Genomic DNA, 72,089 nt, shown 5'->3' with positions numbered 1-72,089 from the left:
AGTCACTGCCCACTCAGCCGAAGACCTCCAACGGCTCATGACCCGCTTTAACGAGGCCTGCCAGGCTTTCAAACTCACCATCAGCCTGAAGAAAACACAAGTAATGGGACAAGGAGTGGACTACCCACCTGATATCGGCATCTCCGATTCCAAACTGGAAGTCGTTCACTACTTCGTGTCCCTTGGCTCCACAATCTCTGACTCCCTCTCACTTGATACGGAGCTAAACAAACGCATCGGTAAGGCATCTACTACCATGACCAGACAGACAAAGAGAGTGTGGGACAACAACAAGCTGACTGAGTATACAAAGATTCAGGTTTACAGAGCCTGTGTCCTTGAGCACTTTCCTTTATGGCAGAGAGTCTTGGACACTCTGCGCCCGTCAGGAAAGACAGCTGAATGCCTACCACATGCACTGTCTTCAACACATCTTGGACATCACCTGGCAGGACAAGGTGACAAACAACAATGTCTTGGGGAGAGCAAGAATCACCAGCATGTACACAATGCTGAAACAGAGATGAATGCTCTGGCTCGGGCACGTTGTGCGAATAGGCGACGGCAAGATCCCCAAGGATCTCCTGTATGGAGAGCTGATGCAGGGAAAGCGTCCAACAGGCAAGCCCCAGCTACTGTACAAAGACGTATGTAAGAGGGACCTGAAAGCCATGGACGTCGATCTTGCTATATGGTTGACACTGGCTGCAGACCGTTCAGCCTGGGGGCTGTCTGTTCAAAGAGGTCTCTCCAAGTTCGAGGAGTCACTTGCCAAGGAATTGGAGGCAAAGAGACAGAAGGAAAGCCAGGAAGACAGACAAGAATCGGACTTCGTTTGTGCTCGGTGTGGGATGGACTGCCACTTTCGGATTGGCCTCATCAGTCACACCAGACGCTGCACCAGGATTGACAACTAGGGCGCAACTCCATAGTCTTCCGAGACTGAAGGATGCCTACTACTACTACTACTACTATATGGGTGTGGGTATCTGGCTGATGATTGGTCAAAGTGGGTTTCCGGGTTTGTGGGTCTTGACATTCCCATATGCATAACCAAGTTTGTATTCCCCAGTAACCTTTGACAGGTGGAGTCCAGATTTCTTGGCGTTCACAGTTTTAATCTGTTTACCTTCGTTTTCAATTTGGTAATAGTGTCCCTCGTGACCCTTTGGAATTTAGTTTGGTCGGAGAGGATGAGGTTCATTTTTGCCAGATATTCGTCTTTTTTAAGTATAACGTATATTGGTGACTTTTCACTTTTGATGACTATCTCCTTATTCTCACAAAGGCCCTTAGCTGCCGCTTTGAGCTCGGGGGACAGTATAGTGCTTCTGTAGTTACCTCGAATATATCCTCCTCTGCATTAAGTTCTGCTTGCAAGGTGTCTTTAGTGGTAATCTTCTTTTGCACCTCGAGGTTGAATATGTCATCCAATAGGATCTCCAACTCCACTTTCTGGGCCATCTCACTTGGTCTGGACATAAATCTGGGAATAAACTGTCACGTTAAGAGAGTGATTTGGTCCTCAGTGAGGTTGATTCCAACAAGGTTTAAGAAGCTATCTCTAGGTCTACGAATCGCCATCAACTGAATAATGTTGTCAGTTTCTTGAGAGTTTCGGTGCTGTTACGATGTCGATCTGTAAGATCGTCGAGGTTTTGGTCGATTCGGGTACAGAGGTCTTCGTCGATATTAGTGTGTCTCCATTCGTCTGTAGTACGCTTTGCTATCGTTGGTCTCCTTTTGTTCTTTGTGTATCTGATTTTGAATCAGATCTTGGCGATATTTTATCGTGAAATCTTGGTTTCTTGCTGCTGGGTCGTGCGATCTAATAATACTATATTTCGGTAGCAGTGTTTTTGTAAACATATGTTGTTGATTATTAACGAAAGGGTAAGATTAATGATTCTAACACGAATCATTTCAATATTTCTTATTTTTTCTTCGCAGTCGAGGGAAGTTTAAAAATTCTCTTTCCAAAGTTCATTTTCACAATTAATATGGTCTAATGTTTAGGCACCCTTTCATTTTCAAAGAAAAACTTACAATGCTTTAGCAAAAGTTTATATTCTCTTGGAGGTGAGGTGGTACAGGAAATGATTGACATGAACAAGTGGATGAAACTTAATGGATATTAATAGATTATTATTAATAGTCTGTCTTTTTGCTCTACTGTCTCTGTGTTGGTTCGGGATCTTGAAGTGGGTAGAATGCAATTATGTGTTAACTGGTTGTTGATTGCTGGTCTTGACTTTTTCATTTGTAGTTCCTCACTGATGTCCAGTCTTCTATTGTCGTTATACCTGTCGATTATTTCAGTGTTGCTGGTTAAGATGTCTCTAGTGATGGTCTGGTTGTGTGAGGAGATTATATGCTACTTGATGGACCCTGTTGCTTGTGTCTTACCTATTGTTACAGTTCCCTCTCCTGTATCTTCCCATATCCAGCAAGATGAGTGTTATCTCTACGTCTTGCATGTTTCCTGAGATGCAGGGATTCGTTTGACATAGGTGACGATTAGCAAGAGTACTTATTCGGGGAGAAAATACCACGACAAAAAAGTCCTTACAAGGGACCTTACGCCCTTTAGGTGCACAAGATGACAATTGATAGACCAGACTCCCTCCAAGACGTGAGAGCACCAGTCGCTTGCCGATGGCTAGTCCAGGTCAGGTGCCGATACTGACCAATGGGGAGCCCAACCCCGGGCTGTGACATCACCGGGCCGCAGAATCCGAGGGTTGGCAAGCGCCAGGAGCTCAAAGTTAGACAGCCCTTACAAAGAGCAGTCGTGCACCCAGTAAGCTCTATTGGAGGTCTAGGAGCCTCGCCCAGTGGATTTACGAAGTCTGGCGTATGCTATAGTTATTACAAAAGAATAGTGGGCTTTCGAGGAACACGATGAAGCCGACTTTCGACGGTGTGAGGAAGCTACGAATTCGTGGCTGGTAGTCTTAAATGGAGGAGGGGCGACGACGCGGAGTGAGCAGAGTGAGGAACTCCACTTGCAGGCCCCAACGCGATGCAGAGCTGCTGTGACCTGGTTACGTCCACTGGTGATTGGAAGGAAGACATTGCAACCGGATCTTCGAGTATTTGTCTCAATGAAGGTGCGAGTGTGGGAAGACGAAGAATGCAGGAACTACTGTTAGGACCAGCAGGAGGAACAACAATTCTGGGAGTGAGCAAGGCGAAGACGCATTTCTACACGACACCCGAGGACCTGTGATTCCAGTCCTGCATGCCAAGGAATGCCCAGCGGATTGAAGACCACATTCAATCACCAGAGCCTAAGCGTCTTGTGGCAGGCAATGTTAAGGTAGATAATTATTTCCTTCCCATTGTCTTTTGAGAACTAGGTGAGTTAGGCCGTGGGAAAGGAGAAAGCGGATAAACAGCGGGGAGATCAACACCCACTGCTAGATTACAACATGTCAGTCAATCCGACCGGCGCAGGTCACAGTCCTAGCGCCGTATACTGCAGGGTGATTATATTATATATATATATATATATATATATATATATATATATATATATATATATATATATATATATATATATATATATATATATATATATATAGTCATTATCATAGAGGTACGTTAGGCAGTAAGCCAGTATATATACCTGTATTACCTGTGTGGAAACAGTTACCAGTGTGGAAGCGAGTGGCAGAGCTGCACCTGTGGGAAGAGCCAGTCCCTTTAAATTCGGCCCAGTTGATCAAGTGACCGGAGGCGGCAAGAGGAGAGCTGCCGACACCTGCCAGTTTACTTTATGTTTACCTTTCATGCTTTATGTAGATTTTCCTTCAGTAAACTTCGCTACATTTTACCATTCACTTTGCATATGTCCTCCATTTCATTGAGTATTATTGGAAAGTGACACTATATTTGCACCACACTATACTTTTCGAAAGGTACTCTTGGCTTGCAATACTATACAAGATTAATATGAAGTGTTGCTGGGACGCAGATATGGATTACCCAGCTGGCAACCGGAAACGAGGGAGGATCTCAGGTGAGTACCAGAGTGCCCGGTATTATTGTGCATGTTATGGCGGGCAAGCCCGGTGGTGGAGCTGCAGGTTCGAGGACCTGCAAGGTGATCTGGGCTTTCTCCACTACCCATGGGTACAAGGCCGGGCAGCGGGTAGGGACTGAACTCGTGGCAAGACTTAGAGGGCTCCCAGTGTGGACAGTGGCACCCAAGCAGAAGGGAGCAAAGACCCGCGGTGAGGAGTTATAGTGATCCATAACATTGCACTTCTGTTGTATGACTATAACTCTCCTCACTCATGGCCAACAGTGTGACATGGAAGTGGCAACCTTGCCATGATCGTCGAACGAGTTAGACTTGCCAGCATTGTCGAACGAGTAACAGTGTTACCAGGATCGTCAAACAAGTAACAGTATTGTCAAGGATTATCGAGCACAGATTATCGTAAGGCCCAGGGATTACAAGTGCAGTAACAGTGTAATAGAACTGGAATTAAGTGGTTATTTATTTCTGTGCTAGTGAAGTTAGTGTGGTGCCATTATTTGCTCAGTGACAGAGAAGGAGGATGGTAAGGTGTCTAAGTTTGTGGAGGCAAGGAATGAGAGTGTGTTTGAGGAGTGCACCAAGGCCCAGCTCCAACTCGTTACGAACCACTTTGGCATCCATTTGAGGACGTTCTAGGTAGCAGAGCGCCGGATAGAGATTATGGCGCAACTCAAGGCGCAAGAGGAGGCCACTGGGGAAGACCCGTCCCAAGCACCTGCCAGTTGTGAGGACCCGGAGTGAAGGGAGAAGCAGCGGGAGGCTCTCAGCAGTTAGAGGTGCATGAAGCTGGAAATGATGAGGATACAGTTGGAAGCCCAGCTGCAGAGGGAAGAATGTGAATGGGAAGCCCAGCTGCAGAGAGAAGAACATGAACGGGAAGACCAGCTGTGACGAGAAGAACGGGAAGCCCAGCTACGTTGGGAAGAACGAGGAGCACAGCAGCATTGAGGAGAACGAGAGGCGCAGCTGCAGCAAGAAGAACGAGAGGCACAGCTACAGCAAGAAGAACTGAACGAGAGGCGCAGCTGCAGCAAGAAGAACGAGAGGCACAGCTACAGCAAGAAGAACTGAACGAGAGGCACAGCTGCAGCAAGAAGAACGAGAGGCACAGCCACAGCAAGAAGAACTGAACGAGAGGCACAGCTGCGACGTGAAGAATGAAAAGCATAGCTGCGACGTGAAGAGCGAGAGGCACAACTGAAGGAGGAGGAACGAGACACCCAGCTCCAGACGCGATGGGAGGAGATAGCGGCAAACAAGGAGGTCGATTTGAGGCATGTCAAGCGCGGGCTAACCTCACTACCTATGCAGTGGGACGAACTCTGACTAAAGGAAAATGACTTGCCGGCCTTTGTACCTCATGAGGCCTAAGGGTTCATTGAACACTTTGAGAGTCGCAACGCTGAAAAGATTGCCAGAAGAGGATTTGGCTGCGCTGGTCCAGAGCAGGCTAACCGGTGAGGCCCGGGAAGTATACAACATGCTGAACCTCGAATAATGAGCAAAGTATGAGGCGATAAAGTACTCTATTCTTTCTGGCTGACTCTGGAGGTGAACCGGCAGCATTTCAATGGACTAGAGCACCGGGAAGGACGTACGCCAGAATGGCCAGAGATATGGAACGGAAATTCTTAAAATGGTTAAAAGCTTAGGGAGCGGAAACGGCTGAAGACGTCAAACAGCTGATGGTAATGGAGAAATTCATGTATGTACTCCACCCAGAGCTGATGATCAGAGTGAAAGAAGCGGGTATTAAAGACCTAAAGACCGCGGCGGACATGCTAGAGGAAGCACTACATCCTTGCAGGGAAGGACCACCCAGGCCACCAGCGTACCCAAGGTTTGGTAGAAATTTCATGAGTTCAGGAGGAGTGAAGACGGGAGGGGATTCTCCCAAGACTTACCTCCTCCAGCGGAGTGAACCTTCACACATCTACTTGATTCATTCGCTGCTAAAAGCATTGAATGCGGCCTTGTTATCTCTATAATTAAATCCAGAGTTCTCCATCCCAAAGAGAAAACTCATGTCCCTATAGCTTTCAAGGTCAACAACCAGAACATTGAAACGTGTGGGCAGCACAATTGATTGACGGTTGAGAGGCGGGACCAAAGAGCCAGAGCTCAACCCCCGCAAGCACAATTAGGTGAGTACAAATACCTTGGAGTTGGTATTAACAGTGACATTGTAAATGATCTACACCGTAGGTTAAAAGAAAGACTAAAACCATTGAGAACACTTACTGGTAAGAATATTGGTATCAATATTAAATATGCTAGACTATTCTATATGATGTTTGTTAGATCTCTCGTTGATTATAATGCTCTGCACTTAATTAATTTCCCCTCCTCTGTGTTGGACCAACTTGAAGTAGTACAGAATGAGGCCATGAGGATAATTCTTGGTGCCCCAAGATGCACAAGAATCATCAACATGAGGGAAGAACTGAAGCTTCCAACCATACTAGAGAGAATAATGCAAGTTAACACTACCTTTTGCCTTAAAGTCATGAGAGATCCTACATCTCCTGCATTGCTCAGAGACAAATTATTTAGTGCTGTTAACACCCTTTTGACTGGTGCCGACATACCAACTCACTCCTTTTATGAGAATTGGCTGAGCAACAATGCTTACAATCTCATTAAACTTAACATTCATTTTAAGTGCAATCTACCTGTCTCTGATATTCCTCTTTATCTGTACCCCACCACTCAAGTATCATACACACCTGTCACCAAGAAAGATAATGAGAATCTTGCTCTTCTCAAAGCTGTCACTCTTGAAACAATTGCCTCCTCCATCGAGAGTTTAAGATCTCGCGAGCACTGTGTCTACACCGACGGCTCAGTCCAGTCTTCTACTGGACGGACTGCAGCGGCATGTAGGTTTTATAGAAATAATATTTGCACAAAGACTGTCAGTGTCAGGTTAAACAACTGGCTGACCTCCACACAAGCAGAACTAGCAGCATTACACTTAGCAACCAGTACATTAAAAAACATTGGAGGAGGAATAATATTCTGTGATTCAAAGTCTGCTCTTCAAGCAATCGAAAACTTCTCTTGGAAGATCGACAGCAAGAACCTCATACTCCCAATTATAAATGACCTAATTGATGCACAGAGTAAAGGGTCTCTAATCTCCTTTGTATGGATACCTTCACACATAAATATAACCCATCATAATGAGACAGACATTGCAGCCAAATTAGCGTGTAACAAGTTGAATTAGATCTAGGTATCCTCATCTCTGCTGTCAAAACTGTATTGGTCCAAACATTCAGATCTGATAGGAAAGAACTTACTGACTCCCAACGACCTGAAAGTACTAGTATAAAAAGCTATGATTTGTTCAGATGTGAAACCTACATCTATGGACAGCACAAAACGTCCACTAGACTGTGCGACACAGTGGTTGCAAGGATCAGGTTGGGTTACCTTTACCTGTGGCAGGTGGCTGCAGGTGACGGGTCTCCCAATCCTGAGCACTCCAGTTGCAAACTCTGTGAGCAGGAACTACGGCATGATCTCCCGCACTACATCACTGAATGCCCAGTTATTAGACCTTTCAGACCAGTTGGCATGAGGTACCTGGAGCTTTGCAATTACTTTATTCACTCTCGTATTCTTGAAGATATCCTCACAGTATACTCAAAATTTGCCAGTGCAGGCTATTAAACACATGGCTCTGTATGACTAACCATCCTGCGAGATGGGGACTTGTATTACTCTGCTACCTTATTCAATCTTGTGTTGATGATATCCTCAAAATGCATCCGGAGTCTGCCAGTGCAGACCGCTTATCACATGCCTCTGTATGACTAACCATCCTGTGTGATGGGGATTTCTTAGCATCACCTAGTTAGCTTTTTTGACACACTTCATATAGTTTTGACTCCACTTCATATAGTCTAGGGTAGCTGCACTAATGCAGATGTACCTCATATATTAATAATAAAAAAAACACGAGTTCAAGAGCTCATGAGAAACGGCGAGGAGACCCCAAGGATGGAATGTCGGATCTAACTCTGGAACAGGAAGTGCTACCAGGGAAACGGCGACGGAAGGTCCAAGGAGGACCTAGAGAACGGCGTCTCTCGGGAGTGTAGCCAGGGTGACTGGTGGGGGTGGGGTCGCTTAGGAGAGGCGGCAGATGTTTTAATTGTGGAGGGCGAGGACAATTTGCGCGAGATTGCGGCCGCCCCAAACTAGGCGGCGACGTGGCCTTGATCAGGGTGGTACGCCAAGAAGGCGACGACAATTTGAGGAAGACTCCAATAGAGTGGGAGAAGAGGATCCTCCCTATTTGTATGTGAGGGTACTGTGGGAATAGGTGAAGCAGACCCAGTCCCAGTGAGGATATTGAAAGATACTGGGGAAGATTTGAGCTTAGTGAGACCACATTCACTGTGCGCTATGAGAGCACCCGTGTGGAAGTAGCCATGGAGGGCACAGTGAGAATGCCCCTCCACGAAGTGACACTGAACTCGGACTACAGTTGCCAGACCCTTGTTAGTGGTGGGGGTCTTGTGCCTCGCTTCCTAGGATGTAGGCCCAAGTAATTTTAGGAAATGATTCCTATGGGGGATAGGGGTGTTCTCCCAAACCTCTTCAAAGGCGAGGAGAGTGTGAGGAGCCCAAGAGGAGAGGAGAAAGCGCAACGGATATCATGGATGACACAGCGGGAATTGCGAGGGTGGCGCTCCCGGTATGCGCAGTGAGGTCAGGACGGAGCGTCGAGGTCGATGTGAGCAGGTCTGGTCATGCTGGAGAGGATATGCCAGGTGACCTGGGACTCGATCGTCTGTTCAAGGAGGAAACCACACACTCCACACAGTGCACTCTCTCCACAGGGTGCACACTCTCCACAGGGTGCACACTCTCCACAGGGTGCACACTCTCCACAGGGTGCACACTCTCCACAGGGTGCACACTCTCCACAGGATGCACTCTCTCCACAGGGTGCACTCTCTCCACAGGGTGCCCTCTCTCCACACGGTGCACACTCTCCACACGGTGCACACTCTCCACACGGTGCACACTCTCCACAGGGTGCACACTCTCCACAGGGTGCACACTCTCCACAGGGTGCACACTCTCCACAGGGTGCACACTCTCCACAGGGTGCACACTCTCCACAGGATGCACTCTCTCCACAGGGTGCACTCTCTCCACAGGGTGCACACTCTCCAGAGGGTGCACACTCTCCACAGGGTGCACACTCTCCACACGGTGCATACTCTCCACAGGGTGCACACTCTCTACAGGTGCACACTCTCCACAGGGTGCACACTCTCTACAGGGTGCACACACTCCACAGGATGCACTCTCTCCACAGGGTGCACTCTCTCCACAGGGTGCACTCTCTCCACAGGGTGCACTCTCTCCACAGGGTGCACTCTCTCCACAGGGTGCACACTCTCCACAGGGTGCGCACACTCCACAGGGTGCGCACACTCCACAGGGTGCGCACACTCCACAGGGTGCGCACACTCCACAGGGTGCGCACACTCCACAGGGTGCACACTCTCCACAAGGTGCACACTATCCACACCGTGCAAACACTCCACAGGATGCACTCTCCCCAAACGGTACACTCTCCACAGGGTGCACTCTCCCGACACGGTGCACACACTCCGCACCGTGCGCGCACACTCCACACCATGCACACACTATCGCCAGGGTGCGCGCACTCTCCACAGGGTGCGCGCGCACACTCCACAGGGTGCGCGCGCACATTCCGCAGGGTGCGCGCACATTCCGCAGGGTGGTCGCACATTCCACACCGTGCGCGCTCATTCCACACACCGTGCGTGCACATTCCACACACCGTGCGCGCACATTCCACACACCGTGCGCGCACACTCCACACAGGGTGCACGCACACTCTACACAGGGTGCACGCACACTCTACACAGGGTGCACGCACACTCTACACAGGGTGCACGCACACTCTACACAGGGTGCACGCACACTCTACACAGGGTGCACGCACACTCTACACAGGGTGCACGCACACTCTACACAGGGTGCACGCACACTCTACACAGGGTGCACGCACACTCTACACAGGGTGCACGCACACTCTACACAGGGTGCACGCACACTCTACACAGGGTGCACGCACACTCTACACAGGGTGCACGCACACTCTACACAGGGTGCACGCACACTCTACACAGGGTGCACGCACAATCTACACAGGGTGCACGCACAATCTCCACAGGGTGCACGCACAATCTCCACAGGGTGCACGCACAATCTACACAGGGTGCACGCACAATCTACACAGGGTGCACGCACACTCTACACAGGGTGCACGCACACTCTACACAGGGTGCGCGCGCACACTCCACAGGGTGCGTGCGCACACTCCACAGGGTGCGTGCGCACACTCCACAGGGTGCGCGCGCACACTCCGCAGGGTGCGCGCGCACACTCCGCAGGGTGCGCGAGCACATTCCGCAGGGTGCGCGCACATTCCACAGGGTGGTCGCACATTCCACACCGTGCGCGCTCATTCCACACACCGTGCGTGCACATTCCACACACCTTGCGCGCACATTCCACACACCGTGCGCGCACACTCCACACAGGGTGCACGCACACTCTACACAGGGTGCACGCACACTCTACACAGGGTGCACGCACACTCTACACAGGGTGCACGCACACTCTACACAGGGTGCACGCACACTCTACACAGGGTGCACGCACACTCTACACAGGGTGCACGCACACTCTACACAGGGTGCACGCACACTCTACACAGGGTGCACGCACACTCTACACAGGGTGCACGCACACTCTACACAGGGTGCACGCACACTCTACACAGGGTGCACGCACACTCTACACAGGGTGCACGCACACTCTACACAGGGTGCACGCACACTCTACACAGGGTGCACGCACACTCTACACAGGGTGCACGCACACTCTACACAGGGTGCACGCACACTCTACACAGGGTGCACGCACACTCTACACAGGGTGCACGCACAATCTACACAGGGTGCACGCACAATCTCCACAGGGTGCACGCACACTCTACACAGGGTGCACGCACACTCTACACAGGGTGCACGCACACTCTACACAGGGTGCACGCACACTCTACACAGGGTGCACGCACACTCTACACAGGGTGCACGCACACTCTACACAGGGTGCACGCACACTCTACACAGGGTGCACGCACACTCTACACAGGGTGCACGCACACTCTACACAGGGTGCACGCACACTCTACACAGGGTGCACGCACACTCTACACAGGGTGCACGCACACTCTACACAGGGTGCACGCACACTCTACACAGGGTGCACGCACACTCTACACAGGGTGCACGCACACTCTACACAGGGTGCACGCACAATCTCCACAGGGTGCACGCACAATCTCCACAGGGTGCACGCACAATCTCCACAGGGTGCACGCACACTCTCCACAGGGTGCACGCACACTCTCCACAGGGTGCACACTCTCCACAGGGTGCACACTCTCCACAGGGTGCACACTCTCCACAGGGTGCACAATCTCCACAGGGTGCACACTCTCCACAGGGTGCACACTCTCCACAGGGTGCACACACTCCACAGGGTGCACACACTGTACAGGGTGCACACACTCTACAGGGTGCACACTCTCTACAGGGTGCACACTCTCTACAGGGTGCACACTCTCTACAGGGTGCACACTCTCCACAGGGTGCACAATCTCCACAGGGTGCACAATCTCATCAGGATGCACATTCTACACAGGGTGCACATTCAACACAAGGTGCACATTCTACACAAGGTGCACATTCTACAAAAGGTGCACATTCTACAAAAGGTGCACATTCTCCACAGGATGCACACTCTCCACAGGGTGCACACTCTCCACACCGTGCACACACTTCACACCGTGCACACACTCCTCACAGGGTGCACACTCTCCACCCAGGGTGGATACTCTCCACACAGGGTGCACACTCTCCACACAGGGTGCACACTCCACACAGGGTGCACACTCTCCACACAGGGTGCACACTCCACACAGGGTGCACACTCTCCACACAGGGTGCACACTCCACACAGGGTGCCCACTCTCCACACAGGGTGCACACTCTTCATAGGGTGCACACTCTCCACACCGTGCACACTCTACACGGGGTGCACGCACACTCTACACGGGGTGCACGCACACTCTACACGGGGTGCACGCACACTCTACACGGGGTGCACGCACACTCTACACGGGGTGCACGCACACTCTACACGGGGTGCACGCACACTCTACACGGGGTGCACGCACACTCTACACGGGGTGCACGCACACTCTACACGGGGTGCACGCACACTCTACACGGGGTGCACGCACACTCTACACGGGGTGCACGCACACTCTACACGGGGTGCACGCACACTCTACACAGGGTGCACGCACACTCTACACAGGGTGCACGCACACTCTACACAGGGTGCACGCACACTCTACACAGGGTGCACGCACACTCTACACAGGGTGCACGCACACTCTACACAGGGTGCACGCACACTCTACACAGGGTGCACGCACACTCTACACAGGGTGCACGCACACTCTACATAGGGTGCACGCACACTCTACACAGGGTGCACGCACACTCTACACAGGGTGCACGCACACTCTACACAGGGTGCACGCACAATCTCCACAGGGTGCACGCACAATCTCTACAGGGTGCACGCACAATCTCCACAGGGTGCACGCACAATCTACACAGGGTGCACGCACAATCTACACAGGGTGCACGCACACTCTACACAGGGTGCACGCACACTCTACACAGGGTGCACGCACACTCTACACAGGGTGCACGCACAATCTCCACAGGGTGCACGCACAATCTCCACAGGGTGCACGCACAATCTCCACAGGGTGCACGCACACTCTCCACAGGGTGCACGCACTCTCCACAGGGTGCACGCACACTCTCCACAGGGTGCACACTCTCCACAGGGTGCACACTCTCCACAGGGTGCACACTCTCCACAGGGTGCACACACTCCACAGGGTGCACACACTCCACAGGGTGCACACACTCCACAGGGTGCACACTCTCTACAGGGTGCACACTCTCTACAGGGTGCACACTCTCTACAGGGTGCACACTCTCTACAGGGTGAACACTCTCTACAGGGTGCACACTCTCTACAGGGTACACACTCTCCACAGGGTGCACAATCTCCACAGGGTGCACAATCTCATCAGGATGCACATTCTACACAGGGTGCACATTCAACACAAGGTGCACATTCTACACAAGGTGCACATTCTACACGAGGTGCACATTCTACAAAAGGTGCACATTCTACAAAAGGTGCACATTCTCCACAGGATGCACTCTCCACAGGGTGCACACTCTCCACAGGGTGCACACTCTCCACAGGGTGCACACTCTCCACAGGATGCACACTCTCCACACCGTGCACACTCTCCACACCGTACACACACTTCACACCGTGCACACACTCCACACAGGGTGCACACTCTCCACACAGGGTGGATACTCTCCATACAGGGTGCACACTCTTCACACAGGGTGCACACTCTCCACACAGGGTGCACACTCCACACAGGGTGCACACTCTCCACACAGGGTGCACACTCCACACAGGGTGCACACTCCACACAGGGTGCACACTCTCCACACAGGGTGCACACTCCACACAGGGTGCCCACTCTCCACACAGGGTGCACACTCTTCATAGGGTGCACACTCTCCACACCGTGCACACTCTACACGGGGTGCACGCACACTCTGCACGGGGTGCACGCACACTCTGCACGGGGTGCACGCACACTCTGCACGGGGTGCACGCACACTCTGCACGGGGTGCACGCACACTCTGCACGGGGTGCACGCACACTCTGCACGGGGTGCACGCACACTCTGCACGGAGTGCACGCACACTCTGCACGGGGTGCACGCACACTCTGCACGGGGTGCACGCACACTCTGCACGGGGTGCACGCACACTCTGCACGGGGTGCACGCACACTCTGCACGGGGTGCACGCACACTCTGCACGGGGTGCACGCACACTCTGCACGGGGTGCACGCACACTCTGCACGGGGTGCACGCACACTCTGCACGGGGTGCACGCACACTCTGCACGGGGTGCACGCACACTCTGCACGGGGTGCACGCACACTCTGCACGGGGTGCACGCACACTCTGCACGGAGTGCACGCACACTCTGCACGGGGTGCACGCACACTCTGCACGGGGTGCACGCACACTCTGCACGGGGTGCACGCACACTCTGCACGGGGTGCACGCACACTCTGCACGGGGTGCACGCACACTCTGCACGGGGTGCACGCACACTCTGCACGGGGTGCACGCACACTCTGCACGGGGTGCACGCACACTCTGCACGGGGTGCACGCACACTCTGCACGGGGTGCACGCACACTCTGCACGGGGTGCACGCACACTCTGCACGGGGTGCACGCACACTCTGCACGGGATGCACGCACACTCTGCACGGGGTGCACGCACACTCTGCACGGGGTGCACGCGCACTCTGCACGGGGTGCACGCGCACTCTACACGGGGTGCACGCACACTCTGCACGGGGTGCACGCACACTCTGCACGGGGTGCACGCACACTCTGCACGGGGTGCACGCACACTCTGCACGGGGTGCACGCACACTCTGCCACGGGGTGCACGCACACTCTGCACGGGGTGCACGCACACTCTGCACGGGGTGCACGCACACTCTGCACGGGGTGCACGCACACTCTGCACGGGGTGCACGCACACTCTGCACGGGGTGCACGCACACTCTGCACGGGGTGCACGCACACTCTGCACGGGGTGCACGCACACTCTGCACGGGGTGCACGCACACTCTGCACGGGATGCACGCACACTCTGCACGGGGTGCACGCACACTCTGCACGGGGTGCACGCGCACTCTGCACGGGGTGCACGCGCACTCTACACGGGGTGCACGCACACTCTGCACGGGGTGCACGCACACTCTGCACGGGGTGCACGCACACTCTGCACGGGGTGCACGCACACTCTGCACGGGGTGCACGCACACTCTGCACGGGGTGCACGCACACTCTGCACGGGGTGCACGCACACTCTGCACGGGGTGCACGCACACTCTGCACGGGGTGCACGCACACTCTGCACGGGGTGCACGCACACTCTGCACGGGGTGCACGCACACTCTGCACGGGGTGCACGCACACTCTGCACGGGGTGCACGCACACTCTGCACGGGGTGCACGCACACTCTGCACGGGGTGCACGCACACTCTGCATGGGGTGCACGCACACTCTGCACGGGGTGCACGCACACTCTGCACGGGATGCACGCACACTCTGCACGGGGTGCACGCACACTCTGCACGGGGTGCACGCGCACTCTGCACGGGGTGCACGCGCACTCTACACGGGGTGCACGCACACTCTGCACGGGGTGCACGCACACTCTGCACGGGGTGCACGCACACTCTGCACGGGGTGCACGCACACTCTGCACGGGGTGCACGCACACTCTGCACGGGGTGCACGCACACTCTGCACGGGGTGCACGCACACTCTGCACGGGGTGCACGCACACTCTGCACGGGGTGCACGCACACTCTGCACGGGGTGCACGCACACTCTGCACGGGGTGCACGCACACTCTGCACGGGGTGCACGCACACTCTGCACGGGGTGCACGCACACTCTGCACGGGGTGCACGCACACTCTGCACGGGGTGCACGCACACTCTGCACGGGGTGCACGCACACTCTGCACGGGGTGCACGCACACTCTGCACGGGGTGCACGCACACTCTGCACGGGGTGCACGCACACTCTACACGGGGTGCACGCACACTCTACACGGGGTGCACGCACACTCTACACGGGGTGCACGCACACTCTACACGGGGTGCACGCACACTCTACACGGGGTGCACGCACACTCTACACGGGGTGCACGCACACTCTACACGGGGTGCACGCACACTCTACACGGGGTGCACGCACACTCTACACGGGGTGCACGCACACTCTACACGGGGTGCACGCACACTCTGCACGGGGTGCACGCACACTCTACACGGGGTGCACGCACACTCTACACGGGGTGCACGCACACTCTACACGGGGTGCACGCACACTCTACACGGGGTGCACGCACACTCTACACGGGGTGCACTCACACTCTACACCGGGTGCACGCACACTCTACACCGGGTGCACGCACACTCTACACCGGGTGCACGCACACTCTACACCGGGTGCACGCACACTCTACACCGGGTGCACTCACACTCTACACCGGGTGCACGCACACTCTACACCGGGTGCACGAACACTCTACACCGGGTGCACGCACACTCTACACCGGGTGCACGCACACTCAACACCGGGTGCACGCACACTCCACACCGGGTGCACGCACACTCCACACCGTGCACACTCTCCACACCGTGCACACTCTCCACACGGTGCACACTCTCCACAGGGTGCACACTCTCTACAGGGTGCACACTCTCCACAGGGTGCACACTCTCTACAGGGTGCACACTCTCCACAGGATGCACTCTCTCCACAGGGTGCACTCTCTCCACAGGGTGCACTCTCTCCACAGGGTGCACACTCTCCACAGGGTGCGCACTCTCCACAGGGTGCGCACACTCCACAGGGTGCGCACACTCCACAGGGTGCGCACACTCCACAGGGTGCGCACACTCCACAGGGTGCGCACACTCCACAGGGTGCACACTCTCCACAAGGTGCACACTATCCACACCGTGCAAACACTCCACAGGATGCACTCTCCCCAAACGGTACACTCTCCACAGGGTGCACTCTCCCCACACGGTGCACACACTCCGCACCGTGCGCGCACACTCCACACCATGCACACACTACCACCAGGGTGCGCGCACTCTCCACAGGGTGCGCGCGCACACTCCACAGGGTGCGCGCGCACACTCCACAGGGTGCGCGCGCACATTCCACAGGGTGCGCGCGCACATTCCACAGGGTGCGCGCACATTCCACAGGGTGCGCGCACATTCCACAGGGTGCGCGCACATTCCACACCGTGCGCGCACATTCCACACACCGTGCGTGCACATTCCACACACCGTGCGCGCACATTCCACACACCGTGCGCGCACATTCCACACACCGTGCGCGCACACTCTACACAGGGTGCACGCACACTCTACACAGGGTGCACGCACACTCTACACAGGGTGCACGCACACTCTACACAGGGTGCACGCACACTCTACACAGGGTGCACGCACACTCTACACAGGGTGCACGCACACTCTACACAGGGTGCACGCACACTCTACACAGGGTGCACGCACACTCTACACAGGGTGCACGCACACTCTACACAGGGTGCACGCACAATCTCCTCAGGGTGCACGCACAATCTCCACAGGGTGCACGCACAATCTACACAGGGTGTACGTACAATCTGCACAGGGTGCACGCACACTCTACACAGGGTGCACGCACACTCTACATAGGGTGCACGCACACTCTACACAGGGTGCACGCACACTCTACACAGGGTGCACGCACAATCTCCACAGGGTGCACGCACAATCTCCACAGGGTGCACGCACAATCTACACAGGGTGCACGCACAATCTACACAGGGTGCACGCACAATCTGCACAGGGTGCACGCACACTCTACACAGGGTGCACACACACTCTACACAGGGTGCACGCACACTCCACACCGGGTGCATGCACATTCCACACCGGGTGCACGCACATTCCACACCGGGTGCACGCACATTCCACACCGGGTGCACGCACATTCCACACCGGGTGCACGCACATTCCACACAGGGTGCACGCACATTCCACACCGGGAGCACGCACATTCCACACCGGGAGCACGCACATTCCACACCGGGGGCACGCACACTCCACACCGGGTGCACGCACACTCCACACCGGGTGCACGCACACTCCACACCGGGTGCACGCAAAGTCCACACCGGGTGCACGCACACTCCACACCGGGTGCACGCACACTCCACACCGGGTGCACGCACACTCCACACCGGGTGCACACTCCACACCGTGCACACTCTCCACACCGTGCAAACTCTCCACACCGTGCACACTCTCCACACCGTGCACACTCTCCACAGGATGCACACTCTCCACAGGGTGCACACACTCCATAGGGTGCACACACTCCACAGGGTGCACACACTCCACAGGGTGCACACACTCCATAGGGTGCACATTCTCCACAGTGTGCACATTCTCCACAGGGTGCACACACTCCACAGGGTGCACACACTCCACAGGGTGCACACACTCCACAGGGTGCACACACTCCACAGGGTGCACATTCTCCACAGGGTGCACACTATCCACAGGGTGCACTCTCTCCACAGGGTGCACAATCTCCACAGGGAGCACATTCTACACAAGGTACACATTCTACACAAGGTGCACGTTCTCCACAGGGTGCACATTCTCCACAGGGTGTACACTCTCCACACCGCCACAAGGTGCACTCACTCCACATGGTGCACACTCTCCACACGGTGCACACACTCCACAGGGTGCACACTCGCCACAGGGTGCACATGCTTCACAGGGTGCACACTCTCCACAAGGTGCACATGCTCCACACCGTGCACACTCTCCACAGGATGCACACTCTCCACACCGTGTACACTCTCCACACCGTGTACACTCTACACAGGGTGTATACTCTCCACAGGGTGCACACACTCCACACCATGCACACTCTACACAGGGTGCACACTCTCTACAGGGGGCACACTCTCTACAGGGTGCACACTCTCCTCAGGGTGCACACTCTGCACACCGTGCTCACTCTCCACACCGTGCTCACTCTCCACACCGTGCTCACTCTCCACACCGTGCTCACTCTCCACACAGGTTGCACACTCTCCGCACAGCGTGCACACTCTCCACGCAGGGTGCGCACTCTCCACACAGGGTGCACACTCTCCACGCAGGGTGCACACTCTCCACGCAGGGTGCACACTCTCCACACAGGGTGCACACTCTCCACACAGGGTGCACACTCTCCACACAGGGTGCACACTCTCCACACAGGGTGCACACTCTCCACACAGGGTGCACACTCTCCACACAGGGTGCACACTCTCCACACAGGGTGCACACTCTCCACACAGGGTGCGCACTCTCCACACAGGGTGCGCACTCTCCACACAGGGTGCGCACTCTCCACACCGGGTGCGCACTCTCCACACAGGGTGCGCACTCTCCACACAGGGTGCGCACTCTCCACACAGGGTGCGCACTCTCCACACAGTGTGCGCACTCTCCACACCTTGCATACTCTCCACACCGTGCACTCTCTCCACACCGTGCACACTCTCCACACCGTGCACACTCTCAACACCGTGCACACTCTCAACACCGTGCACACTCTCAACACCGTGCACACTCTCAACACCGTGCACACTCTCAACACCGTGCACACTCTCAACACCGTGCACACTCTCAACACCGTGCACACTCTCAACACCGTGCACACTCTCAACACCGTGCACACTCTCAACACCGTGCACACTCTCCACACCGTGCACACTCTCCACACCGTGCACACTCTCCACACCGTGCACACTCTCCACACCGTGCACACTCTCCACACCGTGCACACTCTCCACACCGTGCACACTCTCAACACCGTGCACACTCTCAACACCGTGCACACTCTCCACACCGTGCACACTCTCAACACCGTGCACACTCTCAACACCGTGCACACTCTCCACACCGTGCACACTCTCCACACCGTGCACACTCTCCACACCGTGCACACTCTCAACACCGTGCACGCTCTCAACACCGTGCACGCTCTCCAAACCGTGCACACTCTCCACAATGTGCACACTCTCCACACCGTACACACTCTCCACACCGTGCACACTCTCCACACCGTGCACACTCTCCACACCGTGCACACTCTCCACACCGTGCTCACTCTCCACACCGTGCACACTCTCCACACCGTGCACACTCTCCACACCGTACACACTCTCCACACCGTGCACACTCTCCACACCGTGCACACTCTCCACACCGTGCACACTCTCCACACCGTGCACACTCTCCACACCGTGCACACTCTCCACACCGTGCACACTCTCCACACCGTGCACACTCTCCACACCGTACACACTCTCCACACCGTGCACACTCTCAACACCGTGCACACACTCAACACCGTGCACACTCTCCACACCGTGCACACTCTCAACACCGTGCACACTCTCAACACCGTGCACACTCTCAACACCGTGCACACTCTCAACACCGTGCACACTCTCAACACCGTGCACACTCTCAACACCGTGCACACTCTCCACACCGTGCACATTCTCCACACCGTGCACACTCTCAACACCGTGCACGCTCTCAACACCGTGCACGCTCTCCACTTCGTGCACGCTCTCCAAACCGTGCACACACTCCACAGGGTGCACACTCTCTACAGGGTGCACACTCTCTACAGGGTGCACACTCTCTACAGGGTGCACACTCTCTACAGGGTACACACTCTCCACAGGGTGCACAATCTCCACAGGGTGCACAATCTCATCAGGATGCACATTCTACACAGGGTGCACATTCAACACAAGGTGCACATTCTACACAAGGTGCACATTCTACACAAGGTGCACATTCTACAAAAGGTGCACATTCTACAAAAGGTGCACATTCTCCACAGGATGCACTCTCCACAGGGTGCACACTCTCCACAGGGTGCACACTCTCCACAGGGTGCACACTCTCCACAGGATGCACACTCTCCACACCGTGCACACTCTCCACACCGTACACACACTTCACACCGTGCACACACTCCACACAGGGTGCACACTCTCCACACAGGGTGGATACTCTCCATACAGGGTGCACACTCTTCACACAGGGTGCACACTCTCCACACAGGGTGCACACTCCACACAGGGTGCACACTCTCCACACAGGGTGCACACTCCACACAGGGTGCACACTCCACACAGGGTGCACACTCTCCACACAGGGTGCACACTCCACACAGGGTGCCAACTCTCCACACAGGGTGCACACTCTTCATAGGGTGCACACTCTCCACACCGTGCACACTCTACACGGGGTGCACGCACACTCTGCACGGGGTGCACGCACACTCTGCACGGGGTGCACGCACACTCTGCACGGGGTGCACGCACACTCTGCACGGGGTGCACGCACACTCTGCACGGGGTGCACGCACACTCTGCACGGGGTGCACGCACACTCTGCACGGGGTGCACGCACACTCTGCACGGGGTGCACGCACACTCTGCACGGGGTGCACGCACACTCTGCACGGGGTGCACGCACACTCTACACGGGGTGCACGCACACTCTGCACGGGGTGCACGCACACTCTGCACGGGGTGCACGCACACTCTGCACGGGGTGCACGCACACTCTGCACGGGGTGCACGCACACTCTGCACGGGGTGCACGCACACTCTGCACGGGGTGCACGCACACTCTGCAAGGGGTGCACGCACACTCTGCAAGGGGTGCACGCACACTCTGCACGGGGTGCACGCACACTCTGCACGGGGTGCACGCACACTCTGCACGGGGTGCACGCACACTCTGCACGGGGTGCACGCACACTCTGCACGGGGTGCACGCACACTCTGCACGGGGTGCACGCACACTCTGCACGGGATGCACGCACACTCTGCACGGGGTGCACGCACACTCTGCACGGGGTGCACGCACACTCTGCACGGGGTGCACGCACACTCTACACGGGGTGCACGCGCACTCTACACGGGGTGTACGCACACTCTGCACGGGGTGCACGCACACTCTGCACGGGGTGCACGCACACTCTGCACGGGGTGCACGCACACTCTGCACGGGGTGCACGCACACTCTGCACGGGGTGCACGCACACTCTGCACGGGGTGCACGCACACTCTGCACGGGGTGCACGCACACTCTGCACGGGGTGCACGCACACTCTGCACGGGGTGCACGCACACTCTGCACGGGGTGCACACTCTCTACACAGGGTGCACACTCCACACAGGGTGCCCACTCTCCACACAGGGTGCACACTCTTCATAGGGTGCACACTCTCCACACCGTGCACACTCTACACAGGGTGCACGCACACTCTGCACGGGGTGCACGCACACTCTGCACGGGGTGCACGCACACTCTGCACGGGGTGCACGCACACTCTGCACGGGGTGCACGCACACTCTGCACGGGGTGCACGCACACTCTGCACGGGGTGCACGCACACTCTGCACGGGGTGCACGCACACTCTGCACGGGGTGCACGCACACTCTGCACGGGGTGCACGCACACTCTGCACGGGGTGCACGCACACTCTACACGGGGTGCACGCACACTCTGCACGGGGTGCACGCACACTCTGCACGGGGTGCACGCACACTCTGCACGGGGTGCACGCACACTCTGCACGGGGTGCACGCACACTCTGCACGGGGTGCACGCACACTCTGCACGGGGTGCACGCACACTCTGAACGGGGTGCACGCACACTCTGCACGGGGTGCACGCACACTCTGCACGGGGTGCACGCACACTCTGCACGGGGTGCACGCACACTCTGCACGGGGTGCACGCACACTCTGCACGGGGTGCACGCACACTCTGCACGGGGTGCACGCACACTCTGCACGGGGTGCACGCACACTCTGCACGGGGTGCACGCACACTCTGCACGGGGTGCACGCACACTCTGCACGGGGTGCACGCACACTCTGCACGGGGTGCACGCACACTCTGCACGGGGTGCACGCGCACTCTGCACGGGGTGCACGCACACTCTGCACGGGGTGCACGCACACTCTGCACGGGGTGCACGCACACTCTGCACGGGGTGCACGCACACTCTGCACGGGGTGCACGCACACTCTGCACGGGGTGCACGCACACTCTGCACGGGGTGCACGCACACTCTGCACGGGGTGCACGCACACTCTGCACGGGGTGCACGCACACTCTGCACGGGGTGCACGCACACTCTGCACGGGGTGCACGCACACTCTGCACGGGGTGCACGCACACTCTGCACGGGGTGCACGCACACTCTGCACGGGGTGCACGCACACTCTGCACGGGGTGCACGCACACTCTACACGGGGTGCACGCACACTCTACACGGGGTGCACGCACACTCTACACGGAGTGCACGCACACTCTACACGGGGTGCACGCACACTCTACACGGGGTGCACGCACACTCTACACGGGGTGCACGCACACTCTACACGGGGTGCACGCACACTCTACACGGGGTGCACGCACACTCTACACGGGGTGCACGCACACTCTACACGGGGTGCACGCACACTCTACACGGGGTGCACGCACACTCTACACGGGGTGCACGCACACTCTACACGGGGTGCACGCACACTCTACACGGGGTGCACTCACACTCTACACCGGGTGCACGCACACTCTACACCGGGTGCACGCACACTCTACACCGGGTGCACGCACACTCTACACCGGGTGCACGCATACTCTAAATCGGGTGCACGCACACTCTACACCGGGTGCACGCACACTCTACACCGGGTGCACGAACACTCTACACCGGGTGCACGCACACTCTACACCGGGTGCACGCACACTCAACACCGGGTGCACGCACACTCCACACCGGGTGCACGCACACTCCACACCGTGCACACTCTCCACACCGTGCACACTCTCCACACGGTGCACACTCTCCACAGGGTGCACACACTCTACAGGGTGCACACTCTCCACAGGGTGCACACTCTCCACAGGGTGCACACTCTCCACAGGATGCACTCTCTCCACAGGGTGCACTCTCTCCACAGGGTGCAGTCTCTCCACAGGGTGCACACTCTCCACAGGGTGCACACTCACCACAGGGTGCGCACACTCCACAGGGTGCGCACACTCCACAGGGTGCGCACACTCCACAGGGTGCGCACACTCCACAGGGTGCGCACACTCCACAGGGTGTGCACACTCCACAGGGTGCGCACACTCCACAGGGTGCGCACACTCCACAGGGTGCACACTCTCCACAAGGTGCACACTATCCACACCGTGCAAACACTCCACAGGATGCACTCTCCCCAAACGGTACACTCTCCACAGGGTGCACTCTCCCCACACGGTGCACACACTCCGCACCGTGCGCGCACACTCCACACCATGCACACACTACCACCAGGGTGCGCGCACTCTCCACAGGGTGCGCGCGCACACTCCACAGGGTGCGCGCGCACACTCCACAGGGTGCGCGCGCACATTCCACAGGGTGCGCGCGCACATTCCACAGGGTGCGCGCACATTCCACAGGGTGCGCGCACATTCCACAGGGTGCGCGCACATTCCACACCGTGCGCGCACATTCCACACCGTGCGCGCACATTCCTCACATCGTGCGCGCACATTCCACACACCGTGCGCGCACATTCCACACACCGTGCGCGCACATTCCACACACCGTGCGCGCACACTCTACACAGGGTGCACGCACACTCTACACAGGGTGCACGCACACTCTACACAGGGTGCACGCACACTCTACACAGGGTGCACGCACACTCTACACAGGGTGCACGCACACTCTACACAGGGTGCACGCACACTCTACACAGGGTGCACGCACACTCTACACAGGGTGCACGCACACTCTACACAGGGTGCACGCACAATCTCCTCAGGGTGCACGCACAATCTCCACAGGGTGCACGCACAATCTACACAGGGTGTACGCACAATCTGCACAGGGTGCACGCACACTCTGCACAGGGTGCACGCACACTCTACACAGGGTGCACGCACACTCTACACAGGGTGCACGCACACTCTACACAGGGTGCACGCACAATCTCCACAGGGTGCACGCACAATCTCCACAGGGTGCACGCACAATCTCCACAGGGTGCACGCACAATCTACACAGGGTGCACGCACAATCTGCACAGGGTGCAAGCACACTCTACACAGGGTGCACGCACACTCCACACAGGGTGCACGCACACTCCACACCGGGTGCACGCACATTCCACACCGGGTGCACGCACATTCCACACCGGGTGCACGCACATTCCACACCGGGTGCACGCACATTCCACACCGGGTGCACGCACATTCCACACCGGGTGCACGCACATTCCACACCGGGAGCACGCACATTCCACACCGGGAGCACGCACATTCCACACCGGGGGCACGCACACTCCACACCGGGTGCACGCACACTCCACACCGGGTGCACGCACACTCCACACCGGGTGCACGCAAAGTCCACACCGGGTGCACGCACACTCCACACCGGGTGCACGCACACTCCACACCGGGTGCACGCACACTCCACACCGGGTGCACACTCTCCACACCGTGCACACTCTCCACACCGTGCACACTCTCCACACCGTGCACACTCTCCACAGGGTGCACACTCTCCACAGGATGCACACTCTCCACAGGGTGCACACACTCCATAGGGTGCACACACTCCACAGGGTGCACACACTCCACAGGGTGCACACACTCCACAGGGTGCACACACTCCATAGGGTGCACATTCTCCACAGGGTGCACATTCTCCACAGGGTGCACACACTCCACAGGGTGCACCCACTCCACAGGGTGCACACACTCCACAGGGTGCACACACTCCACAGGGTGCACATTCTCCACAGGGTGCACACTATCCACAGGGTGCACTCTCTCCACAGGGTGCACAATCTCCACAGGGTGCACATTCTACACAAGGTACACATTCTACACAAGGTGCACGTTCTCCACAGGGTGCACATTCTCCACAGGGTGTACACTCTCCACACCGCCACAAGGTGCACTCACTCCACATGGTGCACACTCTCCACACGGTGCACACACTCCACAGGGTGCACACTCGCCACAGGGTGCACATGCTTCACAGGGTGCACACTCTCCACAAGGTGCACATGCTCCACACCGTGCACACTCTCCACAGGGTGCACACTCTCCACACCGTGTACACTCTCCACACCGTGTACACTCTACACAGGGTGTATACTCTCCACAGGGTGCACACACTCCACACCATGCACACTCTACACAGGGTGCACACTCTCTACAGGGGGCACACTCTCTACAGGGTGCACACACTCCTCAGGGTGCACACTCTGCACACCGTGCTCACTCTCCACACCGAGCTCACTCTCCACACCGTGCTCACTCTCCACACCGTGCTCACTCTCCACACAGGTTGCACACTCTCCGCACAGCGTGCACACTCTCCACACAGGGTGCACACTCTCCACACAGGGTGCACACTCTCCACGCAGGGTGCACACTCTCCACGCAGGGTGCACACTCTCCACGCAGGGTGCACACTCTCCACGCAGGGTGCACACTCTCCACACAGGGTGCACACTCTCCACACAGGGTGCACACTCTCCACACAGGGTGCACACTCTCCACACAGGGTGCACACTCTCCACACAGGGTGCACACTTTCCACACAGGGTGCGCACTCTCCACACAGGGTGCGCACTCTCCACACAGGGTGCGCACTCTCCACACCGGGTGCGCACTCTCCACACAGGGTGCGCACTCTCCACACAGGGTGCGCACTCTCCACACAGGGTGCGCACTCTCCACACAGTGTGCGCACTCTCCACACCTTGCATACTCTCCACACCGTGCACACTCTCCACACCGTGCACACTCTCCACACCGTGCACACTCTCAACACCGTGCACACTCTCAACACCGTGCACACTCTCAACACCGTGCACACTCTCAACACCGTGCACACTCTCAACACCGTGCACACTCTCAACACCGTGCACACTCTCAACACCGTGCACACTCTCAACACCGTGCACACTCTCAACACCGTGCACACTCTCAACACCGTGCACACTCTCAACACCGTGCACACTCTCAACACCGTGCACACTCTCAACACCGTGCACACTCTCAACACCGTGCACACTCTCCACACCGTGCACACTCTCAATACCGTGCACACTCTCAATACCGTGCACACTCTCCACACCGTGCACACTCTCCACACCGTGCACACTCTCAACACCGTGCACACTCTCAACACCGTGCACACTCTCAACACCGTGCACACTCTCAACACCGTGCACACTCTCCACACCGTGCACACTCTCAACACCGTGCACACTCTCAACACCGTGCACACTCTCAACACCGTGCACACTCTCCACACCGTGCACACTATCCACACCGTGCACACTCTCCACACCGTGCACACTCTCAACACCGTGCACGCTCTCAACACCGTGCACGCTCTCCAAACCGTGCACACTCTCCACAATGTGCACACTCTCCACACCGTACACACTCTCCACACCGTGCACACTCTCCACACCGTGCACACTCTCCACACCGTGCACACTCTCAACACCGTGCTCACTCTCCACACCGTGCACACTCTCCACACCGTACACACTCTCCACACCGTACACACTCTCCACACCGTGCACACTCTCCACACCGTGCACACTCTCCACACCGTGCACACTCTCCACACCGTGCACACTCTCCACACCGTGCACACTCTCAACACCGTGCACACTCTCAACACCGTGCACACTCTCCACACCGTGCACACTCTCAACACCGTGCACACTCTCAACACCGTGCACACTCTCAACACCGTGCACACTCTCAACACCGTGCACACTTCAACACCGTGCACACTCTCAACACCGTGCACACTCTCAACACCGTGCACACTCTCCACACCGTGCACATTCTCCACACCGTGCACACTCTCAACACCGTGCACGCTCTCAACACCGTGCACGCTCTCCACTTCGTGCACGCTCTCCAAACCGTGCACACTCTCCACAATGTGCACACTCTCTACACCGTACACACTCTCCACACCGTGCACACTCTCCACACCGTGCACACTCTCCACACCGTGCACACTCTCCACACCGTGCACACTCTCCACACCGTGCACACTCTCCACATCGTGCACACTCTCCACACCGTGCACACTCTCCACACCGTGCACACTAGTAGTAGGGATGGCAACGCACAGACGAATTTTTGTTTTTGGGGAAATTCGTCTGTGTGCCCCAAGGGTTTCAGGTAAATTTAGAAATTCGTCTGTGCGTTGCCATGGTTTTCAGGTGAATTTGGGGAGTCACAGATTTGGAATTAGGGAATTCTTATAATGAAAAATAATGGCATACGAGTTTGTTAAAGTTCTTATGAGAAAAATAATTTCCGAGACTTAGAAGTTTGTTAAGGCCTTATGGGACAAATTCAAGTAACGTATGTAGCGCTTTAGGGCTTCCAGGAGAACTCTACGGACATGTTTTACATGTTTTCAACTTACAAAATCCGTCTGTGTAAGCCATAGTTTTCATGTAAATTTAGAAAATCACCTGTGTAAGTCATGGTTTTCAGGGTTTCGTACATCACACCCCCCTCCCTCCCCCCTTACCTCGCAATCTCTCGCGTCACCTTTATTTACTTTACGCCCGGCCAGCCAGTCGGCTCTTAATCTTATCTTATCTTCATAATAATATCTGGACCGTCCCTCTCTCTCCTCCTCCTATTTCCTTACAACTATTTTCAGAGTTTCAAATAATCATAGAAGTTTATTTATATATTTATGACCGAATTTGTAAAAGGATCATTTTCAGAGAATATTGTCTTAGATGTTTTGTTAAGGAAAACAGACAACTTATCCATAACACTTAGTTTTATATCCATTTACGGCTATTTCATCTGTAAAGACCAAATTGAACAGAGCCCGGTTTTAAGCTCATATTTCATCAGAGTCCAGTTTATACCTAAAAATGAACAGAGTCCACTTTGAGAGCAAAATTCGTCAGAGTCTACTTTGTGAGCAAAATTAGTCAGAGACAGTATTTAGCTCATATTTCATCAGAGTCCAATTATCAACAGAAATTCGTCAGAGACTACTTTGTGAGCAAAATTAGTCAGAGACAGTATTCAGCTCATATTTCATCAGAGTCCAATTATCAACAGAAATTCGCCAGAGTCTACTTTGAGAGCAAATTTCATCAGTGTCCTGTAATCTGTGAAAATTTGACAGAGTCCATTTTATACCCAATTTTCGTCAGAGACCATTTTATACCTAAAAATGAACAGAGTCTACTTTAATAGCAAAATTCATCAGAGTCCAGTTTTCTAGCAAATTTCATCAGTGTCCTGTAATCTGTGAAAATTTGACAGAGTCCAGTTCTTGATCGAAATTCATCAGAGTCCAGTTTTCTAGCAAATTCGTCAGAGTCTACTTTGTGAGCAAAATTAGTCAGAGACAGTTTTAAGCTCAAATTTCATCAGAGTCCAGTTTATACCGAAAATTCGCCAGAGTCTACTTTGTGCCAAAATATTCAGAGTCCAGTTCATGATCGAAATTAATCAGAGTCCAATTAAAGACCCAAATTTGACAGAGACCACATTTTCGCTACTAACAGTCCAATCCCCCCGAAATTTTAAACAGTCATATTTCAGACGTAGTAAATAAGATCAAGTCAGTTACAGAGCTCCAGCTCTTGTCCCCCTGTATTTGCATATTTTCTCTATATTCGGCTGTGTTCTTCACATTTTTTCCATGTTTTCTATGTTCATTCCATGTTCTATAAATGTTCACAGCAAGCTCAGTTCAAATTTTTTCTGCCATTTTCCCCGTATGTTCACTATGTTCTTTGTCATATTTTCATGTGCATCATATGTTCTCTGTATAACTTTTTATACTCAATATTCATGTTCTCAATGTTCTTAGCTTGTTCTTCACACGTTCAGTGTTCATTGTTTGTATTCCCTATGTTCCTTATCATGTCTTCATATTCTCTATAAGTTCTTATTCCCTGCATGTTCACTCTATTCATCAACTTTTTCTTACGTGTTTTCTGTGTTCACCGTATGTTCACTGTGTTCATTCCCTTACTTAACCTCAATTTTTTTATGTTCTTTGTTTCTTCCATTCACTAACTAGTTCTTTGTCAAATATTAGCATCAGCAATACAGTTTCCTCAACAATTTTAGTCACCAAGTTTTTATTTGCAAAAACTATGTCAAAGTAATTCTCGTAGTCAACTTAATAGTTCTACCAGCCATGTTCTTAAACAAATCTACACTTTATTCAGTTCCAAATTTACAAAGACAAACCTTTCTTGTAACTTCTTAACTAAAAATCTTTCGCCAATCAACTGAAACATAGTCACTTTCCTCATTTCTCAACTAACTTATTATCCAATCAACCAAAAAATTGTCAAAGGAATCTTTCCAACACTGTTCATAACTAAACTTATTCCCTAGTCATCAGAAAATAACCGTGTTCTTCATGTTTCATTGTCATTTCATAACTAAAAAATCTTTCGCCAATCAACTAAAAAACATAGTCACTTTCGTCATTTCTCAACTAAACTTATTATCCAGTCAACTAAAAATAGTCAGAAATAGCCTCGTTCAACACTGTTCTTAACTAAAACAACCTTTCTCTTAGCTAAAAATTGTCAAAGGAAACTTTTTCAGCACTTTCTTAACAGGCGCTATGTTTCATCAAGAAAAATTGTCAAAGGAAACTTTCCAAAACTGTTCATAACTAGCTTTTATCCATCGTCAATCAACTAAAAATAATAACTTTCATCATTTCTTAACTAAACATATTCCCCATTCATCAGAAAATAACCGTGTTCTTCATGTTTCATTGTCATTTCTTAACTAAAATTATCCGCCAATCATCAGAAAAAGTCATGTTGATCATGTTTTGTCTTTTGCTCAACTAAAAGTATTCATCGGTCAACTAAAAATAGTTACTTCATCATGTTTCCTTGTCATTTCTTAACTGAAATATCACTTCTCTCATCTGAAAATAGTCAGGATTAACCTCATTCAACACCGTTCTTAACTAAAACAGCCTTTCGCTTAGCTAAAAATTGTCAAAGGATTCTTTTCAGCACTGTTCATAACTAACTTTATCCATCGTCAAATAAGAAAATATAGTCAAAGATATCTATCATCGTCGTTCTTAACTGACATTTATACTTTGTGGAGCACTAAAATAGTCAAATGTAACTTTTTCAACACTTTCGTAACTAAAATTATATATCGCTAAGTAAGAAAAATAGTCAAAGGTGCTCTCCGTTACACCAAAGTTACTCTTCGAGAAATCAAAGACACTCTTCAATACATCAAGGACTTACTCAAAGACACCAAAGTTACACTCTAAGACATCCTTCGAGACGTCAAAGACTTCCTTAAGACTTCAATGGGACTCTTCCATTCATCAAAGACTTTCTCTAAGCCCTCAAAGTTATTCTCAGCACAATCAAAAGTTATTCCAAGACAACAAAAGTTATTCTCAGAACAATCAAAAGTTATTCCAAGACAACAAAAGTCATTCTCAGAGCTATCAAAATTATTCTCGGAGTCATCAAAAGGTATTCTCTAACTCACTTTTGGTCATTAAAGTTAATTTCTATGTTATAAAAGTTTGTCTCAGAGACATCTAAAGTTAATCTTAGAGTTATCAAATGTAATCTCTAACTCTCTTTTGTTCATCAAAGTTGATCTCAGAGTTAACAAAGGTAATCTCTAACTCACTCTCGTTCATCAAAGTTGTTTCAAAGACATCAAAGTTATTCAAAGAGCTAACAAAAGTTATTCTCAGAGTCACCTTCGTTCTTCAGAGAAACTTTCCAAAACATCTTTATTCATCAAAGTTATTCTCAGAGGCATAAAAGTCATTCTCAGAGCTATCAAACTTGTTCTCAAAGTCATCAAACTTATTCACAGCGTCATCAAAGTTAATCTAAGACATCATTTTTCATCAAAGATATTCTCTCTAAACCATCAATGTTCTTCTCTAAGACATAAAAGTTATTCTCAGAGTCACCTTCGTTCGTCAGAGAAACTTTCAAAACATCTTTGTTCATCAAACTTGTTTTCAAAGTCATCAAAAGTTAATCTAAGACATCTTCTTTCATCAAAGTTATTTTCAGAGACATCTAAAGTTATTCTCAGAGCTATCAAACTTGTTCTCAGAGTCATCAAATGTTATTCTCGAAGTCATCAAAGTTATTTTCAGAGACATCTAAAGTTAATTTCTATGTTATAAAGTTATTCTCAGAGACATCTAAAGTTAATCTTGGTCATCAAAGTTGTTCTCTAAACATCAATGTTGTTCTCCAAGGCATCAAAGATGTTCTCAAAATCATAAAAGTTATTCCCAGAGCTATCAAAGTTAATCTCAGAGTTATCCAAAGATATTCTCATGTCCACAAAAGTTATTCCAAGAGACGTCAAAGTTGTTTCAAAGACATCAAAGTTAATCTCAGAGTTATCCAAAGTTATTCTCAGAGACATCTAAAGTTAATCACTAAGACATCAAAGTTGTTCTAAGAGTTATCAAAAGTTATTCTCAGTCATGATATGTTATTCTCTAACTCACTTCCATTCATCAAAGACATTCTCTAAGTCCTGAAAGTTATTCTCTAAGACAACAAAGTCTTTCTCAGAGCTACCAAAGTTGTTCTCTAAGACATAAAAGTTATTCTCAGAGTCATCAAAGTGATCTCTAACTCACCTTTGTTCATTAGAGAAACTTTCCAATCCATATTCGTTGACCAGAGTTATTCTCAGAGTCATCAAAGCGATCTCTAATTCACCTTTGTTCTCCCAAAGTTGTTCTCTAAGACACCTTCGTTCATCAAAGAAACTCTCCTTCTTCCATCATGTTATTCTTTAAGACATCTTCAGTCATAAAATTTCTCTCCAAAATGTAACTAGTTCAGCTTTTCATACCAAACCTGCATTTCTGTTAAAACATATTTTCTTAGTTGCTTTACCCTAAAACTGTTCTCTGAACTACACTGTTCAAACCTACGTAACCTATCCTCTCCACCCAATGTTACTTAGTTAACGTAACGTTCCTAAACCTAGCTTTACCTATCCTAACATAACTTACCTTACCTTACCTATCTTACCTAACTTGACCTATCTTACCTAACTTAACCTGCATAACCTAACTTTACCTTTACCTTACCTTACCTATCTTACCTAACCTAACCTAACTTTACCTATGTTACCTAACTTAACCTTCATAACCTAACTTTACCTATCCTAACATAACTTACCTTACCTTCCCTATCTTACCTAACTTTACCTATCCTAACATAACTTACCTTACCTTACCTTACCTATTTTACCTAACTTAACCTAACTTTACCTATGTTACCTTACTTTACCTATCTTACCTAACTTAACCTGCATAACCTAACTTTACCTTTGTTACCTTACCGTACCTTACCTAACCTAACTTTACCTATGTTACCTTACCTTACCTTACCTATCTTACCTAACTTAACCTGCATAACTTGCTTTACCTAACTTAATCTTACATTCCCAAACTGATGTATCCTAACTTATCTAGTCAAACCAGGCATGATCTAACTTACATAAGTATTCCTTCTTGTCTTTTGTGTTTCGTCAATCATTGTCTCATATTCATTTACTCATTTCTTTAGTTATTTTCTCAAATGGTCACTTTGCATTTCAAGTGCTATTTGTTAGAGATTGGGTGTTTAACCATTTCAAAGGTTTTTGTTATATATGGGAACTTACTCGTTTCAAGGGCCAATTTCTCAAATGGTCATTTTTGCAGATCAAGGGTTATTTGTTAAAGTTCATCAAGTTGCTCATAAGTTGTATTTATTATGATTGTTATCATTTATTCTTATTCCCCAACCCCTTAACCTAGCCTCTTGTAATCTTATTATATTTAGTAGGTTCTAGCTTATGTTCTTATTCCCAACCCTTTAACCTAACCTTTCAGATGTAGTTTGTTGAATATATTATCCTTTTCCTAACCTTTCAGATGTAGTTTTGTTTCTCCTTTTTGTATATTTTTACCCAAACCATCTTTCCTTCTTTACTTTGATTCTCCTACTCCTTCTAACCCTCCTTTTCTATCTCTCTCCCTTATTCTCTCTCTTCCTCCCCCTCTCTCTCCCTCATTTGCTCAAATGCTCTCTTGTTTCTCAAATTCAAGTCTTAATGCTCCCATTCTCACACCCTCACTCTCATTCACTTAGTTTTCTTTTTTCTCAAATTCAAGTCTTAGTTCCCCCATGCCCACACTCTCTCTCTCATTCTCTCTTCTTTGGTCCCATTTTCTTCCGCCCCCTCTCTCTTACTCCTTGCTCTTCTTTTATGCTCTCACTCCCTTGAGCTCTTGTTTTTCTCAAATTCAAGTCTTAGTGCTCCCATGCTCTTCCTCCCCCCTCTCTCTTACTCTTTTCTCCTCTTTTCATGCTCTCACTCACTTGCTCTCTTGTTTTTCTCAATTTCAAGTCTTAGTAGATCTGATTCTTTACTATTGTAATTCTATTATTACTAAGATAAAGAATGAACTTATATGTGAAATCAAAGTAAAGAAGGAAAGATGGTTTGGGTAAAAATATACAAAAAGGAGAAACAAAACTACATCTGAAAGGTTAGAAAAAGGATAATATATTCAACAAACTACATCTGAAAGGTTAGGAAAAGGATAATATATTCAACAAACTACATCTGAAAGGTTAGGTTAAAGGGTTGGGAATAAGAACATAAGCTAGAACCTACTAAATACAATAAGATTACAAGAGGTTAGGTTAAGGGTTGGGGAATAAGAACATAAGATAGAACCTACTAAATATAATAAGATTACAAGAGGCTAGGTTAAGGGGTTGGGGAATAAGAATAAATGATAACAATCATAATAAATACAACTTATGAGCAACTTGATGAACTTTAACAAATAACCCTTGATCTGCAAAAATGACCATTTGAGAAATTGGCCCTTGAAACGAGTAAGTTCCCATATATAACAAAAACCTTTGAAATGGTTAAACACCCAATCTCTAACAAATAGCACTTGAAATGCAAAGTGACCATTTGAGAAAATAACTAAAGAAATGAGTAAATGAATATGAGACAATGATTGACGAAACACAAAAGACAAGAAGGAATACTTATGTAAGTTAGATCATGCCTGGTTTGACTAGATAAGTTAGGATACATCAGTTTGGGAATGTAAGATTAAGTTAGGTAAAGCAAGTTATGCAGGTTAAGTTAGGTAAGATAGGTAAGGTAAGGTAAGGTAACATAGGTAAAGTTAGGTTAGGTAAGGTACGGTAAGGTAACAAAGGTAAAGTTAGGTTATGCAGGTTAAGTTAGGTAAGATAGGTAAAGTAAGGTAACATAGGTAAAGTTAGGTTAAGTTAGGTAAAATAGGTAAGGTAAGGTAAGGTAAGTTATGTTAGGATAGGTAAAGTTAGGTAAGATAGGGAAGGTAAGGTAAGTTATGTTAGGATAGGTAAAGTTAGGTTATGAAGGTTAAGTTAGGTAACATAGGTAAAGTTAGGTTAGGTTAGGTAAGATAGGTAAGGTAAGGTAAAGGTAAAGTTAGGTTATGCAGGTTAAGTTAGGTAAGATAGGTAAAGTTAGGTAAGATAGGTAAGGTAAGGTAAGTTATGTTAGGATAGGTAAAGCTAGGTTTAGGAACGTTACGTTAACTAAGTAACATTGGGTGGAGAGGATAGGTTACGTAGGTTTGAACAGTGTAGTTCAGAGAACAGTTTTAGGGTAAAGCAACTAAGAAAATATGTTTTAACAGAAATGCAGGTTTGGTATGAAAAGCTGAACTAGTTACATTTTGGAGAGAAATTTTATGACTGAAGATGTCTTAAAGAATAACATGATGGAAGAAGGAGAGTTTCTTTGATGAACGAAGGTGTCTTAGAGAACAACTTTGGGAGAACAAAGGTGAATTAGAGATCGCTTTGATGACTCTGAGAATAACTCTGGTCAACGAATATGGATTGGAAAGTTTCTCTAATGAACAAAGGTGAGTTAGAGATCACTTTGATGACTCTGAGAATAACTTTTATGTCTTAGAGAACAACTTTGGTAGCTCTGAGAAAGACTTTGTTGTCTTAGAGAATAACTTTCAGGACTTAGAGAATGTCTTTGATGAATGGAAGTGAGTTAGAGAATAACATATCATGACTGAGAATAACTTTTGATAACTCTTAGAACAACTTTGATGTCTTAGTGATTAACTTTAGATGTCTCTGAGAATAACTTTGGATAACTCTGAGATTAACTTTGATGTCTTTGAAACAACTTTGACGTCTCTTGGAATAACTTTTGTGGACATGAGAATATCTTTGGATAACTCTGAGATTAACTTTGATAGCTCTGGGAATAACTTTTATGATTTTGAGAACATCTTTGATGCCTTGGAGAACAACATTGATGTTTAGAGAACAACTTTGATGACCAAGATTAACTTTAGATGTCTCTGAGAATAACTTTATAACAGAAATTAACTTTAGATGTCTCTGAAAATAACTTTGATGACTTCGAGAATAACATTTGATGACTCTGAGAACAAGTTTGATAGCTCTGAGAATAACTTTAGATGTCTCTGAAAATAACTTTGATGAAAGAAGATGTCTTAGATTAACTTTTGATGACTTTGAAAACAAGTTTGATGAACAAAGATGTTTTGAAAGTTTCTCTGACGAACGAAGGTGACTCTGAGAATAACTTTTATGTCTTAGAGAAGAACATTGATGGTTTAGAGAGAATATCTTTGATGAAAAATGATGTCTTAGATTAACTTTGATGACGCTGTGAATAAGTTTGATGACTTTGAGAACAAGTTTGATAGCTCTGAGAATGACTTTTATGCCTCTGAGAATAACTTTGATGAATAAAGATGTTTTGGAAAGTTTCTCTGAAGAACGAAGGTGACTCTGAGAATAACTTTTGTTAGCTCTTTGAATAACTTTGATGTCTTTGAAACAACTTTGATGAACGAGAGTGAGTTAGAGATTACCTTTGTTAACTCTGAGATCAACTTTGATGAACAAAAGAGAGTTAGAGATTACATTTGATAACTCTAAGATTAACTTTAGATGTCTCTGAGACAAACTTTTATAACATAGAAATTAACTTTAATGACCAAAAGTGAGTTAGAGAATACCTTTTGATGACTCCGAGAATAATTTTGATAGCTCTGAGAATGACTTTTGTTGTCTTGGAATAACTTTTGATTGTTCTGAGAATAACTTTTGTTGTCTTGGAATAACTTTTGATTGTGCTGAGAATAACTTTGAGGGCTTAGAGAAAGTCTTTGATGAATGGAAGAGTCCCATTGAAGTCTTAAGGAAGTCTTTGACGTCTCGAAGGATGTCTTAGAGTGTAACTTTGGTGTCTTTGAGTAAGTCCTTGATGTATTGAAGAGTGTCTTTGATTTCTCGAAGAGTAACTTTGGTGTAACGGAGAGCACCTTTGACTATTTTTCTTACTTAGCGATATATAATTTTAGTTACGAAAGTGTTGAAAAAGTTACATTTGACTATTTTAGTGCTCCACAAAGTATAAATGTCAGTTAAGAACGACGATGATAGATATCTTTGACTATATTTTCTTATTTGACGATGGATAAAGTTAGTTATGAACAGTGCTGAAAAGAATCCTTTGACAATTTTTAGCTAAGCGAAAGGCTGTTTTAGTTAAGAACGGTGTTGAATGAGGTTAATCCTGACTATTTTCAGATGAGAGAAGTGATATTTCAGTTAAGAAATGACAAGGAAACATGATGAAGTAACTATTTTTAGTTGACCGATGAATACTTTTAGTTGAGCAAAAGACAAAACATGATCAACATGACTTTTTCTGATGATTGGCGGATAATTTTAGTTAAGAAATGACAATGAAACATGAAGAACACGGTTATTTTCTGATGAATGGGGAATATGTTTAGTTAAGAAATGATGAAAGTTATTATTTTTAGTTGATTGACGATGGATAAAAGCTAGTTATGAACAGTTTTGGAAAGTTTCCTTTGACAATTTTTCTTGATGAAACATAGCGCCTGTTAAGAAAGTGCTGAAAAAGTTTCCTTTGACAATTTTTAGCTAAGAGAAAGGTTGTTTTAGTTAAGAACAGTGTTGAACGAGGCTATTTCTGACTATTTTTAGTTGACTGGATAATAAGTTTAGTTGAGAAATGACGAAAGTGACTATGTTTTTTAGTTGATTGGCGAAAGATTTTTTAGTTATGAAATGACAATGAAACATGAAGAACACGGTTATTTTCTGATGACTAGGGAATAAGTTTAGTTATGAACAGTGTTGGAAAGATTCCTTTGACAATTTTTTGGTTGATTGGATAATAAGTTAGTTGAGAAATGAGGAAAGTGACTATGTTTCAGTTGATTGGCGAAAGATTTTTAGTTAAGAAGTTACAAGAAAGGTTTGTCTTTGTAAATTTGGAACTGAATAAAGTGTAGATTTGTTTAAGAACATGGCTGGTAGAACTATTAAGTTGACTACGAGAATTACTTTGACATAGTTTTTGCAAATAAAAACTTGGTGACTAAAATTGTTGAGGAAACTGTATTGCTGATGCTAATATTTGACAAAGAACTAGTTAGTGAATGGAAGAAACAAAGAACATAAAAAAATTGAGGTTAAGTAAGGGAATGAACACAGTGAACATACGGTGAACACAGAAAACACGTAAGAAAAAGTTGATGAATAGAGTGAACATGCAGGGAATAAGAACTTATAGAGAATATGAAGACATGATAAGGAACATAGGGAATACAAACAATGAACACTGAACGTGTGAAGAACAAGCTAAGAACATTGAGAACATGAATATTGAGTATAAAAAGTTATACAGAGAACATATGATGCACATGAAAATATGACAAAGAACATAGTGAACATACGGGGAAAATGGCAGAAAAAATTTGAACTGAGCTTGCTGTGAACATTTATAGAACATGGAATGAACACAGAAAACATGGAAAAAATGTGAAGAACACAGCCGAATATAGAGAAAATATGCAAATACAGGGGGACAAGAGCTGGAGCTCTGTAACTGACTTGATCTTATTTACTACGTCTGAAATATGACTGTTTAAAATTTCGGGGGGATTGGACTGTTAGTAGCGAAAATGTGGTCTCTGTCAAATTTGGGTCTTTAATTGGACTCTGATTAATTTCGATCATGAACTGGACTCTGAATATTTTGGCACAAAGTAGACTCTGGCGAATTTTCGGTATAAACTGGACTCTGATGAAATTTGAGCTTAAAACTGTCTCTGACTAATTTTGCTCACAAAGTAGACTCTGACGAATTTGCTAGAAAACTGGACTCTGATGAATTTCGATCAAGAACTGGACTCTGTCAAATTTTCACAGATTACAGGACACTGATGAAATTTGCTAGAAAACTGGACTCTGATGAATTTTGCTATTAAAGTAGACTCTGTTCATTTTTAGGTATAAAATGGTCTCTGACGAAAATTGGGTATAAAATGGACTCTGTCAAATTTTCACAGATTACAGGACACTGATGAAATTTGCTCTCAAAGTAGACTCTGGCGAATTTCTGTTGATAATTGGACTCTGATGAAATATGAGCTGAATACTGTCTCTGACTAATTTTGCTCACAAAGTAGTCTCTGACGAATTTCTGTTGATAATTGGACTCTGATGAAATATGAGCTAAATACTGTCTCTGACTAATTTTGCTCACAAAGTAGACTCTGACGAATTTTGCTCTCAAAGTGGACTCTGTTCATTTTTAGGTATAAACTGGACTCTGATGAAATATGAGCTTAAAACCGGGCTCTGTTCAATTTGGTCTTTACAGATGAAATAGCCGTAAATGGATATAAAACTAAGTGTTATGGATAAGTTGTCTGTTTTCCTTAACAAAACATCTAAGACAATATTCTCTGAAAATGATCCTTTTACAAATTCGGTCATAAATATATAAATAAACTTCTATGATTATTTGAAACTCTGAAAATAGTTGTAAGGAAATAGGAGGAGGAGAGAGAGGGACGGTCCAGATATTATTATGAAGATAAGATAAGATTAAGAGCCGACTGGCTGGCCGGGCGTAAAGTAAATAAAGGTGACGCGAGAGATTGCGAGGTAAGGGGGGAGGGAGGGGGGTGTGATGTACGAAACCCTGAAAACCATGACTTACACAGGTGATTTTCTAAATTTACATGAAAACTATGGCTTACACAGACGGATTTTGTAAGTTGAAAACATGTAAAACATGTCCGTAGAGTTCTCCTGGAAGCCCTAAAGCGCTACATACGTTACTTGAATTTGTCCCATAAGGCCTTAACAAACTTCTAAGTCTCGGAAATTATTTTTCTCATAAGAACTTTAACAAACTCGTATGCCATTATTTTTCATTATAAGAATTCCCTAATTCCAAATCTGTGACTCCCCAAATTCACCTGAAAACCATGGCAACGCACAGACGAATTTCTAAATTTACCTGAAACCCTTGGGGCACACAGACGAATTTCCCCAAAAACAAAAATTCGTCTGTGCGTTGCCATCCCTACTACTCACACTCTCCACACCGTGCACACTCTCAACACCGTGCACACTCTCTACACCGTGCACACTCTCCACACCGTGCACACTCTCCACACCGTGCACACTCTCCACACCGTGCACACTCTCAACACCGTGCACACTCTCAACACCGTGCACACTCTCCTCACCGTGCACACTCTCAACACCGTGCACACTCTCTACACCGTGCACACTCTCCACACCGTGCACACTCTCCACACCGTGCACACTCTCCACACCGTGCACACTCTCCACACCGTGCACACTCTCCACACCGTACACACTCTCCACACCGTACACACTCTCCACATCGTGCACACTCTCCACACCGTGCACACTCTCCACATCGTGCACACTCTCCACACCGTGCACACTCTCCACACCGTACACACTCTCCACACCGTACACACTCTCCACACCGTGCACACTCTCCACACCGTGCACACTCTCCACACCGTGCACACTCTCCACACCATGCACAAATTCACACCGTGCACACTCTCCACACCGTACACACTCTCCACACCGTGCACACTCTCCACACCGTGCACACTCTCCACACCGTACACACTCTCCACACCGTACACACTCTCCACACCGTGCACACTCTCCACACCGTGCACACTCTCCACACCGTGCACACTCTCCACACCGTGCACACTCTCCACACCGTGCACACTCTCCACATCGTGCACACTCTCCACACCGTGCACACTCTCCACACCGTGCACACTCTCCACACCGTGCACACTCTCCACACCGTACACACTCTCCACACCGTGCACACTCTCCACACCGTGCACACTCTCCACACCGTGCACACTCTCCACACCGTGCACACTCTCCACACCATGCACAAATTCACACCGTGCACACTCTCCACACCGTACACACTCTCCACACCGTGCACACTCTCCACACCGTGCACACTCTCCACACCGTGCACACTCTCCACACCGTACACACTCTCCACACCGTGCACACTCTCCACACCGTGCACAAATTCACACACACCTAAAAGTGTTTTTGTTTTATTTTTTCAATAGCTCATCGTACGCTCCTTCGCCACAAAGAAGACCGTCGTGAAGATCATCATAATGCTACACTAGACACCTCAAAGACATTGTGGGGCGCGTAGAGGGTTGTAGTCTTGAGGGAAATGCTTCAGAACTTCTTTCTTTGGTATTCACTTTCTTTGATATACTCTTTCTTTGTTATTCACTTTCTTTAGTATACACTTTCTTTAGTATACACTTTCCTTCATTTTTCATGTACTCTCATGTTTTCCTGTCCTTCCGACTGAGAATGTTTTCCATCTTTCCGTTTACTGCCTGTTGACGGTCAGTGTCTTCACGTCTTTCATTATAACATTACTAGTCACTCCATCAGAAAGTTTTCCTTTACTAATGAAGCGTTTCCCTGATGAAGATATTTGTTTTCCTCAAAGTAAAAATTAATGGCAGGTTAACCGTCCTAATTCATACTCCATGACACAAAAGAAAACTTAACAATTAACTTAATAGGGCAAAGTATTCTTCATTACAGCATTCAAGACCATTTTCCATGTGATATTACGTAACTGGGGGTATGACAAAAAATATGAACATTCTACAACTGGAGAAATTGATGGATGGATAAAAAGATGAATAGAGCTATGGACAGATGAATACATAGATGGATAGATTGATGGACATATTGGAGACGAAGAGATAGACCCGAGTAACGCCGGGTACTAAGTATACTTATTAGAGACAATGTCTGTCTCTGTCCAAAGTTGGAGGGCAGAAACTTGGGGCTAGCCTTACGTAAATTTGTAGTGGGAACGGTATATAGTTTGGGACGAACAAAAGCTGGTTGGGGTAGTCCTCTGGTAATTGCTTTAAGAAATATATTGCGTAACACCGCCGAGCAATATCAATGAAGTCTGATACGACTCAATGATGAATTTAGAAATGAGGTGTCCGTAGTGTGTAAAGTTAAAGGGAAGTTACTCAGCTGTTTACTCCACACAATCTAGAAAAAAAAATTCTGGGAAAAGGGTTAGAGTTAATCTGGAATAGAGGTGGGAGGGGAAAGAAGGGTAGAGAGTGTGTCGGGGGTAGGGGGAAGGGGTAGATGGAGAACGAAGAGGGGGGGAGGAGACATAAGGTGATGGGAAAAGGGGAAAGTGGGGTAAGACGAAGAGAGAGAGGGTAAAAAGACCCATACAGTTGTGCATTGCACAGTCTCCAGACGGTGAACAGTCTCCACATGGTGCACAGTCTCCATACGAATGTCTCCAAGCAATGGAAATTGTGGAACCAATTTCCACAATTTCCTTCTTAATACGTTTTCTGAGAGAATGGGGTGAGGGGAGGATGTTGGGAGAAGAGTGAGTTATTGAGAAGTGATGGTATCACTGTCTGCCAAATAATCAAGAATTAGGTTATAGGTTTCGTGTTTGGTGGCGCTATGAGGAACGGTGAGGCGATACTCTGAGCACAGAGTTAATAGTTCTGCTTTGGTGGCAAGTACTAAGTTAGGGAGTTCCTCCTCCTGTGTTAGAACGAAATGCTGCTAAGCAAAACATTGGGAATATAAATAGTATATAATAAATGGGGGAAGATATCACGCGTATCCTGTAAGGGAAACAGCGTGTGATGGTTACTAGGCTGACTTACGAATGAAGTGGCAAGATATTCGAGAGCAATTTTCAATAAACTGGCAATACTGAATGTACTTAGTTATAATGAAAGACAATATAACAAAGAAATACACAAGATAAATTACTGTACTTAATATCATACAATGAATTTAAACTAAGTCCATGAACATTAGTTGGAAACTTGACGAAACAAAATAAACAAATGTTTCGAGGTAGTAAATATGAGTGAAACGTGTAAGGATTTCTTAACTCTAGTGAATAATCTCTACTATTGAGGATAAGGGCAAGAAGTGTCCTACTGATGTTTCGAAAATTAACTGACAAACTTACCATTCCTTGTGCTCGTGGAAAAATAGCATATTCCCTACTTGAGCAGTTAATCACGGTCTTTGAACGATGTCCTAGTCAACGTCAATGAAGCGTCAACACAATGAAGCGGCTTTGTCTATGAGTCCCAAACGTACAACAAAACACTGATGCAATTGGAGCCTCCAGCCCAATACTTCCTCTAACCTTGTAATGAAAAGTGGAACCAAGAATGTTCGGAGACAAACCGAAGTACGATATATGTACCTGAGGGAGGTGATCTACCTGACCTACATGATCTACATGAAGTTACTTCAGCTGGGACAAACACTTGGGTTAACACGGTAAAGCAATATTAGATCAACTATTATGAGTTTGAATTTTGTGTATAAAACATCATGTAACTTTAAGTCAATCTAGTAAGCAGATCACAAATTGCTAGATGTGTAGTAAAATAATTCATAGCCCTAAGCATGAAAAGTTACGTTAAAGTGAATAAAAAAGAAGTCAAGTGCAATAGCCAAGTGAACCAATTAACAAAAAATATAAGCAACGACCTCCGGGCCGGTCCCCCTTTAATGTTTCGTGAGTAGGTACTGCAGCAATACCCAGCAGGAGGTAGGCTTCATGCTTGTCACAGAAGGGGATGTCGATGATGATAGTACCTTGCCGTAGTAGAGCCCGCCGACGGTGTGAGTTCCTTGCCATAGTAGTTGCAGCATACGGGGTGAGTACCTTGCTTAGTTGAGTCTGTCATCTGGGTTAGGACTTTGTCCCTAGTTGATGCCGTTAACGAGTTGATTTTCTTGCCATAGTAGAGGCCTTCAACGGTGTGATTTCCTTACCAAAGTAAAACCCGTCAATGGGTGAGTAACTTCAAACAGAATGTTTCAGTGTCTTGCCGTCAACGGGGTGAGAACCTTTTATGAACACCGCCAAACTAAACAATTTGCAATAATTATGCAAGATACCCAAACATTCCATACTATTTAGGCCCCTGCACAAATATAAATAAAATGATGTTGAGAATCGTGGGAGAGGACCTCTATATTCCATTCCCATAGTGTTGGGTGACTATCTCCACCAACGTGATTCGAGAGACGGAGCTCAATGATAAAGAATTCCGCACATTTGGACCCTGTGAACCCTCCTTCTGGACGCCATGCTCACGACTTGCTGTGTCCGTGGTTGCATTGTTGAAGCCATCGGACATTGAAAAGTGGTGACGTTGCACACAATTGCATCCTAGACAAAATGAAAATCCACATCTTAAAAGAAAACTTACTAATTAATCTAGGTTTATAAATCAAAATTTGTATTTAGTCTGTATAATATTAGTGATTTATTAGTAGGAACTCATCTATACCTAAGCTTCAACATATTCAACACTAGATTTCTCCAAGCAGAATTCTTTTCCAATTTTCAGTAATATTTCGCATCCAGAAAATATTGTTCGTCCTAGTTTATTTATCGTTATTGTAACATTCATCGTGGGAGCAATATCGTACGTTTTTAGAAAGTTTGCCCTTACTAGCAATATTGTTCAGCGTAGCAATATATAACGTTCAAGTAATATTACCTGTCTTTTTTAAATATTGCCCTTGCCTTGCCCTTGCTTTAATACTTCCCTTCGAAGTATATTACCCATCCTTATAATATTGTCAGTCCCAGTAATATTCCCCGTCCTAGCATAATTGCCCGTGCTAGAAATATTGAACATCCTAACAATATTGCCCGTCATAGCAATATTATCCGTCCTAGCACTATTGTCCATCCCAGCACTATTGTCCATCACAGCAATATTGTTCGTTCTAATAAAATTGTCCGTTCTAGCAATATTGTCCGTCCTAATAATAAGTCCTGTCCTAGTAATATTACCCATCCTAGTGATATTGCCCGTCCTGGTGATATTGCGTGTTATAGAAATAATGCTTGTCCTCGTGATATTACATGCCCTAGTGATATTGACCGTTCTAGTAATAAGTCCTGTCCTAGTAATATTGCCCGTCCTGGTGATATTGCGCGTTCCAGTAATATGTCCCGTCTCGTCCTTATATTGAACCTCAGCTGAGGAAACACCCTACATCACAGACGCCTCGGGAAACAAACTCTTTTAGGAGAGAAAACAGGAACATGAATTCAGGAAGTGCTGGGAAAATAAGTTTCCGGTTAAACCCAGAAGAAAATGCCAACTTTTGCCCCATTAGTGAGAGGGAAATTACAGCCCTAGTCCATAACTGAGCTGCAACATTACTTCCAGTGCCAACAATAGACGGTAACAAAATTTTCAACGAGTGCCACCTAATAAAAAACACGACCATCGCAGACGTCCATAAAACGATTAGAAGTTTCAAGAACTAGCTACTAGGCAATAGCAGAATAAATAAAATGGTATTAACCACCCTACCAGTGGCTTCAGTCCATCAATACACTCGTATATTTAATGCAGTTCTTACTTCTGGACTATTCCCACCAATATACTTAAAAAATGCAATATTCGGAATAATCCCCAAGCCAGGAAAATCCTCAACTTAAACTGAAAACTACAAACCCCTTTTCCTTCTTGAAATACCAGGCAAAATATTCGTAAAAATTATTAATCACCGACTTGTGAAGTACATGGAAGAGGAAGAGAAGTATAACACCAGACAACATGGAGTTCAGAAATCGCAGAGGATCCCATACAGCTATAGTCCTGATCAACGAGCATATAGCCAATGCAATGTCAAAAGAAATATCACTGTAAGATAGTGTTTAGAGATGTTTGAAGAGCTATTGATAAAGTCTAGAACACAGACCTAAAATACAAGATATTGCAGCAAGGACTCCCACGGAGATTTACTGCCACGCTCTGCAGCTTTATAGACAATAGAACTGCTAGACTCAATATCGGCAGCTACTTAGGCGACGTAATAGAACTGAAAAAGTTGAGTACCACAAGGAAGCTGTCTCTCTCCCATTTTATTCAACATGTATACAGCTGACCTACCCTAACCCCAAAATGTAGAATACATGTCATACGCTGATGATGTCACTCAAATAATATGCCAACCAGGATCATCAAATTCGCTTTTAACCAGCAAGACCAAGGCAGCAATTGAATTTATAAATATTTTTGAAAAGCATTGAAAAATAAGCACAGGTAAACAAGGTTCCAGTTAATACATATTGCTAATAGAAACCCAGACCTCATTATCCTTGACAATCTCCTGATCCAATATTCGGAAGTCGGCAGAATACAGGAACTTAAGATCAATAGGACATAAAAATTCAAGTAAAGGTCAGATTAAACGAGGCAAAACCCGCCTTAGAAAGACTGAGAAGATTCCGAAGCCTCGATACAAACATACACGCTTAAAAGAATCTAGTCCAGCCGCATCTAGAAAATCTTCCAGTACCACTACATACCTTAAAGAAAACTAACATGCAAGAACTACAAGCAGTGTAAAACAAGGCGCTAAGGACAGAAGCAAAATACCATTCACCATTTGATATGATCATCCAGGACCTCCATGAACTCCTGAACATACAGCCACTAAACATCAGGGGCCAGAGTCATAAAGCAGTTACACAAGTACTTTGCGTAACAAGAATGTTTTTGTTCTTACCATCTTCGTGGCGGCTAAGTCGGGTTTCAGGTGGGTATTTAAGAACGAAAATCTTCCTAAGTAAACAAGGTCGTGCTACGACAGTTCTGGACCAGTCGTAGCTTTACGTAAACTGGTTATAACTCAATTTGTCTCTATTTTACAAACCGGATGATCAAATACGATAATAACCATAATACTTCTGCTGGTGAGTCCTTCATGTTAGCCTATATGCAGTTTTTACTTGTAAATTGTAATACCTGTTTTTTATGATATTAAAATTAGTTTTATAATAAGATATTATTCAAGTAGTTATTAAGTAAATAAACACCGGTGAACATGAAATGAGAGTAGGTAATGATCCCAGACTGGTGATAGCATTTACTATCACCTAATGACCGTGTTCACCTAGCAACAAGTATAACTAGGAGTGTACCTGAGCTATACTTAACCATTTGTAATTTATTTTGTTGGTTTTTACTTTGAAATTAAATCTGGGATGGACTTTAAAGAAAAATATGCTGCAAAAATTATGTTAGGTAAGGTTTTTTTAGTTAAAATTCAGCAGCTGAAACATCAAAAACTTTTATCATTGAATGCTTAAGCCTATAATTATGACTATAACTGAATATTAAGGCCTGTTAAAAACAGAGGGGCAAGCAGGGAAGAGTGGAGGATGGGGAGGGTCAAAGGACAGATAGATGGGTGGAATGTGGGAGTGGGGAATAGATAGACAATCATGGGCACCTCAGTCTACCCCGCCAATAATATATTATATATATATATATATATATATATATATATATATATATATATATATATATATATATATATATATATATATATATATATATATATATATATATATATATACTTGCTTCCATTCTGAGCTGTGGCTGAGGGCACGGTCGACATAAGCGTTACCGACACTTCTCTTGTACCTCTCCGGGCAGTCACTGTTGGCATTCAGGCACATTCCTATGTTTGTTTCCTTAGTGTAGACTGCAGTGTGGAAAACTCCGCTCCTTTCCATGACTGTTACATCTAGAAAGGGCAGCTTCCCATCCTTCTCCATCTCTTAAGTGCAACGCAACACAGAATTCTGCTCAAATGCCTCCTTCAGCTCCTGCAGATGTCTGACATCAGGTACCTGTGTAAAAATGTCGTCAACATACCTGCAGTATATGGCCGGTTTCAAGTTCATGTCGACTAAAACTTTTTGCTCGATAGTACCCATGTAGAAGTTTGCAAACAGGACACCTAGGGAAAAACCCATGGCGACCCCATCTACTTGCTTATACATGTTCATATACATTATTCCATCCGGGCTCAAGAAGGGTGCCTCTTTAGTACAAGCTTGGAGTAGTTTCCTTAGACTGTTTTCTGGTATGTCAAGAGGAGTACAGGCCGGATCCCGGTACACTCTGTCGGCTATTATTCCGATTGTTTCATCCAAAGGTACGTTGGTAAACAGAGATTCTACGTCCAACGAGGCTCTTATCCCTGTGGCCCATGTTCCCCGCAGCAAGTCAACAAATTCCTTTGGAGACTTCAGGCTGAAGGCGCAAGGGACATAAGGAGTCAGCAAGCCGTTGAGTCGTTTCGCCAGTCTGTACATGGGTGTGGGTATCAGGCTGATGATTGGCCGAAGTGGGTTTCCAGGCTTGTGTGTCTTGACATTTCCATACACATATCCAGGCTTATATTCCCCAATAATCTTTGGCAGGTGGAGTCTGGATTTCTTGGCGTTCACAGTTTCGATCAATTTTGTTGACCTTTGCTCTCAGTTCGTTTGTAGTGTCCTTCGTTACCCTTTGGAATTTAGTTTGGTCTGAGAGTATGAGGTTCATTTTCGCCAGATATTCGTCTTTGTTTAAGAATGACGTATATTGGCGACTTGTCGCCTCTCCTGACGACTATCTCCTTGTTCTCACAAAGGCTCTTAGCTGCCGCTTTGAGCTCGGGGGACAGTATGGTGCTTCTGTAGTTGCCTCGATTCTTTCCTCCTTCCGCAATAAGTTCTGCTTGTAAGGTATCTTTGGTGGTGACCTTCTTTTGTGCTTCGAGGTCGAATATGTCGTCCAACAGAATCTCCAACTCCACTTTCCGGGCCATCTCACTCGGTCTGGACATAACGTGACAGTTTATACCCAGATTTAGGAGAGTGACTTGGTCCTCAGTGAGGTTGATTCCTGCAAGGTTCAGGAAGCCATCTCTTGGTCGTGGAATTGCCATAGGTCCTCCATATAACGTTGTTAGTTTCTTGATTATCCTTGTTTCAGTGCTGAGGTGATGTCGGTCTGTGAGGATGTCGAGGTGTTGTTCAATGCGAGTAAGGAGACTTTCGTCAATGTTGCTGTTTCTCCATTCGTTTGTAGCATGAAGTAGTTGCGCTTTGTTGTCTTTGATTTCATTTTCTGCCTTGTATATCTGATCACGAATCAGATCTTGGCGATATTTTATCGTGAAGGCTTGATTCCTTGCTGCTGGGTCGTGCATTTTAATATTAGTATATTTTGGTAGCAGTCTTTCCTGTAGACATATATTATTAAATATGACCGAAAAAGTAAGATTAATAATTCTAACACGAATTTTCTCGATCTTTCTTACGTTTCTTTTCACTGTTGATGGTAATTCAAAGATCAATTCTCCAAAATTCATTTTTATTTCTAGTCTGACGCGACACTTAAGCGCATTTCGTAAAACTTATTACATTTTCAAAGACTTTAATTTACACAAACACACACAACTTTAACTGAATAGAGCTTAAACATCTTTCGAGTTTTTATACCTACATTTGGGTGAAGTGACATGTTACAATAGTTTTGGATGAGGTGAAAATAAACTTTTAACACAAGACAGAACACGAAACAATGAAATACAAACAAGTATTAAAAGTAGGTAACTGCAGAAGGCCTATTCGAATATCTGGCGAAAATGAGCATCATACTCTCTGACAAAGCTAAATTCCAAAGGGTAACGAAGGACACTACAGCTGAACAGAAAGCAAAGGTCAACAAATTGATCGAAACTGTGAACGCCAAGAAATCCAGACTCCACCTGCCAAAGATTATTGGGGAATATAAACCTGGATATGCGTATGGAAATGTCACGACACACAAGCCTAGAAACCCACTTCGGCCAATCATCAGCCAGATACCCACACCCACGTACAGACTGGTGAAACGACTCAACGGCTTGCTGACTCCTTATGTCCCTTGCGCCTTCAGCCTGAAGTCTCCAAAGGAATTTGTTGACTTGCTGCTGGGAACACGAGCCACAGGGATAAGAGCCTCGTTGGACATAGAATCTCTGTTTACCAACGTACCTGTGGATGAAACAATCAGAATAATAGCCGACAGAGTGTACCGTGATCCGGCCTGTACACCTCTTGACATACCAGAAAACAGTCTAAGGAAACTACTCCAAGCTTGTACTAAAGAGGCACCCTTCTTGAGCCCGGATGGACACATGTATAAGCAAGTAGATGGGGTCGCCATGGGTTCTCCCCTAGGTGTCCTGTTTGCAAACTTCTTCATGGGTACCATCGAGCAAAAAGTCTTAGTCGACATGAACTTGAAACCGGCCATATACTGCAGGTATGTTGACGACATTTTTACACAGGTACCTGATGTCAGACATCTGCAGGAGCTGAAGGAGGCATTTGAGCAGAATTCTGTGTTGCGTTTCACTTACGAGATGGAGAAGGATGGGAAGCTGCCCTTTCTAGATGTAACAGTCATGGAATGGAGCGGAGTTTTCCACACTGCAGTCTACACTAAGGAAACAAACATAGGAATGTGCCTGAATGCCAACAGTGACTGCCCGGACAGGTACAAGAGGAGTGTCGTTAACGCTTATGTCGACCGTGCCCTCAGCCACAGCTCAGAATGGAAGCAAGTCGACGAAGAACTCTGTAGGGTAAAACAGATCCTAGTCAACAACGGCTTCTCCAATGGTTTCGTGGAAGACATCATAAGAAGGAAAGTAAAACACCATGCAACCTCTGAAGAGACAACTAACACAACACCTATACCTCCTATTAGACTATTTTACAGAAACTTCTTTTTCACAGCCCATAAAACGGAGGAAAGGGTCCTGAAAGATATTGTCAGTAGAAACGTTATCCCTACAGACAAAAATCAGAAGATACAACTGACAATTTACTATAAAACCAAAAATACGGCCAGCCTACTCATGAGAAACTCTCCAGACACAAAGCAGAACGTTTTAAAAGAGACCAACGTCGTCTATGCCTTCAAATGCCCTCTTGGGGATTGTAAGCCTCAAAAAACTCAGTATATAGGCAAGACAACAACATCTCTTTCCAGGCGTTTAACGATGCATAAGCAACAGGGCTCTATTAAGGAACATATAGCCTCTTCCCACAACCAAACCATCACCAGAGAAATCTTAGCAAACAACACAGAAATCATCGATAGATACAGCGATAGCAGGCGGCTCGACGTCTGCGAGGCACTACACATCAAGAAATCAACACCAGCAATCAACAGCCAATTAATGCACAACTATATTCTACCCACTTCAAGATTTCGCTCCAATATAGAAGCATCAAGAAATATGGGCCAATAAAAATAGGCCTTCTGCAGTTACCTACTTTTAATACCTGTTTGTATTTCATTGTTTTGTGTTCTGTCTTGTGTTAAAAGTTTATTTTCACCTCATCCAAAAGTATTGTAACATGTCACTTCACCCAAATGTAGGTATAAAAACTCGAAAGATGTTTAAGCTCTATTCATTTAAAGTTGTGTGTGTTTGTGTAAACTAAAGTCTTTGAAAATGTATTAAGTTTTACGAAACGCGCTCAAGTGTCGCGTCAGACTAGAAATAAAAATGAATTTTGGAGAATTGATCTTTGAATTACCATCAACAGTGAAAAAAAACGTAAGAAAGATCGAGAAAATTCGTGTTAGAATTATTAATCTTACTTTTTCGGTCATATTTAATAATATATGTCAACAGGAAAGACTGCTACAATAATATACTAATATATATATATATATATATATATATATATATATATATATATATATATATATATATATATATATATACATATTGTGACGATAATCTCTTTCAAGAGAGATTGAGCCTGCTCTTCCCTACATAAGTACGTCAATATACAAGATAATATAGAAGATACGTCCACCAAGTATCGCCAAACGTTTTGCCCAGAGAGCAAATCGTACCCAGCACACCGTGACACCTGCTACCACCGCCGTAACCAGCTAACTGCTCATCCTCTGCCTGCCGGTCGCTGATTGGCTGGTGTCCCGTCGCACCTGCCCTCCGCCGCCACCACAAGTCGACGTCTGGGCTGCAGTGCGGCAGTATCGTCAGAATATCTCAGTGCTCCAAGCAGTTGACATCTCTCGCTGGTAGACTAAGCCTTGGCTTTCGTGTACTAAGGGAGGTGGCAGCTCGAAGCCAGTATTCCAGCACCACTTATATTTTATTTTGCTTTCACTGTAACTTACTTGTCTTAACGTAACTTTTCATTTGCCAGTGATTATTCATATTATTTTGTTTGTTGACTTATCTTGCATATTTTTATGTGATTACCTTTATTCATGTCTTGTTTTTCTAGAGTAATTAAAATTTCATTGTTTATATACTTGTGTTTTGTGTGTCTTCCCATTACCTTACCACAGACGAAAGGACCAACTTTTCTCTTTTTTTTTTGATGATGTGACGAGGCCCTGCCCCTAGCTTTTGAAACAGCCGAACACCAACGCTTTACCCTCACAATATATATATCCTCTGGCACAAACTTATAATATAAATGACACGTAAATATAAATGTCCACGTCACAGTAATCTCTTCATCAAACCACAGGTGCAATCACACACCATATATATATATATATATATATATATATATCGTGAGAGCTCTATAGCATCTCCCTTCACAACTGTGTCTTACTAGAAACATAGACATTGGTGAGCTCTGCTCACGACATAGAAAATACTCTGGCTAATCGCTAACTAAAGGGGAATGGGAGGGAAAACTGAATTACCTACTTCCACCAAAAATGATGTGGACTCGTCCTCTGTTTAGGGTTGAATTGAAGCTCCTGGTTCCGGCTCATGACTTGCTGTAGGTAACACCCCCCACACACACTGATGCTCTTCCCAGGACCTCAACCAACACCCAAAAACGCGTTTTCTCCATACTGCTTCCCTCTGCAGGCTCCGTGCTCCTCCACAACCTCTTGAAGGGTTGGAGTCTGTCTCCTGGCGACAGCCAGGAGACAGACTCCAACCCTTATAATATAAACGTTTTAATATAAATATACCTCCTCACTACTATGTCTGCAGTCGTTCGTATTCCCAGCTAGTTTGTTCCTCTTCTTCCTCACGGTGAACTGGCCCAGCCGCTACGTCATCACCCAACTGGTGAAACTGTACAGTTGTCCCTGACGTCACAGCCCAGGCTTCACTCTTACTAAGCACCTGTCACTGGAACACTTGCTGCTCGTTTTCCGTCAATTCCTTCTTCTGTCCGCCTCACGGAGTTCAGGAAGTCCTCACAGGATGCTCGCAGACCATTGGTGATGCGTATATTCACGGGAGAGGGCGAAAACTGTCAAACTGACAGGACCCCCTATCGCACGTCTGCCCTTCACGACGTGTCTAATCTAACTCCTGGTGCCACAGGGCACGCCACCTGGACCCCCCTTCACTCGTGACGTCATACTTGCCAGGGGCGTTTCTCATTGGCTCCCTGTACTACGTCACCGTTCTTGACTAATCTGGTGCCACTGACGTCATAACATTTTGGCACGAGAACCTAGGAGTCGGCGCCATCTTGGCGTCCAAAAGGGCCTAAGCCACCGGCCAAAACACTCTTCTTTAGTTAATTTCTCGCCAACGTGAGAACACCTCATGCTCCCACATGTCAAATTGTTTTCTGGAAGGCAGAGAACGTTCGGGTAATGAAGATATGACTCTTACAGCTGGCGTGGGAGAAATATAAAGGGGGGGAACACCATCACAATATATATATATATATATATATATATATATATATATATATATATATATATATATATATATATATATATATATATGTCGTACCTAGTAGTCAGAACGCACTTCTCAGCCTACGATGCAAGGCCCGATTTGCCTAATAAGCCAAGTTTTCCTGAATTAATATATTTTCTCTAATTTTTTTTTATGAAATGATAAAGCTACCCATTTCATTATATATGATGTAAATTTTTTTTTATTGGAGTTAAAATTAACGTAGATATATGACCGAACCTAACCAACCCTACCTAACCTAACCTAACCTATCTTTGTAGGTTAGGTTCGGTTAGGTAGCCGAATAAGTTAGGTTAGGTTAGGTAGGTTAGGTAGTCGAAAAAACATTAATTCATGAAAACTTGGCTTATTAAGCAAATCGGGCCTTGCATAGTAGGCTGAGAAGTGCGTTCTGGCTACTAGGTACGACATATATATATATATATATATATATATATATATATATATATATATATATATATATATATATATATGTATATATATATATATATATATATATATATATATATATATATATATATATATATATATATATATATATATATAGAGAGGGCCCTAAACAGAACATCAAAACATGTATGTGAATGTGTGAATGCATCTCAGTGTCTATATATAAATGCTACACAGTATTCGTCTATTGACATCCATATATACGGGAATACACTTGAAGACCCTCATACACATTCACAGCTCTCTAACAATAGAGAGCAAGCTTAGCTTGGCTGTCAATACCCACACATCGTCAGCAAGGGAGACACCCTGTCTGGTGTCAGCAAGGGAGACACCCTGTCTGGTGTCAGCAAGGCGGACAGCCAGGCAAGTGTTAGCAAGGCGGGCATGCCGCCTGGTGTCAGAAAGGCAGACGGCCACCTGGTGTCAGAAAGGCAGACGGCCACCTGGTGTCAGAAAGGCACACAGGCCACGTGGTGTTAGCAAGGCGGTCAACCCGCAGTAGTGAAAAATGGGACGTTGAAGGTCCCCTCCATTGGCTGAGAAGGAAGATTGACAGATGACTGACGGATGAGCATGATTAACCGCGCTAATAGTGAAGGGACGTGCCTGTGACACCCGGGCGAGGGTGTCCGTTTACCCCCCCTCCCTCTCGATGTGAGGAGAGATTAAGTGAGGGTCAACTAATTTATTTTTTAGGGACTTTAGCTCTTGGACCCCGTCTTACTAGTTTTAAACTGTTGTATTTTGTACGTAGTAAACTCCTATTCTTTGTAGTGTATGGAATTGTAGTTATATGATTTGGCCTCTAGTCACAGATCTACAGGTTTCACAATCAGGGACCACTGACCACAGAGGCCCAGTCTCAGGAGTGTGAGAGTTCCGCTTAGATATATGGGAGCTTAGATATTTGGGAGCCGGTCGACCGAGCGGACAGCACGCGGGACTTGTGATCCTGTGGTCCTGGGTTCGATCCCAGGCGCCGGCGAGAAACAATGGGCAGAGTTTCTTTCACCCTATGCCCCTGTTACCTAGCAGTAAAATAGGTACCTGGGTGTTAGTCAGCTGTCACGGGCTGCTTCCTGGGGGTGGAGGCCTGGTCGAGGACCGGGCCGCGGGGACACTAAAGCCCCGAAATCATCTCAAGATAACCTCAAGATAGATGTATTGGGCTACACATAGTGCCACCACCATCTACCACCACCACCACCACCCATCACCCCCACCACACACCACCCACACCACAGGCCGCCACCGAGTGCGGATGTTTGTGGTTAACTTTCGACTCCCCCCCCCCCCAAGCCTAACTATTCATTCCAATCAAATTCCTGTAATTTTCTTTACCATTCAACCATTCATTCTGTTCTTGGGTCATGCATTTTACATTTTCGAATCAGTGTTACACTCTCTTCCCATACGTTAACTTCGGTAGGGCATCATAGTTAAAAAAAATAGCATGGTGTACAACAGTTTTATTATTATCAGTATTTTACCAAGCCATCTTACTGCGAAATAAATAAGTTATCTTTTTCATTTACTCTAATAGAATCTTTCATGCACATCTATACTTCATATAAACCTTGCTAAGTCATTCTTTCCGTATCACCTCATAACGATTTATGTAGAAACAAATCTCTAACTCAACTTTTATTTGTAATAAAGTAATAAATGGAGTAATAAATATTACCATCTCATTCTTTCTGAGTCTTCACCGTTTATACAGTATAAATAAATTTAAGTTTTCGTATCCAGGTTTCTACTTCATCATACAGCCACCCAACTGTATCGTATCATATCATCTACGGGTCGTTACACACAAGGCAAACACCACCCATCTCTGTGTTTTATGTCTTATAAATATTACCAAAGTCTATTGTTCTGCATCGCCCAACACTGATATTTAAATTCACTGATTGTACTCCATGTTATGTCGTGATTTTGCAGTAATCGGACTATTTCTGCATGTGAAGAGTGAAAGTAGAAGAATCGGAGTGTGCGCAACCCGTCCTCTTAAAAATAACGTCACTTTTCGCTCGTATGCGCACTTTGGCCAAATTTGGACGTAATTTGAAATGAAATCGTCTCACAAAAGTGACGTACTGTTCCGTTTTCTGTTTGAGTCGTCCGGCTTACTCGGCAAGCTTAGAAATTGAAACTTTCCATTAGCGTTTTTCATACCGTTTTGAAACTTTATGAGAATTTCCTGCCCACCTAAACTATCAGAGGACCCTTAACTTACTGTTGTTGAAAAAAAAAATCCCAAATTTATTTTCATTTTTTTTTTCATTTTCAAATTACGTCCATATTCGGCCATACAGGCAAACGGCCAAAAGCGACGTTATTTTTAAGAGGACAGGTTTCACACGAGCGGATGAGCATGAGTGTGACAATAGTTACTGTGCGAGCGTGCACGGATGAGCGTGGATGACCCTGTGTGCGGGTTTGTCATTCATCTACGTGTACTTACCTATCCATGCTTTCCAAATATATTTCTCAAGATCTTTCATTTCGCATGACTTGCATGATACGTTATAGATCTCAGATCTAACACTAGTCTTTGTTACGTACTCCTAGCTGAATACGTATATAAATTTAAATAAACTTTTGTTCCATTATATTATTACCTGTATATGTACACATATGGTGTTTTTATAAATTATCGTGTGGTGTGGCAGCGTCAGTGGGGACAGGAGTGCGGTGGCTCTTCACACGTCTAATACCTGTTAGATTCGGGAAATCAGAATTGCTGGACCTGTTCAGTTTGGGAGTTCCAGATGTCACTTTTACTAAGTTTATATAATTGTTTATTTACTGAAATTAAGCAGGTGGCATTGTACTTATATATTTTGCAAGTAACTATTATATTTAATTTGCATTCTTATGTGTTTTGAGAACAAGTGGTTGTTCAATTAGTTTTAAATATTAAAAAGTCTTTAGTTTCCATCCCTCATCCTGGATGAGGCAGAGGAGGAGAGGATTATGGGTAGCGAGAGCCGAGTAGCTCAGTAGCTGATACGGGTCAGGAGAGATCACATCTTTGTAGAGTTAAGTCTGTAACATTCATGTTGTGCCATATTTTATTATATTATGTGAGAGACAATACTTTTTGTTTGGTTGTATAAGTTAACTTTACCATCTGTGTTTTATATTATACTGTATTGATTATGTTGAATTGAATATATATATATAAATTTTATATGTATTCCTTCAGTCCTAAAGGAAAATTTTAACAAAGTGCGCATTACTTATTAAGGGGTTACACTGGTGACCCGCTCTTGTGAACAGCAGTTTTTAGTAACCCTAGACCTTTTTTTTAAAGTTGGCTGTTGTAGGGTCACGAGCCGTAACGAACGATAGGTAACATAGAGTTAATGGGGCCTGTCCGGGATATATTGTTCCCACTTAAACTTAACTGTGCTAATCTAACCTTGCCTTCCTAGGTACCAGTGTGCTAGGTGTCTGTGTTTATAAGAACTATTCCATGTGCCAAGCAAGCCTTCCTGTGTGTCAAGTAACAACGTTTCACGATTTTGAGGTAAGTCATCCTATATATTTTGTTTGTGCAGTGAGGCCAAGCAAATTTTCAGTGTGGTGACAATTTTACAGTGAAGTGTCAAGTGTCATCGTTGTTGGCTCTCCAGACTTTGAGGGAATTAAGAGCCTAAAAAAGACTGAGTTAATACAAATGGCAAATCAGTCGGATTTGACCTCCAACAATAAAATGGTTAAAGCCCAAATTGTGAAAGTCATTGTGACGCCTTTAGTTGAGAATGGAGAGTTAGAAGAAGAAATTCTAGAGGAGTTAAGAGAGGAGTCGAGTGATCAGATGACGTTAAAGCGTCTTGAGTTAGAAGCTCGTCAATTAGAGCTTGAAGCTCAAAAGGAACAGAAAGTATTAGAGATTGAAGCTCAAAAGCTACAGCAAATATTAGAGGCTGAAGCTCAGCAGAGGGAGCTTGAGACAAGGCGTTTAGAACTTGAGGCACAAAATAGAAGATGTTTAATTGAGTTGCAACTTGAAGCAACAATTAGAGATTCAACAACAAATGGCTGACACTAACTTCAGGCTTGAAACACAGCGTATGGCAGCTGGGCATGGAAATACTAGTAATGTTTCAACAAATAGTGATAATAATCCCATAAGGATGAATAAGTATATAGAGTTACCCAAGTTTAATGAGGAGGATCCTGAAGTTTTCTTTGCACATTTTTATGAGATTGCAAGCAGTATGAACTGGCCAAGGGATCAATGGGTAGCCATTATGCAGTCTCAATTTAAGGGGCATAGTCAGGAGGTTTTTACATCCCTACCTGACGCTCACAGCTTTGATTATGAATTTGTAAAGAAAAGCATCTTAAATGCGTATCAATTAAATCCAGAGGCACACAGGCAGAAGTTTCGGAACCTAAGGAGGGTAAGTGATCAGACAATAGCAGATTTTACTCGTCAGAAGACGAATTTTTGCAACAGATGGTTAAAGTCACTTTCAGTAACTGAGTTTGATGCTCTAAAGAATCTTCTTATAATGGAAGAAGTATTGTCATGTCTCCCAGACAAGTTGTCTACTTTTATGGCAGAACAAAAGAATGTAACAGACATTTATGAGCTGTCAAAACTCGCGGATGAGCATGAGTTGTTGATTAAGGCCCAGTTTACGGCCACTTCACCTAAGTCTAGTCGTAGAGTAAATTATAATGCTCACCGAAATCCTTATCAGAATCCATCCAGTCCTAGCGCTCCAGTTACTCCCATGAGCTCTTCTCTTACAAAACCTAACCCTGCTACTTCCTTGTCAGGAATGTCAAATAATAATAAGGTTACTTCTAAATCTGCAGTTGGTTCCACAGGTGTGTCCACTGTAAGGTCTTGTTCCCATTGTAAGAGAAAAGGCCATGGAATTAATTCCTGTTTATATTGCACCCCTGAGTTACGACCAACTGGTCTCATTTATTGTAGAGGTGTGCAAAATAAATTTACTAGTAAACATGAAACTGTAAACCCCAATTGGGTGAAACAGTATTCACCATATATGTCTTCAGGTGAAGTTTTGTGTATTAATGGGAAGTGGAAGCCAGTGGTTATTCTTCGTGATACAGGTGCGTCCCAAACCATAATTTCATCCAGTATTCTTTCTGATGTTGAAAAGAGAGAGACTGGAAAGTTTGTAGTTCTTCAGAGTGTTGCAGGATGTAAAACTGTACCTCTAATAGACATTAATTTCAGATCCACCATTACACCAAGTTTATGCACTGTGGGTGTTAGTACACAGTTGCCCATCCCAGGTGTGGATGCTATATTGGGTAATGATGTGGTCATAAATCATGTTGTGGGTGCGATTGATCCCCGTTTGTGTAAACAGCCAGTTGCAGACCATGTTTATTCTGCCTGTGCTGAAGTTAGTTCTATGAATGAACAACCTGTTGTAGAAGATGGTTTTGTCCATTCTACCTGTGCTGATGTCAGTACTATTATGAATCCAGTTGTCAGTTCTAATGTTGTTACTCAAGCAATTGTTCCAGTAACCAGTACCCCTTCAGTGGAGAAGTGGGATGTGGTTGTTCCAGATTCCTGTGTGGCCGATTTAGTTGTTGAGAGTAAGCTTGATACTATGACTCTGCTTTATTCCAATAAATTGGGAAAGGATGTCCATGTACCATTGTCTTGCCCGCTCACTACGAACGTTGTGCCAGGAGTTGAGAGAAACTTAAAAGCCACGACTCTATTGTATTCCAGCCAAGTGAATGGTTTAGGACAAGATGTCGGGTTGGCAGAAGTATTCCCGCTCACTCCAAGTTTAGAATCAGTTGTCGAGAGTAAGTCTGTTGTAGAGGCCCCGCCTCACCCTAGTCAAGGTGATAGTATAGGGGAGGAGGTCAAACTACCTGTTACTTGCCCGCTCATTTCAGATTCCCTTAATTTGTGTGCATTGAGTAGAACTGACCCTAAGATTTCAGAGAGAAGCAAGGAGACAGTCTGTACTGTAGATCCAGTTCTGGAGAGTGTGGGAAAGCAGCCAGAGGATCAGCTTCTGTTGAGTAGATGGAGACCCATTGAGCCTCCCTCTTTAGTTGTCTGTGAGGATGTGACCCAGCTTGGTAGTGTTATTATTGATTGTGAGCAGACAGTACTCCGAGCAGCTCCAGAAGTCATGGGAGGAAATTTTGGTAAAACCATTGAGAGTGGTAAGGTAGCATTTGGATCTAAGTTGCGGAGTTGTGATTCTTATTCCATGTGGAGTAAGTATTTCTCATTGTGTAAAATGAATCAGAGTGTGTGTAGGATGTTGAAATCTACTTTTATTCTGCAGGAGCCATTGTCTTGTGAAGTAATGGACTGTGGGACATCTTTGTCCAGCCTTGTGGTTGAGCAGAGAGAGTTTACTCAAGTTGGTTGTGCAACCAGTTGTTCTGAGGAAGTGGTGAGTTATACTAGAGCAGTGTCTCTATATTCAGATCCAGGTTATTTTGATGCACGAGTGATAAAAGTGTATGTTCCACTCAAGTGTGGTGTTGACTTTCAGTCATATTGGTGTTGACTTTCAGAGTCATATTGGTGGTGAAGGATTTATTCATACTGGGGAGCAGATGTTTGAGGCTCCAAGTGTGTATTTCAACTTGGGGGATAAGGTTATCCTACCTAGTGTTAATCATTGTGAAGGGTTTCAGATTGTCCTTGGGTGTTTCCCAGGTAATCTGCTGTGCATCTTCAGGATGTTAAGACCCTTAAACCTCTTGGTTGATTGTTTGTCATCAGACGTAAATCACTTGGGAAGTGATGGTGAGGTTTGTCAAGTTTTCGGCATGTTTTATTTAGTCTTTTGGAAGACTAGAAGGTTGATGAAAGTGTGTGTTGTGTTCAAGTCCACCATCAGGGGGTGTGAACTTGTCTTGAGAGTTATGATTGAGATATGGTGCCTAGGCATATGCCTGTTTTCTTTCACTGATCGTTATGACAGAGTTATGAGGAAATTGATTTCTGTGTTCCTTATGGATCATCTGAGTCAGTTCGATCAGGTAGTCTTTGCTCTTATCTTGGGTTGTATTTCTTGGTTTGGAGGTAAACGGTTTGCTAAGTTGTTGTGTTGTGTTTCGGAAGGTTCTATGGATGGGAAAGCTTTTTACATAATTGTGAGGTTTAATGCTAATTTCTCTAATTTTAGTATCCATTGGGCGAGAGTATGTGTTCCACAGAGGATCAAGAGTGATGAAGAGCAGATGTCTGTGTCAGAGCATACCCAGGAGAAGTCCCAAATCTACTCAACATCCAGTAAGCTTCAATTAAGCAGTTCAGCTCCAGAAAAAGGGAGTAATGGAAAATGGAGTCTGTCTTGGAAAAATTCACCATGTGGAAAAGGGATCACGTGGAAATACGGGACTGATCTTAGAGAAATAGAAACAGATAGAAAGATAAATTGCCATGATAACTGTGTGAAAGCAGTTACCTTTATTGACAATTCTATTCATGATAATGTTGTTGATAGGTGTGTGAAATATGATCTGAAACAAAGTGAAAAAATGAGATAGTACCCTGGAGAGATAAATTTGCATACTCCAGTGAAACATATGTAGAACATAGTCATAAGACTGAAATTTCTGAGTTTCATGTAAGACTATATTTGGAGTGTTTTCATTTTTGTCCAGAAATGTGTTCTTATTACTTTTACATGTTTGGTGTAATTAATACCATAAATCTCAAGTGTCATAAATTTTACTTTGAAAAAAAATGCCATTGATCTTCAATCCATTGCATTTTTTTATCTTGGAGGTGGAAGTGTTACGTACTCCTAGCTGAATACGTATATAAATTTAAATAAACTTTTGTTCCATTATATTATTACCTGTATATGTACACATATGGTTAAATTTTTTTTAAATTTTGCCCCGAGGGGCGAGTTTATTGGGCAGCGCCACTCATCTTGTGAGTGAACATACCGCCATAGCAGAATGTACAACACTCCCCAATAGGAAGAAAACCCGCTGGGATGTTCATCCTGTCTCTTGTACCCAGACACAGCTGGGACTTGCTTAACTGTCTCAAGTGAACAGCTCCTCAAACAAGAAGATTAACATTTATCAACCCTTAAAAGCTTACGTTATCTTGCGGGTGCAAAATGGGGAAATCTTTTAAGAAGAGTATCAATATTTGACAAATAGTGTTTTCCTAACTCAAACAATGTGGGGTTTATTATTCTACAGTTATTCCTAATGTCTCTCAGGTGTTCACATTCACGTAGATAGTGGTCAAGGCGGTGTCCATCACTCTCACCACAGATTCTGCAACTTCGACACATATGGTGTTTTTGTAAATTATCGTGTGGTGTGGCAGCGTCAGTGGGGACAGGAGCGCGGTGGCTCTTCACACGTCTAATACCTGTTAGATTCGGGAAACTAGAATTGCTGGACCTGTTCAGTTTGGGAGTTCCAGACGTCACTTTTACTAAGTTTATATAATTGTTTATTTACTGTAATTAAGCAGGTGACATTGTACTTATATATTTTGCAAGTAACTATTATATTTAATTTCCATTCTTATGTGTTTTGAGAACAAGTGGTTGTTCAATTAGTTTTAAATATTAAAAAGTCTTTAGTTTCCATCCCTCATCCTGGATGAGGCAGAGGAGGAGAGGATTATGGGTAGCGAGAGCCGAGTAGCTCAGTAGCTGATACGGGTCAGGAGAGATCACATCTTTGTAGAGTTAAGTCTGTAACATTCATGTTGTGCCATATTTTATTATATTATGTGAGAGACAATACTTTTTGTTTGGTTGTATAAGTTAACTTTACCATCTGTGTTTTATATTATACTGTATTGATTATGTTGAATTGAATATATATATATATATATATATATATATATATATATATATATATATATATATATATATATATATATATATATATATATATATGTCGTACCTAGTAGCCAGAATGCACTTCTCAGCCTACTATGCAAGGCCAAATTTGCCTAATAAGCCAGGTTTTCATGAATTATTTGTTTTTCGACTACCTAACCTACCTAACCTAACCTAACCTAACTTTTTCGGCTACCTAACCTAACCTAACCTTTAAAGATAGGTTAGGTTAGATTAGGTAGGGTTAGTTAGGTTCGGTCATATATCTAAGTTAATTTTAACTCAAATAAAAAAAAATTGACCTTATACATAATGAAATGGGTAGCTTTATCATTTCATAAGAAAAATATTTGAGAAAATATATTAATTCAGGAAAACTTGGCTTATTAGGCAAATCGGGCCTTGTATAGTAGGCTGAGAAGTGCGTTCTGGCTACTAGGTACGACATATATATATATATATATATATATATATATATATATATATATATATATATATATATATATGTCGTACCTAATAGCCAGAACGCACTTCTCAGCCTACTATGCAAGGCCCGATTTGCCTAATAAGCCAAGTTTTCATGAATAAATGATTTTTCGACCACCTAACCTACCTAACCTAACCTAACCTAACTTTTTCGGCTACCTAACCAAACCTAACCTTTAAAGATAGGTTAGGTTAGGTTAGGTAGGGTTGGTTAGGTTCGGTCATATATCTACGTTAATTTTAACTCCAATAATTTTTTTTTTACCTCATACGTAATGAAATGGGTAGCTTTATCATTTCATAAGAAAAAAAATAGAGAAAAATATAATAATTCAAGAAAACTTGGCTTATTAGGCAAATCGGGCCTTGCATAGTAGGCTGAGAAGCGCGTTCATCACTTCCTATACGCTATGTACTGGTAGACCAATATAAATTGGTCCCAGTAAGTAAACTACACTTCCCTGCTACTAGCAGCTGTTCCTTTTATGATCTTATCTCTGTCGTAACTAAGTTATCTTTCTACTTTTATCAAAGTCTTATAAACTCATCATTATTAAGATTAACTTTTTCCCACAGTCAATCTTTTCCATTTCATAGCATTTCTCTTACTATGTCGTATTAATCTTTTTAAGTCAGCTTTGAGCATTACAACATGTATACAGTTATTAGGTTTTGTATCATATAGTCCATCAAAGTTCATTTACATCTAAAGTTGATTCATATCGTGCCTCTTCTAGTGTAACTTATGTCTTGTCAATATTACCAATTTAATCGATCTGGACCGTCCAACTCAGCTATTTAAGCTTCATGTTTTGTGTCTACTCTCAAATGTGCAGTAATTAAAATTTTCCCCATTTTCCGGAGAGTAGCGAGACCCCCTGGAGTGGATATAGAGATAGGAGTACAGGGGGTGATCGGAAGAAACGGTGGAGTGAGAGAGAGAGAGCGTGTGGCTGGTAGGGAGGGTGGCTTACTAAGACTGGATGACCCGGAATGTGGGTGAACGTGGATGAGTGACACTACTTACCTATTAGTACTTGCCTACTATTGCAGAGGAGGTATTCACGATGTGTGCTTACCTCATGGAACATACAATTCTCAAGATGATTCATGTCCCCCCCCTGACAATTTACTTTGTTCAATATTTCATCAGTGATAAGATGTAGTTCTCTGTGATGTCTTTATTCTATGCTCAGGGTAACACAATAAACGTCATTCACACGATCTCAGTAAGGAATTCAATCATAACTTGACCATTATCATATGTCGTATTCTCTTTAGCATTTTATTTCATCTTTCATATAATATCTTTATTCAACATTATATATTATATTATATCTATATATTATAGATATAATATTATAAGTATTATATCTTTATTCAACGATATTATAAGTATTATATCTTTATACAACGATATTATAAGTATTATATCTTTATTCAACGATATTATAAGTATTATATCTTTATTCAACGATATTATAAGTATTATATCTTTATTCAACATCAAACTAACATAACTTTGCAGTTTCAACAAAAATTAAATCATCGTTCATGCCGTATCTAGCAAATCTTAGTCATTCAGTTTCACAAGTAAACTCTTCATGTATCATTGTTTATAACTAGCGTAGCTTGGAGTATAATTTTTTCCAAACTAAACAAACGTGTATAATCATCCCTCGACCGGACTTTCCCAAATTCCCCGAGTATTACAGGATGAGTGTGACTTGAGCCTGTGAACGTGTGTAAGCGTGCATCAGCGTGCATGAACTTGTGTGTTAGTGTTTGGCTATATCGATCTTCTTGAGTAGTCTCTATTTTAACATATCTTCCATCCCTATGTCTCAAGTTCCAACAAACACTATGTAGTCTCTAATTTCCATTCCTATGGATGTAATGTGTATACGGTCACTTTGTTACACCCATTCCAACTCTCAACTATTTTCAGAGAAAGTTGAAAATAGCCCTTGTAGGAGAGGCAAGGGGGGCAATAGCATATTAAAACGATATAAGTCAACTTTATACAGTTCAACACACCATACATGTTCTGTCCCGGATTATAGCACCCATCAAATCAACTCCTTTCGTTGTGAGCATCTTCTGTATTACCAATTCTACTATATCAGTCAACTCAACTAATTTAAACTTCAGGTTTTGTGCTTACTCTCCAATACGCAGAAATTAAATTTCTCCCATCTCACCTTTTATTAAGTTGAACGTTTAGCAAGGCAGTCATTTCAAAACGATTTAAGCCATACTTTTAGCAGTTCTAACATATCAACACATCTTTTGTCTCTGATCGTACATCCCCTCTACGTCCCCTTTTTTACTACTGCCCCCCCCCCCCAGCGTCAGCAAGGCGACCAGCCCGCCCTGGCGTCAGCAAGGCGACCAGCCCGCCCTGGCGTCAGCAAGGCGGACAGCCCGCCCTGGCGTCAGCAAGGCGGACAGCCCGCCCTGGCGTCAGCAAGGCGGACAGCCCGCCCTGGCGTCAGCAAGGCGGACAGCCCGCCCTGGCGTCAGCAAGGCGGACAGCCCGCCCTGGCGTCAGCAAGGCGGACAGCCCGCCCTGGCGTCAGCAAGGCGGACAGCCCGCCCTGGCGTCAGCAAGGCGGACAGCCCGCCCTGGCGTCAGCAAGGCGGACAGCCCGCCCTGGCGTCAGCTAGGCGGACAGCCCGCCCTGGCGTCAGCTAGGCGGACAGCCCGCCCTGGCGTCAGCTAGGCGGACAGCCCGCCCTGGCGTCAGCTAGGCGGACAGCCCGCCCTGGCGTCAGGAAGGCGGACAGCCCGCGTGGTGTTGTGACTCACACCGTATATCCTATTTCTAAACACTCTCTTCACCTGTGCCTCTCCATCCTCTTTACCCACTCCTCCCCCCCCCCCCCAAAAAAAGGGGGATACTGCCCGTCCTAGTAATATTGTCTGTTCTAGTAATATGAACCATCCTAGTAATATTTCTTGCCCTAGTAATATTGCCTATCCTAGTAATATTGCATATCCTAGTGATCTTGCCTTTAATTCCTAGTAATATTTCCTGTCCTAGTGATATTGCTATTCCTAGTAATATTGCCCGTTCAAGTAATATCGCCTGTCCTAATAATATTGCCCTTTATAATAATATTGCCCCCCCCCCCTCCCTAGTAATAGTGCCCGTCTTTGTAATATTACCTGTCCAAGTCATATTGCCTGCCCTGGTAATATTACGTCCTAGTAATATTGCCCACCATGGTAATCTTGCCCGTTCTTACAATAATCACCTAGTATACAAGGTCTGAAACCTTTGTTCTTCAAAACTATAAAATCTAATAATAAAACTTACACCTTCACAAAGACATATTTTACGTTCTTCGTTCTTTTTAATATTAAGAATAGTGATGGGAGGGCAGCCCTCTGAGGGGACGAGCTGCCTCAGACCTTGCGATAAGAGAGGGGAGATAGGGCGGGAGCCAGACATCTGATCAGTTTTCTCTCAACACAAGACCAATTCGGACCAGGAGCCAGAGCTCAACCTTGCTCCCAGTGAGCCAAAGCCATCACGTGTGGTTCTGTGAGCGATAGGAGAAATGAGATCTTTGGACAAAAACATATACTTTCAAATGCTATTGTTAATTTTCAAGTTATCTGGCTGCTAAAGTAAATGCCAAGAAATAATATATTTATGTTTAGATTAGTTCAAGAATGAAAGGCGCATGATTCTTGGTAATCTTCCTTCACCAGGATAATGAAGATACCGAAATAAACAATGAAAATGCACCTGGCAGCATGTAGAGTCTTACACAGATAAGCCTTATCACTTTTGAATTATATTTTACTTCGATAACCTCGAGATTCAAAATATACATATAATACAAGAAAATAACCTACGCTTGACCCGTGCATTACAGGAGAATGGAGTGGTCGGCATATATACAAAAGTCTTCCTGGCTTGCAAAATTTAAAACACCAAAGGGTAGCATTCTCTACACTGCCGGACGAGTGTTCGAGAGAGATGCACTGCTCCCCTAACATTGGAGACAGAAGATTTCAAGTACCGATGCAGGAAGTAACGAAGCGACACAACTGGAGAGATATGAAAATCTTGGTTCTTTTGGATTCTCAGATAAAATATGTAGACAGGGCTTTTGTTCAGGACGTGCTCATAATAGTATGAGTGTTATATTTACTGCTAGGTAACAGGTGCATCTGGGTGAAAGAAACTCTGTCCATTTGTTTCCGCCTTCACTGGGGATCGAACCCGAAACCTCAGGACTAAAAATCCGAAGAGCTGTCCAACCAGCTGTCAAGTCCCCGACCCACAGACCTGAACATATGAGGTGGTTGTCCTTGGAATGTGACACGAATAATATCCATGACTTGATGTCGACTCTCCTTGTCACAGCCCAGACAAGAATTGGCTTTCCCATTGTCATATTGCCACCAACTCTTCACTGCTCTCATGTGTGGCATCCTTCTGCCAACTCTCTAGGCACACTCTCCATCGTGCCTCAGCTTTTCATAAAACGACTTCCGACCATTAGCTCCTGACCACAGAGTTTTTCAAGTCACGGACAGCTTATCAATATGGAAATCATATATATAATATGACACACACTGGCGTCTGAATTAATGTCACTTCTTTTCAAATAACCAGCCCACATACAGCTTCCATAATGTTTTTATGCATCCATAATATTTTTTACCAACCCGTCCTCGACTCAAGTCCATTACATCCAGCGGTCGACCCCACAGACACATTCATAAACTTTTATATGCTGTTCATTCAAAACAGGAATTTTCTCAAATAAAAATTAATCTATATAAAGAAAAATGGAGATGTTTGTTTGTTCATAAATTCTAATCTCCGAAAGTTCTTCACCAATTGCTTTGAAATTTTCACACAATGTTTCATTTGCATCCGAGCAAGTTTTTATATATCTACTATATTGATGTCACGTCTGTGACGGGAAAAAAACATGCTGTTTAGAAAAAACTGTGTTTTTCATGTGAGAAATTTTCGAAACCTCTTTACCGATTGCTTTGAAACTTTGACACGACGTTTCATTCTAATAGGCGAGCGTTTTTATATACCTACTATATACATGCCTCACCTGTGACAGGAAAAAACATACTTAAAAAAAATAAAATAAACAGCGCCATCTGTTGGACGTAAGAGCAACACACGCTGTAATCTCCAAAAGTTCTTCACCGATTACTTTGAAACTTTGACATAACGTTCCATTCGAATATGCTCGTTTTAAGCACCTACTATATAGATGCCACACCTGTGACAGATAAAAACATGTTTTTTTTCAAAAACAGCGCCATCTGTTGCAGGTAATACCAACACACACACAATAATAAATATGTTACGAATTCCATTTGAATGTTTCTGATTGCTTTGATAAATTTAATTTTCATAGATTTCGATGTATTTAAATTTTTTATTGAATTATTTTGTGTGACATTACATTGGAATTGAGCTGTGTTGTTTACCATACTGTTCCTTTCATAAGTATAAATGCCACACACCTGTGACAGGATTTTTTTTAAGAAATACCGCCATCTGTTACATGTAAGAGACACAAAAAGCTATACTAAATATGTTACGATTCCATTTCAATGTCTTCGATTGCATAGACAAATGGAATTTTCATACATTTCGATTTATTTTCATTTTGAATTTATTATTTTGTGCGACATTGCATTGGAAGTGACCTGTGTTGTTTATCCAACAGTTCATTTCGTGAGTATAATTATAGATGTCACACCTGTGACAGGTAGAAAACATGATTTTTTTTATGAAACAGCGCCATTTGTTGCACGTCAGAGCAACTCACGCTATACTAAATATGTTTTGATTCCATTTTATCGCGTCCAATTTCATTGATAAGTTAAATTTTCATAGATTTTGAATTATTTTCATTTTGATTTAATTATTTTGTGTGACATTGTGTTGGAATTGAGCTGTGTTGTTTACCATACTCACCGTTCATTTCGTGGGTATAGTCTATTTTTTTATTTTTTTCATTGTTTTTCATTTCGTTTTTTAATTATTTTTCTTATATTTCTGTGATGGGAACATCAGATTATATGATGTTCCCAATTTTCTGATGGGATCATCAGATCACTTGGGAATGCATTGGACGAGGGAGTGAGGAATGGTTGGGAGGAAAAGGGGATGGGGGTGGGGGATGGTGGGGAGGATGAGAGGAATGGCTAGGGGGTAATAGTAGGAAGGACAAGGGGACGGGGGAGTTGGGGATGGTCGGGACGAGGGGACAGGGGAATGGAGATTGGTGGGGGAGGACAAGGGGACAGGGAAGTAGGGGATGGTAGGGAGGACGAGGGGATGGGTGAGGGGGGGGGGGATAGTAGGGAGGACGAGGGGGAGGTGGAGATGGTGGAGAGGACGAGGGGAGGGTAGAGTAGAAATGGTTAGGAGGACGAGGGGAGGGTGGGGAGGGCATAAGGATGGGGGAGGGAGGAATAGTTGGGAGGACGAGTGGATGGGAGAGGGGGGAATGGTGGGGAGGACTGGGAGAGGGTTGCTGTTGCTGAGCAACGCACATGCATTGCTGATCCACAGCAACGCGTGGCAGGGTACAGCTAGTATTATATTAGCATATTGTGCATATATAGACATAGGGGAGCCGGTCGGCCGAGCGGACAGCACGCTGGACTTGTGATCCTGTGGTCCTGGGTTCGATCCCAGGCGCCGGCGAGAAAACAATGGGCAGAGTTTCTTTCACCCTACGCCCCTGTTACCTAGCAGTAAATAGGTACCTGGGTGTTAGTCAGCTGTCACGGGCTGCTTCCCGGGGGAGGAGGCCTGGTCGAGGACGGGCCGCGGGGACACAAAGCCCCGAAATTATCTCAAGATAACCTCAAGATAGGTTAAGTTAGGTGTTTAGGTTCTGTTGGCAATTATTTGTATTTGTAGTACGTGGGTGAAGCATTTATAGCATTGTGGTTCGAACAAAATTCGTCAGTGAAGCACTTGTTCCGAAAGTGTTTGTTATCAGCTGGGTGTCGTGTGTAAACCGTTTTTCATTCATAAACAGCGGGTTTGAGGGGTGCATGTTATCACTTTTGGGTCTTTGTTTGGAGGACGGGCTGTTTATGCATACAATAAATGCAGTTTGGTCCCTTTCTCCACTATAAATTCTGTTAATTTTATAATGACAAAGTCTTATTATTACACTTTCTACATATTAAAAGTTGCCAATGAGAATCTTATTGTTTTTATTAGACAGGAAGACATCTTGACCGCAGTCTTACCTGAGACACTGATGAGGAGCTTCGTAAGTGGGAGGAGGTGTTCTGTTCAGAAAAAGAATACAAGTAGTTGCTAAATGTAAGAAACTTCAAGACAAGTGGAAGATATATGTATTAGATAAAATATTTGACGATAAAGAAGGAAATTACTTGAGAATGTTATTACATGGTGTGAATATATCGAATAATGCAATGAAATCTGTAGCAATGATATTAACTTGGTGAAAAAGAATATAGATACTGTATAGTTCGGTTACAAAGACGAGGAGGCTATTGAATAGTAACGGGATGCATGAAGAATAGTGTTGCAGTGAGATGTGTCAAGTGATGTGAGAGAGACGAGAGGTGAAGTATAATAACTGTGAAAAGAATTTAAGGAAGATACTTTTGTATGATAAATGTAGAGAATGAGAAGTTTGGGAGAAGAGTAGGAATTTTGAAATAAGAATTGATTTTACATAAAGGTTAAAAAGTGTCGTAGTTGGGAAAAGAAGAAGGTAAATAGAATGAAAGAAATTCAGTGTTAACATATATGATATTACCAATAATTGTAGTGAATATTCAAGTCTACTGGTTACAATTAGCATAGAAACGACAATAGAATATTGTGGAATGCGTTGCTCCCGTGCAATAAGACAATTGGAACCGAAGAAGATAAATGAGGCTGAAGTTATGAAAATAATGAATAGGTTAAAGAAGAAAAAGAATCATGGTAAAGAAGGAATAACTGCAAGTATGATAGTTATGGGACAAAATGATGCTCGACATAATGGTAAATGTATGACAGATGGAGTGGTTGAAAGGTTATGTGCCTGACAATTGGACTAACACCATTGTGGTATCAATAAAGAAAAGTGTGCTTGATTATTGAGATTATCCCAGAACTAAGTAAACTTTCATACCAG

General features: G+C 45.7%; 1 protein-coding gene across 1 annotated transcript; it reads right to left on the bottom strand.

Annotated features, from left to right (window-relative positions):
* Positions 1–26,187: 26,187 nt before the first annotated feature.
* LOC138368442 (uro-adherence factor A-like) lies at positions 26,188–44,197 on the bottom strand. The gene is made up of 6 exons (XM_069330958.1): positions 44,098–44,197; positions 41,407–41,553; positions 27,741–27,976; positions 27,307–27,597; positions 27,019–27,183; positions 26,188–26,841 (listed from the first exon to the last, which is right to left on the bottom strand). The coding sequence occupies exons 1-6, from the start codon at positions 44,195–44,197 to the stop codon at positions 26,188–26,190; spliced, it is 1,593 nt and encodes a 530-aa protein (XP_069187059.1).
* Between the last annotated feature and the right edge of the window lie 27,892 nt (positions 44,198–72,089).

The sequence above is a fragment of the Procambarus clarkii genome, chromosome 25, assembly GCF_040958095.1.
Source record: "Procambarus clarkii isolate CNS0578487 chromosome 25, FALCON_Pclarkii_2.0, whole genome shotgun sequence".
NCBI lineage: Eukaryota > Metazoa > Arthropoda > Malacostraca > Decapoda > Cambaridae > Procambarus > Procambarus clarkii.
The sequence above is the reverse complement of the archived record's forward strand: the minus strand, read 5'-3'. Positions and strand labels throughout refer to the sequence as shown.

Coding starts and splice junctions, on each gene's coding strand:
- LOC138368442 (XM_069330958.1), bottom strand. CDS start 44,197: ATGGCAAGGAACTCACACCGTCGGCGGGCTCTACTACGGCAAGGTACT. Junction 27,598..27,740: donor GAGTGTGCACGGTGTTGAGA/GTGTGCACGGTG, acceptor CACGGTGTGGAG/AGTGTGCACGGTGTGGAGAG. Junction 27,184..27,306: donor GTGTGCACGGTGTGGAGAGT/GTGCACGGTGTT, acceptor CACGGTGTTGAG/AGTGTGCACGGTGTTGAGAG.